Source organism: Falco biarmicus, chromosome 8 (genome assembly GCF_023638135.1).
Source record: "Falco biarmicus isolate bFalBia1 chromosome 8, bFalBia1.pri, whole genome shotgun sequence".
NCBI classification, from domain to species: Eukaryota; Metazoa; Chordata; class Aves; order Falconiformes; family Falconidae; genus Falco; species Falco biarmicus.
In genome coordinates this window covers 8,203,002-8,259,516 of record NC_079295.1, presented here as the reverse complement: position 1 = coordinate 8,259,516, position 56,515 = coordinate 8,203,002, and the positions used below count along the sequence as shown (strand labels likewise).

At 48.8% G+C, this 56,515-nt stretch overlaps 3 long non-coding RNA genes across 3 annotated transcripts; 1 reads left to right on the top strand and 2 right to left on the bottom strand.

Moving 5' to 3' along the window:
• Nucleotides 1–6,546: 6,546 nt before the first annotated feature.
• LOC130154327 (uncharacterized) lies at nt 6,547–13,646 on the bottom strand. The gene is made up of 2 exons (XR_008823700.1): nt 11,031–13,646; nt 6,547–10,986 (listed from the first exon to the last, which is right to left on the bottom strand). It is a non-coding gene; the product is annotated as an uncharacterized LOC130154327 (long non-coding RNA).
• A 27,735-nt stretch (nt 13,647–41,381) lies between these two features.
• On the bottom strand, nt 41,382–55,512 carry LOC130154341 (uncharacterized). The gene is made up of 3 exons (XR_008823707.1): nt 55,333–55,512; nt 50,178–50,493; nt 41,382–41,638 (listed from the first exon to the last, which is right to left on the bottom strand). It is a non-coding gene; the product is annotated as an uncharacterized LOC130154341 (long non-coding RNA).
• On the top strand, nt 42,686–53,052 carry LOC130154342 (uncharacterized). The gene is made up of 4 exons (XR_008823708.1): nt 42,686–43,194; nt 47,786–47,907; nt 51,431–51,541; nt 52,500–53,052. It is a non-coding gene; the product is annotated as an uncharacterized LOC130154342 (long non-coding RNA).
• Nucleotides 55,513–56,515: the final 1,003 nt, after the last annotated feature.

Here is a 56,515-nt window from a genome sequence, read left to right as displayed (position 1 = left end):
AGATGCCCCATCCGAGGCATGTTGGATGTGCCCCTCAGTTTCAGGACATCTATGACCTGCCCCCAGATATAAGATTAGACTGCTGGCTCTAAGCAAGGGTCAAAGAAAACCCTGTTCTGCTCTTTCTTTACATCTGAACTTGTGCATCTAAATAAAAATGGAGCTTGGGTGAGGGTGTTTATGATTCCTCTGCTAGAGGTGTGTGCTTCTTCCTTGATCTTTCTCTTTACAAAGCGCTATGGAAAATAACTTTAGGAAACGGGTCAGACCTTTCCCTGGGAAGACTGGAAATGGATACAGCTGTGTAGCTCCACGGTCATCATTTTGTGTCTGGCAGACTGGCATTAGAAGATAATCCAAGTTTCCTTAACAGCCAGCCTGGCAGAGCAGCACCCAGCTACAGGTATCTCTGTCTTCTACCTGAAGCCACCCTGTGTCTCGAGGATTTTCATTTTCCTATTCCCTGCCACCCCCTCTCTGCTGCAATCTGTTTTGTGTTGGGTTTTTGGTTGGTTGGTTTTTTTGAACTGCTTGCACATTTTGTTAGTAAGCAGGTATCTTGATACAGAGATCATGAGAAATACATACTTATCGCTGTCTCCTGGCTGCCCTGCTGTTGGTGCTCATGACGCAGGCCTTACTGTTGCGTTGATGGCTTCTTCAATCATAGTTATTATGTACTTGAAAGGCTCTCTGCACTGAATAAGTTGCTTTGAGCTTTTGAGTTTGCACACCACAAGTCAGCTGCTCGTGGCTCTGTGTTTCGACTTGAAATGGTGCATCATCATCTTGCTGCCCTACAGCCTTCTGCTTAGAGGGATGGGGTGCTGTTCCCCCGAGAGGAGGCACAACACACGGCTCTCCTGTTCGATTTGCCTAGGACGGTATCTAGCCTCGGTGTGATGGGGGGCTGCCTTTCACATCTTACATCTGGGAGAAGTCCGACCTGCAAGTAAAGATGTTTTTGCAGTAACAGGAGATGCGAGTGCAGAGTTTGAGAGCAGCAGGTGATTGCAAGCAAGTCTCCTGAAGCCAAAAGAGCATTGCCTGCCCTCACCCAGAGTCATCACTCCTCTCTGACACTCAGTGGCTAATGTGTGACCATCCTTCTTTGCATGCAAAGAAAAAGGTGTAATTTGAGGTGTTTAAGTGAATCACATTTCTTTTGCCTTGTAACAGATTAATGGTAATTATACATACAATTATCTGGGACAAATATTTTCAGTTACACTGTCCTCTGTTAATAGAGAAGCTCCGTCTTTGTACACGACAATATTTATTATAGCTCGTGTCCAGGAATAACCGCATCCCTGTTCTTCAAATGAATGAACGTGATTAAGAAGCTTAACACCACATGGCTTTGTAGAAAAAGCACTTGATAAGCTTTCTGTGAGTAGACATCTTTGGCAATGTTCCTGAAATAGAACTTTATATTTAAAAAAAAAAAAAAAAAAAAAAGCTAGAGTGGAAGAGATAAGAGCACTTTAAACAAGCTTATAGATGAAAGAAATGATCAAGCTCATGGAGAACTTGCATAATACAAATTGGGTAGTCAAGGGCATGTGCAATAAGTTTTTTTCTGCAAGTCATTAAAGTAATAGAGCTCCTTCATGTCATCGGCTCTTTGTGAAGAGACAGCAGGTAGTCTTTCTGGAGATGAACAATGAAGCACTGAACATGTAGCTGCATTAACAGGATAATGACGGAGAACTGAAGTCAAAAGAAAAGTATCTTTGCTGTATTCTCATCATTCTTTTTCTTGACTCTCAATTGAAGACTTTCATGCCAGGAGGATCTTTAAGTTGCAGTTCTGAAGATGGTGGTCTGATCCCCTGGGCCACAGAAGGTGCAGAGCTCCTGCCACCAAGCATGTGAGGACACGATTGCAGTGAGGGCTGCTCACGAGTGCAGAGGCTGAGGGAGGTTCGAAGTACACTCTAGCATGCGCTGTTTGTGGGAGATGGGCAAATAAATTTTCCTCTGCTTGTGATGAACTAGGATGATGTGGACAATATGGTTGTGCCTTCTGGAAGTGCTTAAATGTGAGACGGTATTTTGGGATGAATAATGTTCAGTGTCACTTTCTGATATGCAGAAGGCTTTGAGTTCATATCTTTGCAACAAGCCTATGATGTTTTTCATTTCAGCACTCTTTCCAAACAAGAGACTAGAGCGACCAGCTCAGTGCATGCCTTAATCCTAGCGGCATTTTAGTCTCCATGCACCTGCTGCATAGTTCACAAGGACATGGGCAAGCTTTGGAAACCGGTGTCTTCCAGAGGCATGGCAGAAATTACTTGTGGAGGTTATCCTGGTTATCAGCTGGATGCTTCATTCTAGTTGCTGATGCTTCACGTCAGCGCCAAGTCCAGCATGTGCAGCTGAATATGGTTTTAAGCATTCCTTTGTCATTCCTGGTGCTTTTCCAGAGCATGTCTTCAATTACTCCTTTACAGCTGTGGGACCTTTGTGGCCCAGCCACCAACACCTGAGTTCGGTTTGCAGGGGGATGCTCTTTTACAGCTGATTCTTTTGGGAACCTGTGGCAACCTGGTCTTCAAAAGTCATCTGCAAGACAGGGATTATGCATCCTGGGAGGTTCAGACTCAGACACCACTGTAAAACCTTGACCCACGCTTCTCTGCTGTAATATACAAGGTTGGTACATTTATTAGGCTTAGGTAATTTATTTATTTATTTAATTCCTCTGACATCCAGGGCTTTTGCTTTCTTCTTAAAATGCTGATTCTCTGAGCTGATGTAGTCATCTTTCATTCCTTCAGCTAGTTCTGCTTGTGTTCACTTCTGCATCTTTAAATCAGCTGGCAAGAGGCTATTTATAACATCAGGGTCCCTCTCCAGATCAGCATTATTTAGCGGTAAGATACTATCTGTTGATCGGTTGACTATTAGTATATCGAGGGGCTTTTTTTTTAGCTAAAGCCAGCATTTTTCTAAACATATTTCTACTCGAATGTAAGCATCAAAGGTTTTCAAATCACCGTAGGATTTAACTATGGCACAGTATTAACTTGCTTGGATTGGTCTTACACTTCTGAGGAAGCAAACTAGATTCACAGTGGACTCGGTCGGGTAAAAGGAAGGTATTGCACATGACAGGCTCACAAGCTGAGGTCCCATGAACACGCTGGGTTTCCCTGATCTGTTGCCCTGGCTCTAATGAAAGGCTGGAAAGCAAGAGAGGAGGCAGATGCACCAATGTGGGTGCCTTGCAGTTGTGCAGCTAAATTGGGCTTGTAGGAAATGCTTTACTGGGCAGAGCTTGTCCCTGTATAGATGCATTTCAAGCCGGATAGTTTACGCTCTAAGTAGTTTATGTGATGAATGTACAAGTCCTTCCTCCAGTGAACTGGATTTCTGGCGGGTTCCACCCTCCCCTGAAAGGCGGCTGAATTCTCTCTGCGAAGGCTAGCTGTGCGCAGGGCGGGCAGCTCTTGAAGCACGGAGGTTTACGTTCAAGTTCTTCTCGCTTTCTTCACGCCCTGTATTCTGGCGGTATCTGCAATTCCCGTTCCCCAGCACAGGCACCTCTCTTACACAGCCCGGGCACCTCATCTGGCTGTCGTCAGCCTTGGGTGTCCAGGTTATGCCAGAGCATGCTGTGGATGCCGAGCAGTGGTAAATAAAGCACAGCTTTCAGATGACTTGCTCTGCTGTGGGTTTCCTTAGCTCTACTGAGGTGTCATCGTCTTTCCTAGTCTTGCGTTTTCCTCCACTAAACTTCCAGCTGCTGGCTTTTGGGGCTTTGCATTGAGAAAAGCCTGCATGGCATTTCTGTCTCTTCTTCCTGGCGATGCGTGCTCTGATCAGCCATGCCCTTCAACGTTGGTGCTCTCCACCGCATTTTTCCAGGTCGCCCAAAAAGTTCATAGAGTTCTTCTCCAAACCTTGCCCGTCTTAGGCATAGTCTTGTAACTGGGACAGTTACGAATCAGGGTTGAAAAAAGAGGACTGTCTCCTCATTGTCCTGAGGTTATGCACGAAGTGACTGAAAACTTTTTTAGCTAGGGAATTTTACAGGGAACGTGGGTTTGGCTCCCAGTTTGCACCTGCTTGTTCTTTTTGATACGGTGGCTAGGACAGTCTCGTTTGGTGAGAATGGTCAGCTGTCCTAGTTCCTGGGTGTGACCTAGATATGGCTGTATCTGAACATGCCTCTGTCCAGCAGTCTGATCTCTTTGAAACTGTTTTTATTATTTAGCCCTTTCCAATGGTTTCTATTATCTGCAAACTTAACCATAACTCAGTTTTAGTTATCCTAAAACTGGTTAATCCCACATGATTCCCTGGATGTATCTGGAGGCCAGATGCTGATTGCCTATTGGTTAATGAAACTTTGAGACCTGTTGAGGAACCAGTTAAAGTTTTTTCTATGGCTTATGTTAATATTAGTATTGTAAGGTAATGGTAACTGAAATGGTGATACCTGACTCTACCAGCTATTTTTTCTCCGTGAAATAGATTGGGGAAAAATAAATCCAAAGAAATTCAGAGGTTCTTAAGTGGAAACTGCTCTGGCCAGAGAAGACACCTTTGTGGTGGAGATCTTTAGGAGTTTCTGATGGAGATAGCAAGGAGCTTCTGGGAGATGGGTTTTTGACACAAAGGATTAGTGAAGGCTTGAGAGATAGCTCAGACCTGTCGCTGTTTGGGGTGGGGTCCCCCATGGACTGTATGAAATGGCTGCAGGGGGTGCAAGAACTGGGAGTGTTTGCATGTGGTGTACCAGGTTTGGGACTGTGAGGCTGTGGTGCTGAGAGTGAGTTTTGTTCTTAAGAGGGTATTTCATGCTGTTTGAAGGGGGGGGGGGGGGGAAGCCCCAAAGTAATTGGAAAACCCATGACTGTTCTTTGGAGGGTGCAAAAGAAGCAGAGCACAGCGGCTTTTCCCAGGGATGTCAGCCACGAGGAGGTAAGGTGGAAGGCAGTGCCTGTGCCCGTTCCCAAATGCAGAACGAATCATTAATCTCTGCATTATTTTTGGCATACCAGAAATAGCATAGCTATTACAAAGATTCTTTAAACTCTTGTGAAGTTGTCTGGATGTTGAATTATTTGAGTCTCCCTTCCCAATGAATATAAGCTAGGAATGAAATAACTGATTTGCATCAAATCCCTCCTTACTTTTCCTTCTCTTCATGAAGATTACGTGTCTCATCACTTTATACTGGTCTTTCATCCCCAAACTTTTTATAAATAGCAGTTTTCCTTGAATCATGGTATTTGTGCTTGCCTAGCACCCCTTTTTTTTTTTTTTTTTTTAGGAAAAATATCCTCACTTTGACTTTTAACTTCTTGTGAATTTTTTCCCTTGACTATGTCCAGTCTGAATTTTTCCAGTTGGAACACATAAGCCGGTATTTCATTAGTTTGGCATTTGCTTTGTCTGAGCATTAGAAGATTAGTGCGACTGCTTGCACTGGAGCGACAGCTGCCTTTCAGTTCGGCTGCCTTCCTGCACTGCTCTGCCCAGAGGTCTGTGTCGGCACGGCTCTGTGTGTGTGTGGGAGCAGCTTTAGAGACGCTTTTGCTAAATTCTGAAAAATTTTTAGATGAGTCTTATAATCCTGGGGCAGGGCTTTGGAAATGTCAAGTTGAATCGCTCGGACCGCTCCTCTGGTAAGGGTTTGCTTTGCGTTTTGTGGAGAAGGAGCTCCACGACCGCGCTGTGAGCTGAGGCTCTCCCTGCGCATCGGCAGTGCCGTCTCTCCAGCCACCCACGGCCCGTACAGATAATGCCACCGCAGAGCACCCCTCCCCTTCCCAAACAGGTTATGAGCACTGACTTCTGTTATATATTCCAATCATGCAAATTCCTCCCAGAAGGTTTCAGCGATACCAACTAGGTCAAATTTATGCTCTGTAAATGAGCAATTCCCATTTCTCTTGTTTATTACCCAGGCTTCTCACATCGGTGTAGAGGCAATTACAGAATTTTGTCTCATCCCTTGGTGAGTTGATTAATGTTGTTCTTGACATCTTGGTTTCTTTGTGCTAAATGAATAGTCATTTGTTGTCTCTTCTCTTCCTCCTTCTTCCCCTCCCCACTTTCCCCTTTCGTTCCTTGCTTCTCACTGTTTAAAATCCTCCTTCCTCCCTCGTGCAGCTCGACGGTCTCCTAGAAGAGCCCACAAACCCAGCCCGCCTTCCACAACTCCCTGCCTGCACGCCTTCGTGCAGGAGCGGTTACCAGCAGGTTGCCTGAACCTTTCTCCTGTTTTATCCTGCACAAATTACTTTGTTAGGCACTGCCACATGGGATGTGGTACCCCATGCTGATATCAGCATTTTCAGCTGCTTTGAGAACTCAAACCAGAGTTCGCTATGCACTTATAAAATCATAGAATGATTTGGGTTGGAAGGGACCCTTAAAGGTCAGCTAGTCCAGCCCCCCTGCAATGAACGGGGACATCTTCAACTTGATCAATACTAGAAGCGTTTCTGTTGCTCTTGACAACTTTCTCTGAGGTTTTTTTATTTATTTATTTTGCTGTTTGCAATTTAGTGGTGGAGGTATCTTTTTGAAAAAAACAACAACAGCAAACCTGAAGTTAGCTTCACAGCCAAGTGAATTGCTGCTTTTAAAAGCTTCTTCTGCAGAAATCCTCTCTAAATGCATACAGGTAGTCAAAGCAGCCTTGATCTTAATGTACCACTGAATTATGACCAGAAACTAGGACATGCATAGAAATAGGAGCTCTTGCTTAAGCCAGGGAATGCAGAACCCAGCTGGAGGCTGCCTTGCTTTGAATGCTGGGCAGGTCTGAGTGCAGAGAGGAGTAACCTGCTGACTGATGCTTGAAGCACGTTTTTCGGCCCCCCACTGTGACTGCAGTTCAGTGATGGGCAGGGAGATGCAGATAGCTGGGTCTTGCAGCTGGTTTCTGTTTTGGGATGACATCCTGAAGTATGGCCCAGACTGTTCAGGGAAGGACAGATTTGTGAGAAGAGGAGGTGGAAGCATTTGTGAATCCAAGGTGAAAGAGCCCAAAACAGCTGCTTTTAATGGGTTGATTTCTCTGGATACTATCTGGAGGAGAAGAGAAACACTGGCAGATAAGGAGGTCCTGGGTCCAGAACCCTTAGGAGGGGGAGAACATCTCAGGATTTTTGTATGGGACATCTCGGTTTTGCTGTTTTTCTTGTGACAGGAATGCTTGTCAGGAGGGAAGGATTGTTTTTGCTGCTACCTGACCTTTTCTTCTGTTTGCTTTTCTCTCTGGGCTCACACATTGCCTAGAGCCATCTGTGCTGGAAGATTTCTAGGGTTCAGATATCTCTGGTAGAAAACTGGCTGAGGTGGGCCATAGGGATGTTTATGTAGGTCCTATGGACTGAAAACGTTTCAGGCATCCCTCTTGTGCCCTAAGGATGCAAGAACTTCATGCATCTTGAGTTTTTAATTCTAGTCCTCCACTTCATGGGGACAGCTGTTCTTCTATGCCATAGAAAAGCATTCCTTCCAAGAACCTGGAGTCAGGAGTCTGTCAGTGCTGCTCTGTGTCCAGGTGATCACTCCTCTGTTCCTTCCTTTTAAAGTAGCCATATGTAAGGGATGAAGCCTTTGAAGACCTCACAAAGAATGGATGGGCTTCTTTGATTCATGGATTTCAAGAAGGTGTATGATTTTCACTTCTCTAAACCAATTCAGCCAGACCAGTGGTGAGGCAGCCCAACCCAAAAGCGGAAAAGTGCTGTTTTCCTCTCTGACTTTGACAGATGGTGTATATTAGTCGTAAGCCAATGCAAGGCTTGTCAGCTGCCCTGGGGTCTCAACATCTGGGTGTAAATTTCAGACACATATTTTCACTGAATAAGCATAGACATCTCCTGAACTGATTTCTCCTGAGCTAGAAACACAGGTTTGTAAGATACCCCTCTCCAGATGGTCCACCATCACCGTTCTCACCAGTAGGAAAGAGTAAATACCTGCAATTCCTACCCCAGAACCCTTCTTTTATGGTTTTGTGTCCATCACATGGTTGGAGTCAACATCCTGCTGCATTGCCCCTTCTGTAGAGACCTCCCTGATCTTTTACAAATCTTACTGCCAGTGCTGTCACAACCTGAAAAGGATGGACTTGGAGAAGAACCAACTGGTGAAAGGCAACCCTTTCTGTATCTTTAAAGTCTGTTTTTTCCCCAGCTTGTGCTGTGGCAGGCGATCACTCATAGCCTTTCTGGTGCAGAGACCTGGGGACGTAAATTCTAGGCGGGCACGTTTACTTCCCTCGGACCATGATAATAGAGAAATGATTCACATTTATAGCTTCGGGAAGAGACGTGCTCAGCATTGATCCCACAGCACTCCTGCCTTTCTCCTGCACAGTCCTTGGGAAAACAAGGCTCCTTCCACGTGATGCTGGAGGACTGCAGCAGCTTGTGCTGCCTGGAAGTTCTGGGAGGATGTTCAGCCTGTAGAGGCCAACGAAGGTGAGTGCAGTATGTCTCCTCTCCCTGGTTGAATTCTGGTTTGCTGCTTAGAGACAGTCACTTTTTCATATTTGCTGAGCTATGTTTTAGATTTGAGGTAGCTGCTTTGCTCACTCCATGCTCATTATTGCTGTTGTGCACATGCATTTTGATGTATGTGCAGTTCATCACGCAGTGTGCGAGAAGCAGAGCAGACCACATGGCGCTCCAAATGTGTTCCAGGAATGTAGGGAGACTGGAAGAGCAGCGGTCCTTTGGGCCAGGCAGCTTTTGAATACCACCTTGTTGGTGCCCACCTTGGTGTTTAGCTGTGGGGAGGATGGAGAAGCCCCTATCCAGGGCAGAAGCTTCTATCCAGCACCAGGCTGCAGGACTGAAAAGGCTGTGGGTCTTATCCTGCTTGTGTTTATCCTGACTACTGAATACCAGTACCTTCCGCAGAACACTTCATAGCTAAAAGAGTCTGAGCAAACAGGCTCGGTATACACATGCTGCTTGTCTTGGCCACACTTGAATAGATCCTTCCTTGACTTCCTACTGACTCCACATTTTCTCCATGCCCTCAAGTCCACACAGGGAAGAGACCAGAAGCGCTCCATCCGCCGCATGAAGCTGTCAGCTGTAACCAGCCATGAAAAGCCATCTATCAGAGCCCAAGTTTCATCAGCTCTCGGCTCACAAAGCTTCCACCTGCCCTTACCTTGCCAGTGTTGCAGGTCTATTCCCAGGAGAGATGAAGGACACAGGGCCTTGAAATGGGCTGTTGTGCTTGCATCCTAAAAGAGAGTCTAAAAATAACTTGGTGGATTTGTAGAAAATCCTGTGTTGCTTAAGCATCTTTTTGTGGTTTTTCTCTCTCGCCTCTCTCTCTTTTTTTTTTTTTTCTCTTTTTTTTTTTTTTTCTTCCCCCCTTGTTGAGAATTGTTTCTGCTGAGAGATGTTATAGCAATGACCCTCAGGGGCAGGGAATCAAGCATTCCACTGGAAAAGCATTTCCAGGGCTAGTGCTTTGGGGTGTGTAGGTGAGTGCATCCCTCCGAGCTAGGGAGGCACAGGAGACCAAATACCCCTGATGTCTTGGGCTCTGGCTTTGCATGGTTAGGGAACCTAGACCTTGGACCTGAACTCTCTGGCCCTTTTCTCAGGTTACGGGGATACTGTGTAGTGTTTTGACAGCTGAAAGTCTGGAAATAATGAGCTCAGAGCAGTGTTTTCTCTCTTGTCCTCTTTCCATTTAGTGAAGAAGATGTATGATTTAGCAACCGAGGCCAGGTCTGTTTGCTCAAAGCTCTTGTTTAATCAAGGAGTGCGAGCAGGCAACTTCTCACGGGGTCTCTTTCCAGGTTTGTCATGCCATTGACAGATGAATAGTATTTTCCCACATGGCTTCAGATCAGCAGGGAGGACGAGCACCCAGCAAAAGTGGCTCAGATTTGACTGGTGTAATAATTTGGAACGCAATATTTTCTTTTTTTTCTTTTTTCTTTTTTTTAATGTTTCCAGGGTTGTGTTTTGAGAGTTATTATTTGTTCCTAGAGCTTTCTAGAGGCTGATAAAATGTTCAGGGTTTCCTGCTCCGCAATTGTAATTCTGCCATCTTTATTTTTGTTCTATGTCAGAGTTGTTCAGCAGTATTTTCCATTTGAATGGCTGCAATTTTAAAGGCATTCATTCTGTTTATGGAAGTCCAGAGGTAGTGTGGAAACCGCTGCAAGAGAGCAGTGGGGTTTGGTTCCTCAGGTTACATCCATTCACACATGGCTTTGCCTCAATAACAGGGGTTGACAAGAACTGGAATACAAAACCTTGTTGGCCATGGGTGTATAGCAAATGCCTGGGGAATTAGAACAGTAGTAGGACAAAATACAGCATCTGTGGTTGTTGTGGTTCTTCCTGAGACCTTAATCTATTGATGGCACATCTGCCTGTCTCTTCGGTGTAACCCCTGAGACACAAGATACAAGCCGAGGTTTATGTGTTATTGCTGAGGTGGAGGGAGATGCACAACCAGCTGTAGCAGGCAGTTTAGCTCCAGCCTGCATGGCCTCATGCCATCCAGAAGAGGAAATGGGATCAAAAACCAGGCCAACATCATCTGCAATGGATATGTGATACAATGGAGCTGCTGGGGCAGCATGCCTTGGGCCAGGGTGGTCTATGTGCTCCCAAGTCCACGGGCACTGCCTCAAGCCTCAGCAGTCGCTCATGCTTTTTGTCAGGGAAGTGTATGAGGCGTGGAGGATGGAGACACTCTCTGCCTTCCAAAGCATGGAGGTAAGGATGCTTATGGCCGAGGAAACCAAAGCTGCATTTAGCTGCCTTGGTCTTAGCTGTGCTCGGCACGACGTGCAGATCACAAAGGAACGGGCACAGCAGAGTGCACGCCACAAAAGCGTATTTCCAGGGGGGGAAAAAATGCATGAAGAGAAATGGGAGGCACAGGATGTCCCCCAAAGACAGATGGAAAGAAGATGGAAAGATGTGTAACCTCATGGTGTAAGGACTACATGGCCCAGAAGGCAAGGACAAGCCTCTGACTAGCCTCTCTGATATGACCACTGCAAAGTCAATTAAAACTTCCCAGTCCCAACAGTAATTCCCTCTCTTTGGCCTCACAGCTTTTAGTGTGGGGAGGAGATGGTTATCAGTGCTCTCCCAGGTGTCTGCCTCCTCATATTGCTCCCCATGGCAGTAGAAGCCCTGCTGGCTGAGCAGTCCACTGGAAAGCCGGGATGCTCGGCTTGTTCATAAGCAGTCCCTAAGGTGGCAATCCTGCAGGCTGTAGGTCTCTCTCGTCCTCTTCTGATCACAGCCTTAAGTGGGTGTCTGAAAGGAGAAGGGGCTGGAGTTAAGTGTGGTGGGTGCAGGGAATGGCAGACACAAAGGGCAGCAATCAACCAGGCATGTTCAGAAAGTCATTAAAAAAAACCAAAACCCTAACGCTGTGTAAATTGCAGTCCTGAAATACCCTAATTAGGAGTTCCGAATTATCTCAGTAGGACCACAATTAAAATATTCAAGATAACCAGGAAAGGAAGCATGTCTCCCTTTCCTCGTTCAGCATGTCGAACTTCTCTTTCTCTCATTGTAACATTTCAAAGATGTTTTGTTCTTGAAACGCGAGATACTTGTTCCCAAAGGGAATATACTTATATCCTGGTGTTGTCCCAGGCTGTTTTGATTGGTTAATTACAGAGAATAGGTTCCCCAGCATTTCTGTCTGGTTCAGAGGCCCATGTGTAATCATGTAGAGGGCTGTTTATCTTCACTGTGCACTTAATTCTGAGTGTCACTCCTAAAGAAAATAAAAATAAATGCAGCTATATTTGGTGGAAAGCAGCAGTAGCTTTGGCTGTAACAGGGAAGTGCTGGGTTGTGGTTTACCTCTGGCTGCTGTGCAGAACGGTGTTATCAATGATAACTCTGCTCTGCTGCCAGGCTGCTTCTGGCCGAGCACAGGGTTTTTGCATCACAGGGATCTCCTTTGCTCCTGCAACCATCCAGCAGCCAAGGCAGGCAGCGGAGCTTCCTTGCAAAAGCTCGGTATGAGCCTGTTCTCTGAGGGTAGCGTGGGTGTTACAGGGAGAGGGGCTCCAGGGAGGATGGAGGGAACAGCCTTGCATCTTCCAAAGCAGCAAGCTGTACCCTGCTACTCATCCTTTTCCGAATTAACGATGAGCTGATTTTCAAATTAATGAAACTGGCATCGTATGGAGCCTAGGGAACAAGTTGAGCCAGTCACAGGGACTTGAGATGTCTACGTGGGATGTGTTTTCATCTGCTAGGACTCCCCTGAGGCCCTGGTCCCATCTGCTTTCATCGCTGCTGTCGGATGCTCTGCACCACGAGGCTGGGCCAGCCCATGGGCTCCTGCAGAGACCTTACCTCTGGCTCTGGGACTGTAGCATCTGGACATCTGGGTTGGTTCTGCATGGATCCACAGTGTGTTAGCTTAAACTCTGCTGGAAAGCAGACCATCTGCTTTTGGAGTAAGCTTGCCTGTGAAATACTGGAGTTGTGCTCACACTGTGCGGTGCCAGGGCTACCCCGCTGGCGGTGCGAGTTATCCTCAGCCCAGATCCCCTGACCCTGGGTGGCAGCCACCTGGGTCTGTGCAAAGCCACCTCGTGGAGAAAATGCCAGCAGATGGTGCCCAAGAACATGCACTAACCAGGACGTGGAGGTTGTGGAGAAGCAGAAAAACTGCTTGTCCTGTCCCTCCAGCAGTGCCTGTTTTCCTGGAAAGCTTTTCCTTCCCATGAGTGTGTTTTATGGGACTGTGCAGAGCGCGATAGACTCCGTTGCAATTCTGTCCTTGCAAAATTGCCTGTAGGCTAGACAGCACTGGCCTCGCCACGATGGGATTGGAGTTGTGCTCCATCTGTTTAGGGGATGGTCCTCTGCGCATCCTTCCAGGTGCAGGAGCTCTCTTGCAGAGCCACAAGCATCATGCTGCCTGGCTCATGGCAACTTCTTCTGTGTCCTAAGAACTTTTGCCTCGTGGGAAAATCACTTGAAGCTTGCTCCTTTGGGGTTGTTTTGGGGTTTTTGGTTTGGGTTGGTTTTTTTTTTTAAAGTGAAAAATATGCTGTGCTTAGGGAAGTGTGAGTCAGACTGGCATTGCAAACAAAGCGGAGTTTGCAGGATTGCTCGCCTGTCAGCAACTGGAATCTTCCCCGGGTGCTGGGCTGTTTCCTGCTCTTACAAGTCTTTGAAGTCAGATCTTTGTCCTGCTGCAGACTTTTGCTCTGATAGTCACACAAAAGATGGAAACTTAATAGAGAAGTGAAGCAACTATGAAAACAGCAGAGCTTTTCTTCAAAGAGGGAAGTGTGTAGAGTAGCTCTGGTGTAACCATGTCTGTGCACATACTTGCTTGAGAATGTCAGGACATCTGTGTAATCAATAATTCCCCATGCAGTAATTATTGGCTTATGATCTCTCATTTCACACTACCATCCTCACAGAATATTATTTCAGAGCACGTATTTTTCTGGATTTCCTTGTGGGGAATATGAAGGCTTTTTCCCCTTCCAGAGCCTCTTTGTCCATGACAGACACTGAAAGAGTGGGATCTGCTGGTCGTTGCCCCATGCTGAGTCAGGACTCCAATCAAGGAGCAACAAGACCTTACTTGAGCTGTTAAAGGTTGGCAAGTCACAATGACTAGAGCTAGTCTGCAGTGTGCTCTGAAAACAACCAAAGCAGCTCCAGCAGCTCCCTAGCAGGGTTTCAAAATGATGCTGATGTAGGATGATCCATGTAACCACATTAGCCTCTGGGACAAATCTGCTATACCTTTCTCCTACAAGTCCTTGCGTTAGTGTTTTTATTCCTGTGGGAAAGGGGCCACCAACATCTGGGCTTAGTTCCCTTCTAAGTAACTGGCACAGAAGCAGGCACCCACGTTTGCGTGAACGAAGGGGTACGTGCTAGATCTTGCCTGTTGTGTCTGGATCCTGCAAACTGCTGATGGCTCTTCCAGGTTCCAAGGGCAGGCCAGCAGTGGATAACCAGGCAGCCTGCCCTGCTGCCTGCCCCCAGCCTGCTGCAACGGAGCTTTGTGCTGGAACACAGAGGAGGAAGTTTCCCTTTCAGTTGATCAGCTGTTAGTTGAGGGATGTCAAGGGCTACAGTTACTTTGCTGGGGCTGGTGACGGTTTTGCTGATGATTATCTGCTCAGTGTCATCTCTGACACTTTGCAGCGAAACCACGTTTCCAGATTAGACCTGCTGTCACATTGTTGTCACTTATCTGGGTTTAAGGAAAAGCTACCAAAGTGTTTTGAAATGCTCAGGTTCTTGCAAACAAGCACTCCACCCCCAAAGTAAGTAGGGGAGACCTCCTATCCTTACTCCAGGGCTTTCCTCCTGCCTTGGTGGGTAGTGTGACATTTGTCTAAGGCTGTGCAGCACCCCTTCTCTCCAGCCTTGCCCCTCTTCTGATGGGACAACTTTTCCAGCTGCACAAATGATAAGTTGCATCTGCTTCCAAAGCGACCCACAGCCCTTGGAGAGGCTGTAAAGTTTTCACTGGGGGAGTTATCGTTATTTCCCCTTTTGGGGTGTTGCAATTGTCTCTGTGGGACAGGGAGACACGCGGCGAGGCAAAGCCTGTGCATCAGCAATTTTGAAAGGCTAAAACTCATCGACTCCTTCACAGGACGCTGCTGGGTGGTGGCTTAATTTGCATTAACTACACACAGCTAAGGGAATTGATAATATACCATATTCTCCGATATCAGTACTATTTGTCAGCTTTTGGTGTGTCAGCTGTATTGTCTCCATTTCACAGTTGGCTTTGCCGGGCCAGGCTGACGTGTCTCAGGTTATATTTCCTTTCCTATCTATGGCTGATTTCTCCAGGTCAGTTTACCTGCCGCCTCATACAGGGCATGGGTAACTTGACCACCATAAGAGTGGACGGAACATGTCCTGTTCTTTCACTCTCTGGGGTGGATTTGCCCTAGAGAGGGTCCTCTTCATAAGCCGTGAAGTGTGGATGGGTAATGCCAAACCCTTTGGGAGCCCCTTGAAAATGGAACTATTCTTTCCTTGACACCAGTGGGATGGGAGGGAGCTGCATGACTCACTAGGTGAATTCCAGAGGCTGAAGGTAATTCCCAGTATGAAATCTTCCCTCTTGCTTGTAAACCTTTGGTTCTCATGGAGTGTTTTGCCTGTAAAGGGCTGAATGCATCATACCAGCTTGAATGTACTTGATTCCACAAATCAGCACCTGCTCAGCAAAGTCCCAGAATGAGCCTCTACATGTTTTTTTTTTTTATTTTTGAGTGCAAAATAAGGGAGCCATTCAATTCAAGCTGATTTGCAAGAATAAACTGAAGAGGGAGAATAACACTGACAAAGCTCAGCACTCCTCAGATGAATTCAGCATTAATCTCTATTAATGATTTAGCACAACCATTAAAAGCATCATAAAACAGATGCTGAAGAAAATTCAGATGTCCTGCATGACTTAATCTCCAGACATGAAGTGTCACTTACACTTTTGAAGAGTTTGTCTTTTTATTGGTGGCAGGACATAGTAAGCACAGTGCCTGGTGTCATGAATGCATGGAGATTGATAAGCTAGTGCATGTTTTTTCTTCTTAAGAACCACCCCATTTGAGATACAGCAGATCTAGTTCTGCTTTTTCCATCTGTGGTATGCCACTGCTAGGAATTGTATGCTCACAGAACACTTAAGATTGTAAGGGACCTCCAGAGCCCATCTGGTCCAACCCCCTACTCAAGCTGGGTCCCCTACAGCCAGTTGCCCAGGACTGTGTCCAAATGGCTTTTCAGTACCTCCAGGGAGGGGGACTCCACAGCCTCCCTGGGCATCCTGTTCCAGTGCTCAGTCACCCACAGTAAAAAAGTGTTTCCCAATGTTCGGAGGGAACCTCTTGCATTTCAGTTTGTACCCACTGTCCTGCTGGCAATTACGTTGTCTAATGCAGCCCAGGATACCATTGGCCATCTTTGCCACAACGGCACTTTGCTGGCTTGTGTTCAACTTGGTGTCCACCAAGACCCCCAGGTCTTTTTCTGCAGAGCTGCTTTCTGGATGGTCAGCCCCCAGCATGCCTTACAGGAGGCAACGCCAAAAGCCTCACTGAAGGCCAGGTAGATAATAACCACTGCTCTACCTTAGTCTACCAGGTCAGTCATTTCATTGTAGAAGTTTCTCACGTTGGTCGAGCATGACTTCCCTTTGGTGAAGCCGTGTTGCCTACTCCTGATCATTTTCTTGCCCTTATGTACTTGGAAATGGTTTTGAAGATTAGCTGCTCCATCACCTTTCCAGGGATCAAGGTGAGGCTGTCTGACCTGTAGTTCCCTAGGTCCTCCTTCGAGCCCTTCCTGAATACAGGAGTGACGCTGGCTTTTCTCCAGTCCTTGGGCACTTCTCCCAGTCACCATGATCTATGATGATTGAGTGGCCTTGCAATGACATCTGCCAGCTCCCTCAGCTCTTACAGGTGCATCCCACCGGGGTCATACAAATGTATGTCTAGTTTGCTTAAGTATTCCTTGATCTGATCCTCTTCCATCAAGGATATTGTCTTCCTTGCTCCAACTTTTCCCCTTGGTCTCTGGGACTCTTATCAGGCAAGCTGGAAGGACAAGTCCTGGCATGGCTCCAGCATGGCTGTCTTTGTTTCTGACAGGCGTGGATGTCTCCAGAAACCTGGGAACTTGTCTTACACCACTGGGAATTGGGGAAATTGCCCCATTCTATAGTCTGGTTTGTGTCCAATTTGCTTCTTCTCAAGTGCATTGCTGAGAAGAGTGCAGGTGGCCTCAGAGAGGAGGTCTGGGTGCTGGCCTTGGCCCAGAGAATGGCATCTGTTCCTGAAGAGAGGAAGGAGAGGAAGACTGCTTCTGCCCAGGCACCAGAGGGAATTCTCAGCTACAGGGGTTTTTCAGGAATGCAGGGTGGTCCAGGCAGGAGGATAACTGGCAGCGTGTTTGTGCAGTCTAGAGAAGAGCAGGGGGCTTGCATCCACCAAGGCATGGATCCACAGCCAAATCCTCAAGAGCCAGAAAGTTCCTTCCCCAGGAGAAGCTAGTCTGTGTTCCCCTTAGGGGAAGAGATTTACATATATCCATATTTCAGCTCCCCAGTGGGATGCTGCACACTGCAGTGTGCGTTCTGCTAGCCAGTCATGGGTAGGGTGATGGTTTATTTTCTGAATTTCAAAGGGGGCTTACACACTTGAGTATTCAAAATGAATAATTCTGGCTGCTTTAAAGCAATTATCTTCTTTCTGTGAGCAGTCTTCAAAGGAAATGTTATTGTAGACAAGCCATTGGGGAAACAGATGAAATGCTCTGGAGCTCAGATAGTTACGAAGAGACCAGTTCTTCAGTTGCTGGTCCTTGCTCTCCCCATGTAGCCCTTTCCACAGGGAAACCCAGCTTTCCTACGAAATTAGCTGTGAGGTGTAAACTGGTATCTGTGCCTTCCTAAGGATTTGAAGTGGCCGGGATATGTCAGAGGCACTCCTTGAAGCAGGGCTGCAGGGCTTGTTGATAGAAATGCACCCAGGTACCATTACATCCAACTGAACTGGGCAACTGGAGCTGCAGAGTAGTTTCCCTCTTGTGGATTTCTAATACAAGGGGTGCCCAGCCTAGTCAAAGCGATGGAGTCCTAAAGGCTAATGCCGAGCAGCGTTAGCATCTCTGAAAGCACTGGTCTGAGCTTACACACCTGCTGTTAGCTGTGAGGTATGCTCTGCTGAGATAGCTGGAACACCTGCTCCTTTGGGGAAGCAACATCACACGGAGAGTTGCCTCTGTGTTTGGCATGAGGAGTCACCATGCTTCAGTTTGCAGCCCCCACCCCAAATTTTGGCCTGACCTTGTAAAGGAATAGCATGTTGCCTCCTGGTTGTGCATACAAATCTAACGAGTGGTGAGGTTGTGGGATGGAGAGGCTTGTGCCTGTTGGCTCTGGGGAGGTGAATTTCACTGCCCGTGCCTCAGAAGGGCTGTTGTGCCATTAGGCAGCTGACTGGGTTTATTTCAAAATAATAATAATAAAAAAAGCTGGTTTAAAGCTTTGATGTGCATGCCTGTCCTTGCACCAAGCTTTGTACATCTGTTTTGCTGCAGGGCCAGGCTCTGATCCACTGTGGACGCTGAGGATCTGGTTTCTTTAGATTCTGGCTCTAGCTGTGCTGACAAATCTGACTGTATTTGGCCTGTCCGGGCTGACACGATCTATTAGAGTCAGGGTGACCGCTCCTGCGATGCCTCCAGCCTGTGTGCTGGGGCAGGGGCAGCCGTGCCTGCCCGCTGCTCTGGTGGCTCAGGTGGCAGGCACAGCTCTCCAGATACGGGGCCAGAGCCTGGAGCATCGGACACTGTGTATTACCACGAGTTATTCCCTGTGCACACGTGTTTTGTGTGGGCAACATCCTGTCTGGGCAGACCAAGCGTGCCTTTAACTCCGTGTGAGATGTACCTAACGGAGCTGGTTGCCCACATCACGCAGAACAGTGGTGCCGCCTCTACGAAAAGAGCACGCAAGGAGCTGGAAAACCTCAGGGTCTCACTCGGGGTTGCAACAGCTGTCGGTGGCACAGGGTATGGCACATTTGGTGAGAGTTTGTGTGCTGCTAGCAGTCACAAAGGAGGGTCCAGAGGGACACTGTCCGGTCTTTCCACTCCCAGATGCTTGTGTCCAATGCTGTCTGCTCTAGCTAATTTTACAGTTAGCCTTCTGTGGCCATGACGCCTTGTATGACATGAAGGTCACCCGTTTTGTCCCAGCCATGGCAAGGTGTTGTCAAGCCAGGAGTGACTGGAGTCTTACTTCAGAGTCCTTAAGCACAAGACTATTTTCTTTCCCTGAGAAACTCTTAAGCCAGCTCAAAAAGCAAAGATAAGCTCCCTAACATGGAGTGGCAAACAGAAGCCTGTCGGATCAATGTCTTCTTTTGATCAGCATTTCTTCTTTTTTTTATTTTTTTAATTCTTTTGAATTACTGGCTGGAGCAAAAGGCAACAGGAGAGCCCCACAGGTGTGTTTCCATGCATGGAAGAGCTTGTTTAGCACTTCTCCAGGTATTGCTTTTATGATTTTGGATCCTGGACTGACACGTTCCATAGACCTCATGGTCCGTGCATCGCCTGTTGAAATGGGCATGTCCTGGAGCAGACAGGGGAAACAACGAGCTGCTGCTGACCCTCGCTCTTCTCTCCTGGGATGCTGGTAGACTTCTGCTACTGTTACCTGCTTGTTAGTGGCTTTTTCAACATACCTGTGCTTACCTGAAACGATACCTGCCAAAATAGTGGCCATCTGTGAACAAGTGCAGCACAGGTGACACCAGTCCCCTATACCACTGGTCCGAAGCCCACTCTAATCCCTGCCCAATGCTGTGCTCAGCAATGCTGCATGCAAGAGAGGAGAGAGAATGCAACATGACCTGGGGTAAGGATCATGTCTGTTGTGACTTAGGAAGGACTATGGTAAAAATTTCTACGCTAGCTATGATCGCATAGATTCAGATTAAGTCATAGCTGGAACTTGGAGAGAAAATACAGCTCAAAACTTGTCATTAACTTTCAGGTTGACAGGCGAGGTGCTTGGTCACGCAGTAAAATGGAAGGTTGATCAGTAGCAGCGCCTGCACCAGCAGAGAGCAGCAGGGCCAAGATGCTGCGGTCGTAGTGGCTCACGGCAACCTGTCAAGGTAAGATGCTCCAGTCAGGCAGGGTGATGCGTTGTGCAAAGAGGTTGCATGGACACTGGAGCCCTGCTTTCTGAGAGGCGAGGTGCCCGCAGCCATAGCATCTGTGTGCTCTGGGCTCCATTGCAGTCAGGTGAGCTGGAGAGACTTTAGCTGTGGCTATATTCGCTGTGATGGGTCACTTGGACTTTACAAGATGTGATGGGAGTCAGCTCACCATCCGCTGAGCATTGTGATCTACCAACTCTGAACTGTCTGTTCTTCCCCCAGAAAGCCTCCAAATACTCTGGTTTTGTCTGCTGTCTTACACCCTTTAATGCATTAGGAAGTTTTCCTATATAGAAGCTTTTCTGTGTGCATACTGAGATGGGGTGGGGTGGAATCTCAATTGCAGCAGGTGCTTGAAAACACTGCTGCCAGAGCAGATGACAAAAGCAAAACTGTCCAGGAGGTGAGCTGAAAATGACATCAATCAGCAGAAAGAGACCTGCAGCCCTTTTTGCAGATATGTCCAAATGACAGGCTTGCATTGGCTATTCCGAGTCATGGAATGTTATGGTTATATTTCCTTACAGCCTTTCTTTTGGGCTCAGTCAAGCAAGGCTTCAGGGAGCAGAGATTTCTCCCAAAGAGCAGTTTAGCACTCTGCGGCAGCTCTCTTCAAGCACCCCTGTGCCAGCTCCTGCACAAAAAAAGGCAAATTCCACACCAAAGGCGGTGCATCCCCATGTTCTTGTATTTTTGCACTTTTTTTGAGAGAGAGAAAAACATCTCTGCTCTGAGAAAATGAGTCCTAGACTTCTCACAGCATTTCACCCTTTGTAAGAGGGATGGGCCTTTCTAAGCTCAGCCTGCGCGTTACCAGCTGGGCTGGGAGGAACCCACCTTGTGTCATTGCAAAACATGCCTTGGACATGCACACTCTGAGACCTAGCAAGTCTTGATGATTGCTCTCCTCTAATCCTGGCTAGCAAACTTTTTTCCCCACAACCTCTCTGTATGTCAGCATAAGCCAGGACTGTCTGTCAGGGGGGAAAAAACCTGCTCTGGGTCAGCAGAGCTTTTCTTCACATGAGGACATCTTGTATGCATTATACTTCTGAGTGGCTCAAGGTAGATGAAAACAGCCCAGCTTAGCGCGGGCATGACTATGTTTTTGGGGACACCTTGAGAGCACTCCAGTGCTTCTGACATTCAACCTCTTCTTGGCACTCAGTCTCTTTGTCACTGCAACGTGGCACCCAGAAAGCAACGTGTATGCTGTGTCATCCTTCATAAAAATCTCGTTTCATTTGAAGCTAGAAGCAGAGGAGAGTTATTTGGGACACAGACTCAAGGATGCAGTAGTCTGAGATGTCACCAATGTCCTGCTGGCATACAGAAGGTGTTGAGGCAGTAAGCTGTCTGTCAGGATCTTCAGGAGGGTAAACCAAGATGCTCCATAGCAGGCATGAAGATGTCCTCACCAAGGGCCACCCAGCTGTGTGCTTCCCTGACCTGGCTCATCAGGTACAACCTGGCTTGCAAAACCCTCCTGCCAACAGATCGGAGCATCTGTTACATGGGGTTTAATCTCTGTGCAGCTCAAACCCTCTCTGGGAGCAGGAGATGTTGGTTGCAGTTTGACAGCTAATGCCTGGCTTTGTTAATGTGACACAGCACCGAGGAAACACTGCCTCCAGGTTCTGGCTCAAGTGTGTAACACACATTTGGAAAATGGATTGTGATTTATGACGAAGCCTATACAATGCAGCGTGGCTGCACCGTTTGGCTGCCTGTGTATGTACTCATCTCCTAGGGTTTCTTTATACCTTCTCAATGTTTTATTCCACACTCCATGTTGCCCTGCTGTGCTTGTCAACCTGGAAATGAGACCTCAGGGGGGCTTAGCCAACCAGAGTCAATTGGTGCTGTTCCCAGCCCATTTCCAGCATTTTTGCTGGAAAAGTCACCACGCACTTTTGCTACAGCCCTATGAGATTGTAGCAGCCCGTGGGGAAGGGATGTCTCATCTGTTGTATGGAGGATCCCTTCCTTGGGCTTGGAGTTAAGGAAATTATTAACAGTTGTACTCGATGATCTTAAAAGTCTTTCCCAACCTAAATGATCCTATGATTCTATCTGACCTGGCTGTGACCAAGTTGAAAGCCAAGCTCCTGGGCTCCTTCGACTCATAGGCTTCTGCCTCACTCTGTGCCATGTCCTTGTTCCAGGAGACTTGCTGTCTTGTTATCCAGCCTGAAATACTCATGGGCCAACTCCTCCTAACAGAGACCAGAAATCTGGGTCACTGCTTGTGGGCTGAAGTGTGGAATTAAGTAGCACTTGTTTGATAAGCTTGCTCCCTGTAATGAGAAAACATCCTGGTGTGATGTGAAAGCTGCCTTTGAAGCCTCAAGAGATTCTGGAGAGAGGAAAAATAGAGGGAGGGGGGAACCTAACCCTAAACTTAATTGGCATTAAGAACTTGCCTTTTTTGTACTGAGATTCTGCACCAGTGTGGTAGCTGTGCTGTGATTGTTGCAGGAATGAGTGAGAACTCCTGTGTGTTCAATTTGCCATCAGCCATGGATGCATGTGTCAGTTCCCTCTAATTATACAGATCAGTAGTTTTCCTTAGGGATTGATCGTATTTCAATGCAAAGGCACTCCAAGGGCATTTATGACAATTTACCCATAAGCTGACATGGCCGCCTTTTACAGCAGAGGCACCCGTGGTTGAACCAAATTTCTGCATGTCTCAGTGCACCCTCGGAGGAGACAGCCACAGCCCTGAGAGAGCACGGAGGCAGCTTTCTTCTGAAGAAAACCTTTCCTAGGAAATCAGTTCTACTGCCGTAGCTTTTTGAGCCTCTCCGATACTCTTCTGCTGTCCTTGCCCAAGGGCCAGGTTTGGCCAGCAGTAGCCAAGACTGTTGGCTACTAGAGTCAATATCCTTCCGACGGAACACAAGAAGTTTTCCCTTCCTCTTGAAATCTGCCCCGTTCTGTTTCTTTGTAAGCGTTTAGTGTCTCGGATAAGTTAAATGTACCTTTTCAGAAGTTTCAGGCAGTACTTTGTAGAGAGGCATGAAGGAGTGTACAGCCTGAGTTCACCAGAGTTCATACAATGTTTGCAATTCCCCAGTCATCGCTGGAGTTAATGCTAACTCGGGAGCCTAAACCAGAGGCCAGGTTTTAAAAGCTTATGTCTGTGCAAAAAATAGTACTCGTCTTTGATCATCATATCCACCATCTGACAGCTGAATTGTTTATCCAGTGGAAAAAAAGCTGTCATTTTTATAGCCAGCTATAGCAAATGTGAACTCTGACTATAGACAGGGCAGCCTTAAGGTATCAGAAGTTTTATTTCTGTGTTGTAAGTCAAGAGGAATTACGGAGATGAGTGGGTTTTAAGACCGCACAGCGTAGAAGCAGAACGCATGGGGACAGAAGAATATCGACAAATTGCAGCGATCTGGTATTTCAAAAGAAAGCTAGTGCTTCCTTTACTCACGCACATGGATTTTATTGCAAGTTGCTCTGATTTTCCTGCAAGATCTCTACTGCAATGTTCTTCTTGACATTCTGTGACATTCCCAGCTCCTGAAAAGCTTCAGAAATTAATTCACTGTGATTTGACGTTTTTACCTTCGGAAGGGTGCAGTGAGTCAGGGTGTCTTATTTAATATGGTCGTATTAACACTTCCACTGTTAAGAGATTGTTAAAGTTTTTTCAGGGCTAATTGGTTTTCCAGGTAGAAAGGCATTTTTCAGATTTTACCATCCAGAAAAAAACCTGGCTCTTTCAGAAAAATCCTCTTGTTATGGAATTTAGGTAGGAAGTATGAGACCTACAGTCCTTGTTATTGCAGAACTCATTTCTTTTTTTCTAGAATTTTGTTTTAAATGGTGGTCTTTGTTATATTTCTGCATGTGTAGATGTCTGTGCAACTCCACTGTAAGACTGGGATTCTACACGTGCTTTAATACTTCACCGAGGACCAGGGATGTGTCGAGACGGACTGAGTAGGCTGGCACAGATTTGGATCTCGGCATCTGAAAGATAAGGTGGTACACCTGGGTGGCTCTTCCTTAGAAAAAAGGTAGATGAAATGCAAGTGGCAGAGCTGATATGGAAAACTGGGAGGAAAAAGGGAAGACCTGTGTGTGCAAGTCCTGACCCTGCTGGTAGAAGGGAGAGCTGGGCACCACCTCTGCTGCCCAGGGAGGACCTGCGCCAGCATCCCTCGCTGCCACTGTCACTTGGCCAAGGTAGCAATGGGGCTGCAGCTCCTGCCAAGGTTGCCCTGGGATTTTGTCTGTGTGCTAGGCTGGAGGGAGAAGTTATGGATGGTCAGTTTGCTGGTTCTTCCCTTGCCCTATTTCCTGAAGAAGGTCAATGGCCAGGGGCTTCCACTTCCTTGTGCTTGTGCAACCTGGTATGTCTTTCTGAGGATTAAAGCTGTATTTTGAGATCTGTGTAAGACTACTGGCCTCAAAACCCTCTCAGATCTGAAAACATGGATGGTGGTCCCTGAAAAGGCAGACAGAGATGATTTGGGCAAAAGGTTCTTACACTGTTCTGCTGCACGGCAGCACCCTTCTGCCTCCACAGGCCTGTACTGAGTAGGGATGTCTACAGACACTAATATATGAAGTTTTGCAGTGTAGGGCTTCACGGGTTTTTCCTCTGCCAGATACAATAATGATGTATCTGCATTAAAGTTATGAGAGGACCCCACATCACCTGCCTTCACGCTGTTTTAACCACGATGCTGTATTTTGTGCATGTGCCCATGCTGCAGAAGATGATACGCTTTGGAGCTGTGCCAATGTGTTTAACCAGCTATCTTTGCCTTGCCTCTACTATAGACTCTATAGCTTTGAAACTCATCCCCGGCTTACTTTCTGTGCAGAAGGAGTATAGCTTCGATGACTTAATTTAGGTGCAATTCTAGTGACTGATACTCCTTCTTGCATCGCTTTTACTGTATATTTTATCAGGAAACACTGCAGGCTATACCCATTAAGCTGCACTCTCTAAAATACAGTATTTGAAGGTAGAGAAAGATACGCACGTCTGAACTGAACATCTGTCCTAGAAGGAGCTGAAAAAGCAGTATGTGCCAGTAGCTCTCATGCTGTCAGCAGGCAGGGGGCTGGTCTCACGTGCTGGACCTTAGCTAATCATGCAGCCTCACTGCATCAGGTGCTGTGAAGGGCTCCTGCGCTACTGTCCCCCCAGTGTAATACCCTGTGTCACTTTGTACCAGCCTTGGGTCTGCTGGACCCAAATCTGGAGCATGCTACACCGTTGTGAGGTCCCTGAGATACCACTGCCCTGCTCTACAGCATCTCTTGTCCCCCACTGTCATGTACCCCACTCACTCATCCATCGATGCTGACTGACTCCCCACGGGACTAAACCAGGCTGATGCTGCCTCCTGGGTATCCCAAGCCTAAATCCCTCCTCACTCCTGCTGTGAAAGCAGGCATCAACAGCAAGGACCTCTGCAGGGTCTTGCCACTGCCTGTCCCAGTGCTGCTGCCCGGCATGAAACACCAAAGGATCTTATTGCATTTCTGCTCCAGAGGGTTCAAACAAAAAGAGCTTTGTGTTTGTGTCTCATGTCTTAATTTTAACGGAGGCATGTTTTTGCCCATGCTGCAGTCAGGAGACTGGCAAAGAGCAAGCACAATAAGAGCAAATGGGCCAGGTCCTCCCTCCTGGATTGCATTTAAGTGCAATAAATAAAGAGAGGCTGTGCAATGCTTAACGCGCCAGAAAGCATCTTGCCAGCTTAGCTCCAGAGGAGGCCATCCCTCCTGCAGGTCTGGGGAGTCAGCTGAGGGGACGGGAAAGTTTCACAGCAGTGCTCGCAAGCCCTGAATGTTAACAGCAGCATCTGCTGCTGTGCTTAAATGTGGCTCTTGCTAATGAGACGGAGCCATGGTTCCCCCAGACAGGTCTTTTTCTCCGTGCCACAAAGCCATGATGCTCTTTGAGATTAATGACAAGGTCTGACTGGGGGGACTGATGTCCTCACTGGGATGATGTATGGCCTATCAAGTCTGTTCCTGCTGAGAGTGACCCTGGTAAGCAAACTCCTACCTGAGCACTGGCAAGTGTTTCTAGGAAGTTGGAGCAAAACCTGAACTGACTTTGGCACTTTGTGACTTCCATGTCACTCCAGGCACACTGTGACAATAAAACTCTCTGATGAAGAGTAACAGGGTCATATTTTTCACTCAAATGCATGTTTACTTTTGTGAGACAGCTTGGCTGGCTCAAAATGAATTCAGCTAAGCTGATTTTTGAAACCAGGCAGAGTCAGAACACAGGCTGCTTTTGGGGAGGCTTTAAGGCAGACCAGCCTTTTGGCATGGACCTACTTCCAAAACATCTGAAACCAGCCTGGACCAGACTATCTTTTAGCTGCCTTTTACTTGTGGGTTTTGATCTCTTATTGGTGTTTCAGTAGGATCAGCTTGTTTACTATTAGGTATTTACAGGTATAAACTTCTCAAGTAAGACGAAATGTAAGAGATGGTCTGATTTTACAGCAGATCACTTTTTTTACATCAAGTATTGAGCCTTGAAGAATTGCTTCTCATTGTTACATACCCTATTTGTGAGCTCTGGCATGAATGAGGGATGATGGAATTGGGCTGACAGGGGGAAAAGGTCAGGAATAGAGGAGGGAAGAATGCACATTGAGTAGAAAGTGGTTGTCAGCTTTATCTAACAGAAAGAGAGGGAGATGTCCACAGAAAGGACTTCAGCAGGATCAGCAACAGGCAAGTAATGTTGAAAAAAGTTCTGCAGGTGAAATGTTTTCTGGCTGGAGGCGCAGCCTGGCTGGAAGCTTTCTGTCAGCACTTGCAGGAATTGGGTGTGTTGACAAAACCAAGGTACTTCTGAGAAGAGCTGAGGAAGGTGCTCTGAAAGACTTGCTTCTGCCCAGAAAGAGGACGAAACTCATCCAGCACGGTGGCGGCACCATAGAGGGGCTGACGGATACAGAGAGCAACCTTCAGGTCTGCTTCCAGCCAAAAGAGGTTGTTTGAAAAAGCATCGTTGTTTACGTATGTCTCTTTAAGGTTTGTTTTCTGACCAGCCTGAGTGGCCGCTACATCTTCAAGTGGGAGAAACTAAAAGGTAGCAAACTGCTTAGCTAGCCCTGCCACCCTGCTGGAGGGTGAGGGGGGCTTTGTAATGAAAGTTAAAGCCCCCTGGTCCTGTATTTTGACTTGGCATCTGTCAGTGTTTTCTTTATGCTGCCAATGGCTTAATAATCCCTCTTATTTCTCCTGTGCCATACAATGCTGTCTGCTCAGTAATTACGTAGCTGCTCTTCTTCTTTCAGATGGATGGATACCTGCCAGGAACAGTATATAATCCTTCCCCAACACTGAGCACATTGTCCCAGGCCATCTCCCTCAGCGCTAGAGAGCTGCCGTGTGAAGAGGAGACGTGAAACTCCTGTTTGAGAAAAGCAGAAGATGCATTTGCATCCTGGAGGTACTCCTGGAACCTGAAAGGGCTGGCTGACCTGCTGCAGGTTTGTTTGTCTTGGGGGGACAGCCTGAAATCCGGGCTCATTCTGAGAAACCACATGGGGGCTCCTCAGCCTCCACATCTTTCTGCTTGGTAACCCAAGAGGGGAGAAAAGAGCACTTTGTGGCTGGGGAAATCCCTAGTCTGGTGCTTCCTAGCTCTCCCTGAGGAACCAGTCTCATGTTATGGATAGGGTATGCTGCTGGGAACTGGAGGAGTGGGACAAAGCTTGAGAAACTCCACTTGGCCCTTTGAATCCTCTGTAAAATAGGGATGCCCCAAGAGTTGCTTCTGCATTGAGCTACAATATAGGAGGTTCATGTTCAGCAGCATCTGGGAACCTATAGGTAACTGGGCTCTGGAGCTGTAGAGCTTTCTGGGCAGCTCTCTTGTCCCAGGGCATGTACAGATGTGGCACAGATGCTCCTGCGTGTGTACGGTCAGTTACAGCAGGTGTGAATTTTGGGTGGTCCAGGGAGGGCTCAGACCTAAGCATTTCTACTTGTCCTTGAGATAACAAGTGAGCCACTATCCTCACAGGCTGGAACAGTAGCTTGGTGGCAGCTTCTCAGGGACACATCAAAGCCAAAAAATCTTGTACTGGAGAAAAGAGTGAACTATGTTTGGTGTGGGCCTTTTAAGTAAAACCATGTCAAATGTATCTATGGTTTTTGGTGCTAAAAAAAGACAGAATAGCATCTCCTTGCCAGTTTGAAATTAGGGACTTTGCACTGGGGACCAGACTGCCAGACCACCATTTTCTATTTATCGCCCATAGCAATTTCCTTAGCCTTTAGGAAGCAAGATGGGTAAGCTGAACATTATAATTACTCTGGAGGTTACCAAGGAGCTTTTTCCACCCCACTGAAATCTGTTCTGAAGCTTGTGCTGTGACTAAAGTTTCTTGCAAAAGCCCGGCCAAATAATACTTTGAGGTGTCCTCCATGCTTATGTGTGAAGGTCAGCCATGAATTTTGTGCTTCAAAGAGAGCCAGGCTGCAGGTAAAGTCATATGCAGCTCCATATCTTTTTTCCTGCCTTCCTCCCAGGCCTTTATTCCCAGAGTTGTTAGGCAGCTACTATTGCCTTATGACGGAAGTAACCATGTAAAAACATTTCTGTGCAATTAGAGCTGCAATCTCTTCCTCACCAAAGCATGCCATCTTGCATTTACCATTCACACCAGGCCAGATCAGGGAGCATCCCACCTTCCACGTGTCGTGGAAGAAATAACCTCCTTTCTCATGCAGCTCTGCAAGGGCTCTTCCTTGCTTTCATTGCTGCCCGAGTGTTGAAGACTACAGACCTGTTCAGGAAAAAAGGGGGGTGGGGGGTGGGAAATGGACCACAGAGAAGCTCTACCGAAACCCACTTTCTCTACCAGCCCCTGAGTGTGGTTTTTTGCACAACATGTCGGCCTCGCCCGAGTCTTTGACCCAAGCAACTCGGCTGTGTGGAGACAAACCTCGCTTCTACCCAAGCATGATTATCCTCGTCACTAGCCATGGCCACCATCACCTGTGTGCTGAGCCCCTCATGCTGGCGAAAGCACAGGCACTGACCATCCATCCTCTGGATGCAGAATCCCAGGGTGTGCGTGGCCTCTGGCTGCATGACCTCATCTACTTTTTTTAGTTGGAACTACTCAAATAGGAGGCAGCAGGAACTTCCCCGTGTCATTCCGCAGTCATCTTCGGTTCTCTTGCTGTTTGGCTTCTCCACTGTCCCCCAGACTGCTGCATGTGTAAAATCAGGAGATGTTGGTTGTGCCTGTGGGCTGCTGGGCTCGATGCCTTCTGCACTATAAAACGGTGGGTATTGCCCCCACTCTTCAGAGCTGAAAAGGTCTCACTGTTCTGCCTTCAGAGCTATAAATCTTTGGTGCTGTATGTCAAAAATGGCAGCTATAAATAAATATATTTTCTTTATTATTTATTATTTTATTTATAGATTTATTAACCTATAAATAACAAGCCAGTGAGGCCTGGGGTTACACCCGAGAAGGTGACCTGGCTGGAGCTGTGAGCGTGGTCAGTGGCCCATACCACATGTATGCCCAGGTTACTAAGGTTAGGCCATGAGTTGAGACATCCTACAGAGCGCGCGCCTGACGTCTGCTAATAAATAGGAGAATTCCTCATCAAGGTGGGAGCATTGCACTGGTTCTGCAATGCACCCACAAATGCATCTCGGTATTTGCAATCTGAGCTGCAACCAAATGTGCTGAACATGCTCCCTCGATAACAAGGAGTTCCTCTGGTGCTATGCAGTGGGGGTTAAAGGGTTAAACCAGCCCCGAGGTAGGTACCTGGAGCTGCTCTTCCATAGATGCTCTGCTTCATTCCTTCTCCTCCCACCCCCTTATCCTGTTCATCTTCCCAGCACTTCAGTCCCCTTATGCATTTATTATCCCAGTCCCCTTGAAGGCAGAGGGTGTGTTTCCTTGTACATATCTTGGGGATATCTTGAATGCACGGTGCATACCATGGTTCTGCAAGAGAACTGCAGGCTCTGACCTGCCCCCCTCTCCCCCACCGCATTCCCAACTCTGCTGGAGTTGTGGGGGAACGTGTTAATGTGAACCTCGCACAGGCTTTGGAAATCTAGTGCTGTTCTTGTTTATTTTTGTAGTATGGTGTTCCTGCTGAGTTGTGACATCCCTTCAGGGCTTGTTGTTGGCAGCAAGACTTTGCAGCCTGTCCCAGGGGCAGTCAGTGGGCGCTGATGGAGCACAGCACTTCTACAGGACCACGGGGCTTCTTGGGATACGGAGAGGTAGAGCTGAATTTAGAGGCATCTCGGGTCTAGCTGGGGCTTGACAGATCCCTGTGGGGCCAAAATACAGAGAGGACAGAGGTGGCCTGCTGCCACCTCCACTTCAGTCCTCTTTTGGTGTTAAAAGTGTGCATTAGACACTGGGCACCTTCATTCTCTGATGGGAAAGCCATGGATGCACGTGTGGTGGCCCATGGCCTGCAAGTAGACTGCACAGAGAGGACTCAGCCCCTGCTGTCTCTGCTCCTCTGCTGGGGTACAAACACGTGCTTTTCTCTCCAGAGAGCCACTGCAGATGAGGTCAGATGGGCTCCAGGTCTTGAGCTTGCAGTCATTCTGGTGGCTGAGCCACGAGAGCTTCTCACCACTCTGATGGCAGCTCCTGCCCCCTGCACATCTCCTCTTGCCTCTGCTTGGTGCTGCAAGAAGCTCTGCACTTTCGTTTTAATGACAGAGCTCTGTGAGGCCAGGAGGGCTGCCACAGCTTTGCAGTTGGAGCAACATCTGGGTGCTGAGGTGGGGTTGTCCTGACCGGAGGGTCCCACAGCTGGATCTGGTGTTGGAGGTCCCAGGTAGGCTGGCTTGGAGAACTGGCGGTCTAACTGTTAGAGGGGCAAGGTGGACTGCAACCTACTGATGGGGAAACTGGGGTGGACCACTTAGAGATGCTCCTGCAGACCCAGCTCCTGCTTCTCTTGAATCAGTCCCCTGGGCAAGGGCTCTCACGGTGAGCTGGTAGACAGGAGACAGGGAACGGGCTACCCTCAGGTGATGTGATGGGAAAATGGAACCCTGTGCCGTTCTCTGTCAGGCTTTTTTCTTAACTTCTGCTCATGCACCTGTGGCTGAATCTGTCCGCTTCTGTTCATCCATGTCTACAGTCTTGTGTGTATGAAATCAAGGGAGGTTAACATTAGCAGGGAAACTGTGTGTGCTTGAGACCTTGTGCCAGAGTTAACTCAAGCTGCAGAAAATGCTTTTTTGAGCAAAACAGAGAGTTTGGGAAATGAAGTTTTAATTGATTTCTGCCCCTCACCAGATACTGAAATGATGTGTTAGTTGTGGGAAGAGAGGCGTATCCCTTCTTGCAAAATTTAATATAGTTCTCTCCCCTCTGATAGTTGATGGGGAGAAGCAGAGTTTGTCTTAGCTGAGAGCCATGCAGTGAAAGCATTTCTTCATCCTACAACAGGGTGTAGAGGAGCTGCAGGTATGATGCTGCGTGGATGGCCAGAACGTGCATGCAGAACGTACTGCTGCACACACAGATGCCTGTAGCAGGCAAGGGGCTTGTGAATGCACTGAAGGTCCTCCTGAGAAGGGACTGAGCATCCCAGGTGGAGATTTGGGAGTGCAGCTGTGTATGGAGGCACTGTACCTAGAACTCACATTTACACCCCCTGACCGCTGAGGAGTCAATATGGGAGTCTTCTTTCGGTGCCTGGGGAGAAGGAGCAGCTGTCGCTGGTGAAGTACAGGTCACAATCTACCGTGTCTAGAGAGGAGAGGACTGAAAGACCAGGGCAGTTGCAGGGAAAGTGAGCTGGGTCCGGCTGTTGTTGTCCAAAGCAAAAAGGTGCCTTCATCCTCAGCCAAAGGCAGCTCGCTTCCCTGCCCACGGGCCTCATGGTGTTGATAACTTCCCGATGCTGGTTGCAGAACATGCAGGGCACATCTGCTCCCCTTCCCTGGGTGGGTGCATCAAAGCACGGGCTGCACGGGCTCTGCACTTGTGTGCATGTGGGAGAAATTAGCGGTGAGCGTGTGCATGCAATTAGCTGCCCAGCAGTTCCTACAGTGAAGGGTTCGGCTTTCCCCCTGCTGCGCGAGGACGGCTCTCTGCTCTGGCCGTGCTCTGCGTGCGGCTGCCACGGATGTGGAGGGGAAAGCGTGTTTTCCTAGGATGCCTTTCCTTTGCTGCCACAAAGCAGCAGCTTCTGAGCCGTGTTTTGTGTGGGGATTCAATCTGTCAGGCAAAGAACAAAGTTAACCTAAAGGGGAGCTTGGCAGGGAGAGAGACCGCATCTCATTAAATGTCAGCTGGAAAAAACTGCCCAGAATTAGACACATATTTTGCAGATCAGCTTATTGTGTCATTAAGCCTGCTTGAAGCCAACGTGCAGGCGAATGTCTCTCTCAGCCATGGAGGGGAGGGATGATGCTATAAAATACCCGGAGCTGGGGTCTGCGCTGCTGTTAATACCTCCAGCAACAGGCAGAGCTGTTTAGGGGCTGTTACCAACTCTGCTTCTGCTGGTGCTTGACTTCCACTAGAAAACTGTCGGTGATGGTGGAGAAGGCAGGAGCCAGCATGAAGCCGGATTTAACAGCTTCCCTAAAAAAGCTTCCAGGAAAGGAGTGACACCTGTGGTCCTTGGTACAAGGGAGGCAGGGAGGACAGAGTACATCCCTGTCTCACCGTGCCACGTTCCTGGTGAGCCATGGTGGGAGCCAGCAGGACAAACTTCAGACAGCAGCTTGAATGCAAAGGCAGCAGATCAGGCAGGGCAGGCTTCAAACAGAGAAGGGAACTTCTATTTTTTTCATTGTTTCAAAACCCTCTCTCCCACCTCGCCTTCTCCCCGGGGATGTATGCGTGCAGCAGTGTGGGAGACCTAAGAGAGCTCTTCAGTGACACTTGCCGGCAGGAAATCTCACAGACCAGTTCCCTCTGCCTTTCTCGAGTCCTCTTTACAGGTCCCCACCTTTTGTCACAGTCCACAGCTGTGCCCCAGCTCCAGCAGCCGGACTTGAGAGCAGAGGAGGCACCCTGCAAACAGCTTGTGCCATGCTTCCCTTTCGCAAGGGTGACTGGCCGCCTGGTTGCAGGGATGCCACTGACACATAACCGAGCCCTGCACCTACCACTGGCTTGGAAAGATTCTCTCTCACAAAAAAAGCGTGATTTCCCCTGCAAGAATATAATGTTCAGCTCCTTTTTTAAGAGTACATCAGGCCAGGAAGGAGGGAAAAAAACCCTAACCCTAGGACTTCACAGCTCTCTACTGAGGGTAACTTACTCGTGGTCTCACTGGAGGCTGGTGTGGGATATAGTTCTTTGGTGCTTACTATGCTTCTGGTGTCTGTGCTGGCTGGTGACCTCCAAGTGTGGCATCTCCACACTCACCCAAGCCCTTAAGCTTGTTTGGAAAGAGCCCTATGGTTGGAAAGAGCCTCCTAGGTTACTGGGGTAGAAACAAGCATGTCTGAGGTCTAGATGGGACATCTTTTAGCTAGACCTTGCGTTACGAGGCCAACATCAGCAAGATGAAGTTGACAAGAATTGCTGGGGTCTTAAAGCATTATCTCTGACAAATTGCAGGGGCATTTTCTTCCTGCCGTCCTTTGTATGAGCCCACCTGCTAAAAGGCTTTAGATGGAAGCTGGTCCAGTCTCAGCAAGGAAGTCTGAGGAGGAGTTGCCAGTCCTGGAGAGAGGAGTGCAGTTGGGTTTTGGATCCTCACATAAGACTTCGGACCTGCATCTGTCATGGGTCTCCTAACTGACTTTGATCTTGTTCTGCTCAGCTCACTTTCCTGGCTGATTTCTTTTCTAGGCTTTAGGCTCACGTTGAGATCTTTGGGTTAAAAAGTGTATTTCTATTATTTATTTCTTGAGAACGTGAAGTCATGGGCCAGGGACTAACTTGTGCTTATATACAGACAGCACTTTCATGGAGAGCTGGAGCCATCTGCTCTGCAGACCAGATTCAAAGGGTCCTCCCCTTCTCCAGTGAGCCAGCCACAGTCGCAGAGAAGACCCCCCTCAGTGCCCCTCTGCTGCCAGCCCCAGACACAGGAGGAAAATGCCATAATAACCACCCGACTGGGGAACCAACAACCCTTTCCCTGTATTAAAAACCTGTCTTTTCACAGTACCTGCCACTTCATCTTCCAGCTGCGGAGAGAAAAGGAAACTACATTAAAAGGTAAAGTCACTAAAGAATGACATTTATACTGAGAGAGAGAGAAAATGACTCATTCACTAAAGCCTAAGGGCAAATTCAGTAGCTTCTGCATCTCAAATGGCTCTGTTCGTTGACTTTAAAAGATTCCTCTTCAACTCCCATGCCTTTTTCAATACAGTGTTTCTCCTGTGCTGATTGACTAGTTTCCTGGAAATCTGTGAGCAAATGCAGCCTTCCCGAGTGGTCTATCCAGGACATCTGCGTGGTGAAGTGGGTTTTTCCTGCACCTGGTGGGCTGGTTCTTCAGCAGCAGCCTTGAATGAGGCTGGAATAACTGGTGAAAGTGCTGATGCTCAGACCTGTCTGTGTCACTCCAAGGAGCAATAGGTGTTGTTTGTGGCTTTCACCTCAGGTTTTGGGGTGGGGCTTTTTTGCTTTGTTGTTAAAGCCCTCCTACAAATTTTGAGGTTTGCTCAGGAGGGCGGGATTCCCCTGTGCCTTCTGCCTTCTCGAGCTGTACAGTGAACTATGTGGCTGCTTCATGCACAGACGGCTTTGGGTGAAAAGCTGGAATGACTTGCACAGGTTTGAGATGCTGCCAGTATCTCAGTGGCTAGTGCGTTGGAACCTTCCAGGTAGTGTTCTTTGTAATGGAGCTGGATGACGTAGTTTTGTCCTGAATGCAAGGAAACACATTTCACTCAATGTAAGGAAAGGGCTGGGGGCAAGCTCATCCTCCCTCAGTATGACTTGATCTTCTATAGCCATGGAGCTCCCTGCCTCATTTTTCTATTAGATCTCATTTGCTGATGGCCAGGCCTGCAGGGGATGTGGCAGCAACTAGTTCCCATCAGTGTGTTGCAGAATTAAGTTTATTACATTGGAAGGTTTCAGCTGCATCTGAGTTTGGTGGTAGATTCATGTTTTGGGGGGAAGGAAAAGCAGCTTGGGACCCCTTCCATCATTCAGAGGAGGTGAAGGCTGCATGATGCCATGGAGAGAGGATGTTACAGGAGCTCAAGAAGGAACAGTCTGAAAAAAGCAAACTTTTTTTTTTTTTAACATTGAAAATGGACTCTTTGGAGGAGTAATTCTATATAATGGTGTCTGTGGGATTATGTAGAGAAACAGAGACAGGGCTGAACTGGGAGTTTGGGCTGACATATCACATCTGCATGGTGTCCTATTGACGGTTACTTCTTGCAGAACACAGCCGTTCCCCTTCTTGTACTGTCCCGGTTATAGATTTTGCCGGAGGCAAGAGAGAGCTGTATCACAGGGTCTGAAAGCTCACAGCAAAAGGCAATTTGTTTCTGAGGCAGAGAATAATACAGGATGTTTGGATTTGGGATACAGCTGATCCCTTGTGGTGCAAGATTGCATTTTTAACTGTCACAGTAGCCCCGTGGTGATGAAATATCTCCAGTTTGGAGATGCCTGCTCTCAGCTGGTATAAATCAGTGCGGAGCCTTCCAAGGCTGTGATGACTGATAACAGTTGAGGTCCTGGCTTATGGTTTGCGTGCTGCTTGCGTGTGTACAGGAAAAAATGAGTAACACTTTTTTTTTTTTTTTGATAACTTGTTCTGCAGCCATGCAGAAACCCCTCCGCCAGGGGTTCTTGAGCTGCTGAACAAAAGCAGCTGAGCTGTCTGGGCAAGGTGTGTTCCCCACCCAGCATGTAGGATGCTGGTGGCTGTGTGTGTGTCCCAGTCCAGCTCAGTGTCTGCTACCATTGCGTCTCAGCCCCTCACCCTCCTCTGAAGGCTGGAGAAGTTTAGCCAAGTGGGTTGCTCTTGGGGCGGTGCTAAGCAAATGTGAATTGAAGATCAGTAGGAAGCGGTGTCTCTTCGTATTGAAAAACCTTCATTTCATTGTCTGCTTGCAGAAAACCCAAACCTCCCACCTGGCCTGTGCTCTGCTCCAAGGCCCCTCTGGCTCCTCCCCACCCCTGCTCTCCTCTCCCTCGCTCTGCTGAGGTGAAGTGACTACACAGTAAATCTATTAAAATATTAATGCAGAAGACTGAAGCCCTCCACTAAAAAGCGTGGCCCAGAGAGAGGTCATTTGTCTGCAGATAGTTAAATCAATACGTTGCTGAATCACTCTGCAAATTGAATCGGTTGCTGGGGCGAGGGAGCCCTGCGCAGTGGTAGCTGTTGGGCTCTCTCAAGCCTTGCTGATGCTGACGGCTTGGAGCGGGCAGTGCCGACCCACAGCTGGCTGGTGGCACCGGGGGACACCAGGCGAGGAGGAGAAGCCAGGAGAGCCCCACATTCATGGTCTGCCCCGGAGCTGCATGGCAGCTGATGCCCCACTCCTTGCTTTCCCGCAGGAAAGGCAACTCTTCCCTCCTGGATGGCTTCACACAGCCCCCTCTGGGGCCATACAAGGGGTCCTCCCCATCTTGGCCATATTGCTTTGTCCCTTGGGTCAAGCTCTGTCAGCTGAGTGCTGCTGCATGCGTGTTGGGTCCTCAAGGGGGCTGAGCCTGGTGCAGGCTCCCCCCGACACACGGCATGTTTCATCACCTCCAGGCTTTCAGGTTAACCTCTGGGCAGCCCCACAATGATGGGTCATCAGATTTTTTAGCCCACAGGTATTTCCAGACTGTTATCTCCTTTAATCATAACTTGGCTGAACAAGCCTTATTGAACTCCGTGAATCCCGCCACATAAATCAATCCACCAAGACCCCGGTTGTGTGCTGTTAATCAGCTTTGAGCTTGCTGGTTTGTCAGCCTTTCAGGGAATGGCCTGCCACAAGCTCAATGAAATCCAGATGCAATTACCAGGGTCCTATAGAAAGGAAGGATTACTTCCCCGCTGTCTCTGCACAGCTGCATTGGCCTTTTGTTTTTCTGCTGTATTGCCTTGCTATGTGACAGATCCGGGCTAATCCATCAACGAGTCACACTTGGTGTGGAGCAGGACTAATGGTCAGAGCTGGTTCAAAGGGAAGGGGCGCCCTGCCTTGCACAGCTGAGCAGCAGAAGGCAGGCAGCAAGGGTGGCCCTGGTCAACATCGTTGCTTGAAGGTCCCAGTGTGTAAGATTTGGGGCTGTGTTTCTGCACCTGGTTCATATGGATGTTGGGTACGGACCACACAAAGGCTAAATTTGCTTTTGGGTAAGTGCATTGCAGGTGTATGCTTTTGGGTGAGGTGTCAGCAACGGGAACTTGGAATAATGACTCACGTGATACACATGATCTAGCAAGCCAAGGGCTGATATTGTCAAAGATTGGACCAAGACCTAAGCTTGTCTGTAGTGAGCTGCCATGAACACAATGCAAACGCAAGCCTCCGAGCAAGGATGGGTGTAGGAGTATGGCTGTACGCTGCACACGTTTCTTTTTTTAACGCTATTTGCAGAGCCAACAGGAGCCCAAACAGGGCTCATCGCTGCTCCTGGGGGTGTTGGCGTGCCACCCACCTGTGAACCCCTAGCACCACCACACGCGTGCGGGAGATGCTGTCAGCTCTGCCCCTTCTCTTGTGGCCTCCATCTACGTATGACTTGTGGAGACAGTGGAAGAGAAGGAGCAGCCCTCCCTGCAAGGTGGGAGAATGAAGGGAGAGCCTGGGTAAATAATAAATCCAGGGAGACCACAAAGGGGAGGTCAGAGTGGCTGGTGCTGGACAAGTGAGGGACCTGGATGAGATAAAGACCAGGCATGCCAGCTAGCAGTTGAGAAGGGCTGGAGGAGGAAAGAAGAAATCTTGACAGTAACAAAGGTATGGTTTTTAAGTAGTTTCTGAGGTATAAAAGGGCAAGTAGCTGAGTTGCTTCCAGCATCTCGATCCAATGCTGCCTGCACATGAGCAGTGTGATCTGCTCTTGAGAGCCAGCCAGCACCCTGATACAGCTGGGTCCACGGTAAGTCTGTTGTCTCGCTAAAACAACAGCTCCAATGTGTCCTGTGTGTAGTCAAACCAAACAGCTCTCTGCCGTGCATTCAGGTGAGAGTACCCAGGAAAAGGGTGCATGTGCCGGAGACACACCAGCCTTTCCAAAACCTTTGTGTCAGTAAAGATGTCTGAGACAAAATAAAAAAAAAAAAAAAAAGCAGCTAATGCAGCTATTGAGGTGATGAAGGAATACAGATATTGAAGAAATACAACAGTCCAAGTCAAAAGTCCTCAGAAATGGACTCTGCTGTTGGTTAGCCCTGGAGACTATGCTGGCTGAGCTTTCATACAGCACTGTGCATTTGAACTAGGGGCAAAAGCATTGGCACTTGGAAAATAGCTGTGTCCTGATGGATTTGACAGATCTTCTGGGTGGGAGGGAGCACGCTTTGGAGCGAAGCAGAGCTTCAGGTTACGGCAGTGTGGTTGACCAGGCATAACTTGTGCCTTGAACTGAGATAAACTGGGCTGGTGGCAATGAAGGACACAGGAGTCCCAAACTAGGCAGATGCTTTTCCTCTCTCTTGCAGAAAGGCAACATAACTAAAGCTTCCTAGCATCTAATTAATTTTCATTTACTCCCCACGAACAATTGTCAGTGGCACAGAGGGCTGTTAACCTAATCTCTGATCCAAGGCTTGTGGAAGTGAATATGAGCCTCTTCGTTCCCATCAGCAGGCTGTGGGTCTGGCCGTCGAGGTCAGAGCATGAGTTTAAGCATCTGGAGCCATGGATCCTCTCGCCACGCAACTAGATTTTGTAAATATAACCATTCATCTTACTCTGTCATGTTTCACCCAACTACTCATATTCTGGCTGTCTAAGCTCCTCCATTCCTGTTTCCTGACCTAATCTCTCCCTTTTTAAAGCATCTCCACTGTTACGTTGCATCAGGAGTTTTATTTCTCTAACTACTGAGTTTGCTTTCATCTACCCTTTGTAACAAGACTCAGTGCGTATCTGAAATCCCTCTCTCATGTCCCCACACTAAAACCTTCCCTGCAGCCCGCCTGCGTTTCTTTCACAGCTTAGTTCAGGCAGCAAGCCAAAAACCTCAATGAATTGTTTTTCAGAAAAAGTTCAGCAGTCTTTTTGTCCAGCTCCTGACAATTCAAGTAAATCCTGTTCCTAAGGAAGCTGGGCTTGCGCAGGGTAGCAGAGAAGCATCTTGCATCCTCCTGCTCGTCTGCACACACCGCAGGTAAGCAAAGGATGGGGATCTGGGGGCAGTTTGCAGTGCAGAGCTGGTCCAGAGCGAGGAGCCTGCGAGGTCCTTCCCAAGCCACGGCTTCTTCACTGTTGACTCTGTGTCAGGATTTTTCCCTCTCACTCCACAAAACTGGACTGGATCTCTCAGAAAAGGCTTTTGCTGGGCTATTAATCTTTCCTAACAGGTGAAAGATTTTGAACTGCTTTCTGCAGCCTGGCTCCATGTCTGTCCGGAGCCTGGAAGAGCAAAGCCAGACCTGGAGCTCTGTGAATCCCTAAACTGAGCCCCAGTGCTGGGGCAGGGAGGCACAGGGGGTCTGCGGCCCTGCTGATGACCATGATTTGTGAACTTCATACAGAATCCTTTGAAAATAGACCCAAAAACATGTGTGCATGCATAATGGGGCAGGGTTGGGGGGGATATTGGTTTTAAGGAGTCACTTGCGTCACTATGTGTTTCTAAATACAAGGTTCTCCTTTCCCAGCCATGCTGGCCTTAGGAAGTCCCTAGGCTCCTTTCTGATTTTGAATGAACCTGGGGCCTTTCTGGGCTGAGCTAAGCTCAACGAGGAAATCACTTGCCTGCTGCAGGAGGTCACTCCTGGGAAGATGGGGTGGCACAGGCATATGCCAGCTGCCTCCTCACCTGCCTGGGCATCACCTGCCTTCCCAGAGCTCGGAGGTGCCCAGCTGCTGCATCGCCTGCTGCAGCAGTGCGTCCTTTGCAGGCACGGCCACGCTCCCAGGAGGATGCCTGTCAGTGTGAGTCTCTTTGCTGTCTCCTCTGACTAGGCAGCTAAGGACAGGAGCTGGACCAAGACAGCCTGCTCATAGGAGCAGCGGGCAAAGTGGCATGCAGAGGAGAGGCAAGCTGAGCTTGCTCGTGCCTCCTTTCAGGGTTGCAGCTCCCTGTGGTGGTCTTGAGCTCTGCATATTTTGCAGCCTTGTCCCATATGGGTCTCATCATCCTATACTGCAAACAAGCAAACCTATGCCCACCGTAGGGTCCCAAGGCAGTACAGGGGGCTATAGGTCTCTAGCATGGGCTTGCTGCCTGGCAGGCTGGACCCATGCGGCTTAGGGGAAGAGGTGGCTGATATCAGCGGGGGAAAGTCCCTTTGTCAGAACCTCACACCTCCCTCATCGCCCTAACAAAGCCCATACTCAGGGGAGCACAAACCCACCCTTTCCTGGGGTTGCCTGGAGTTGCTTTCCTCAGTTTGTTCTTTGTTTTTTGTTCCTGAGCTGCAACACAGGCAAGAAAGGAGCCCACACTAGGATCCCTGGGGGCAAGCAAGCTATTGTCCTTAAAACAAAAGAACTTTTCCTCAAATGTACCAGCAACAATGTGAAGTGCCTGAGAGCCTTTACTTCATCCTGGACCAGGCTTCCTGATGTTTTCCTGGATGCTTGTCTGGTCTGACAGCTCTGAAATTCAGGCTTCCGACTCTGGTTGATTCCCCCTCGCAAGGCTCTGAGAAAGCCCTCAGGACCAGAAAATGTTTAGCTAGAGACAACGAGCTATGTGTCTCCTGTCCCTGCTCCTCAAAAAAGGGGGTGCTGCTGCATTTGTCAGGGCTCAGGACCAGGATGGAGCAAGAGACAAGCGCTGGTGCAGCGCGGCTCCTCCGCTCAACAGGCAAGGAACAGTCACACCAAGAGCGCAGAGCAAACAGCGCGTACCGGGCTGGAAGGGGGGTCTCCGCTCAGGCACTGCATGCTTTAGAAACAGAAACACCAGACGGATTATGGAGAAATATTGCAGGACTTCCCCCTACTTTATCAGCATCTTTAGAATTTTCTATATTTCATTTTGAGGGGAAAAGAATGGCTTAAGTCAGCAAACAGGTTAAAACCCCAGCAGAATGGTTTTCCCATCCACTGTCACCTACTTAGCTTCTATCTCTGCTGTGACTATCAGCCCCTCCCCCTCCCTCAGACCAGCCCATGGGGAAAATCGAGATGCTCAGGTGCAGCCTGCACTTGTCTCATCCACGTTGCACTCCCATGGAGACCACCTTCACTCAGCAGCAGAAAGACCTCAGCCTCAGAGCTGCTCCAAGCTTCCTGGGATGGTCCAGAATCGGGACTGGAAATGAATGCAGATGCTGCCACTGCCTGCTCACGTTATCCCAACAATCCCAAATTGAAGAGACCTTTTTTTCCCTAGGAGGTACTGGCATTCCTCCAAGCACAGGGGGACCAGATGGAGCAGTAACACAGCTAAAATTGGGAGGGGGGAGGAGGGGAGGGGAGTATCTGTTAAGGAGCTGGCTTGAAAATAAGATCATGTAAAACAGCTGTTGCTTCAAGAAATGGTTTTGTTGCTGAATCTAGAAAAGGACAGTATGGAGGCTGATGTAAAAAAATCAGCTCTGAAGATCAGATGTTTAGACTGTATTTTGAAAGGTTAGCAGGTCAAATCTGGAAACGCTGGAAAGTGTAGGGGGGGTGTCTGTCTGCTGAACTGCACAACAGCTCACTGCTTGGCTTTCTCATGGATGCTCCTTTGGGACAGTTGGGGGGTGCTCCGGGAGGCAGTCGTTCACCTCTGAAGTCTTCAGCATTCAGAACTGTGAATTTCTCCCGACACAGCTTCCATCCTGTATTACCAGAGCTGACTTCGGCGCATCAGTTCCCTGTGATGTAGATAGAGGAAAGCATCATTAGGTAACCATTTATGTAAGTGATGGGACACGGGTTTGCCTTGCGTTGAGATTTCAGAGCTGAGAAAGCTCCGATGGCATCTTTGCTGCATGGAGATTGACCCAGTTCCCTACTGCATTGCCCCAGCCTAGCTGAACAGCCTGCAGTGGACGTTGCCTTGCCTCGTCCATATCCCTGTCCCGCTGAGATGAGCAGGAGCTGTGCCTCACATTTTCCAGTCAGGTATTTGCTTCTGTGGATCGCTATGGAGATGGAGGCCAGCGCTGAGAGGCATCGCACAAACAACATGAGGCGGTCTGTGTCCTGGGGGACTCGGTACAAACTCGGTGAAGGCATGCTCTGAAAGGCGTCCGGGGCACAGAATTCCCATTAACTCCATCAAATGGTGCTGCTGTTCAGTGCTTTGAAAACTGATCTCACTCTTAGGAGTGGTTTTGAGGTGAGGGAGGGGAAAAAAACAGAGGGAGAGAGGGATTAGTGCGAAGAGAGCCATGGCTGCTCGCTGAGGACAGGAACCCAAGTGGCCTGGTTGCTTGTTGCACCAGTGTTTTCTGAATTTGTGCCTAAGCAGCTGTTGCAGAAGCACACCAGAATTTATTTTCCTTTCCACAATGCACTGGTGTGTTTTATGTAGGACTTTCTACATGGGTATGAGGAACATGCGGCAAGAAACTTCAGATTCAAGGCGACTCCTAGCCACGATGCTAGGAGGTACTTGGGCTTAAAGCAGACCTGTTTTCCCCTTTGGGTGGACATAACCACACGGCAGGTCGTGCATACAGCGAGCAAAGCTATAGCTCCCAAGCACAACACGTACCTTATGTAATTATGCTGTGATGGCCATTGGCACCGAAGCATGTATTTATGTTCCGGTGAATGTCTAAAACAGCGAGTGTAGGAATTTGGTCTCCTTGGTGACAAAACCAACCAATGGAAAACATATATATATATATATATATATATATAAAATAAAAAAATAAATAATTAAAAAAAAAGCTAAAACCATCCACAGAGTTTGCTTTTATTTTCAGAGTGGAGGACAGTGAATCAGCCTGCGTCTTATCTGCTTTTGTATCCATGCCTGGATAGCAGAGGATGCCTGGCTTAATTCTTTCGTTGTTCATAATGGGCAAGTATCCTTAAAAAAAGAGGTCTCCAGTTTACCATAGACAAAGCTGATCTTTAGGCTAGGGGGACAAGCACCAAGATAACCCTTCAGCTCTCAGTCACCTGGTTTGTATCTGACAAATGCAGTCAACATTGGTGGGAAGCTACTCAATGCCCTAAGTGGAATGAGTTTCCTTTTGCTTTGCAAACAGATAACTGGTTTCACCGGAGATTGCGCTGTGAGTTGACATTAATGGGTAAACCCTCAGGGGTTTTCAGAGCGGACGGCAGACTGAGTGGAATGACAGACACCGCCCCCACACCTGGGGCTGGGAAAGGTGGCACCCTCTGGAACGGCTCCTGGCAGCTCCCCAGGGGCTCAGCACCATCACAGAGGACATCCTCTAGCTACGGGCAGGAGGTAAGCATGCCTGGTACAGCGGCTGCCTTCTCTTGCCTTTTTGTTTTGTGTAGAAGCAAGCCAAGTCATCCCAAACCAGGATCACCTATCCCAAGACATCCCTGAAGAGGAGAATTAAAAGAGGATTAAACCACCAGCTAGCTGTAATGATAGACCTTCCTTCCCAAGGGGCGGAAATGTGCCAGCACAATGTTCTGTGAAATGTTCTGCACGCTCAGCTCCTGTCGGCAGCTCTCTGAGCAACCTTGGGTACCATCCTTACCATATAGTCCCCATTTCTAACCTCACAGTAATGATACTGAGTTTTGGTAAAGTATGTTTTGCCCTTCCTGCAGAGCCCTAGTTAAGACTAGCATTAACAAAAACGTAGGCTGCCCATGCTGACAGACCAGGCAGGGGAAAACAGCCACCACTTGTGTAGGAGCATCTTGCTCCAGAGACATGTGAGCTGTTATAGCCCATGTTGATCCACAGAGAAGGACTTGCTCTCCTGTAAAGACACCTGAGTCTCTTAAAGAAGAGACAGTTCTTAAGATAGCAGAGGTCATCACCACCCCAGCACGGTGCAGCCACCCAGGGTCAAGCCAGACCTGGCTTTGGGCAGCATGGGGTGGATGGCAAAACCGTGATTTTACTGAGTGGTGGCGGTCCCTCACCAGCCCAGACTTTCATGAACAGCAGCAAGGGCTGTTCGACATTCGCACACTAGTTGGGAGCATCTTATGGTGGGTGTTGGGCTCTCATGGTGCTGCTGGTTGGAGGTAAAGGGTTTGAGAAGAAGGGGCAGTTTTTATTACCTGCTGGGAGCAAAGCACTCCAAGAGCAGTGTGTTTCTGACATCCCAGGCATGGATTTGCCTGCTGGATCTGGTGCTCTTAGTTTGGAGTCTGTGAGAGCCAAGACTGCTTTACTCAGTGCTGTCTGGAGGTGGCCACATCTTCAGATCACTGCTGGGCTGAAAGCCACCTGCGTGCCCAGAGTGCAGCACCACGTCCTCAGCAAGCTCTCCCACGAAACAAATGCCTTGACAACGCCAAATCAAAACATTTTTTGCTTCAGCTCAACAGGCTGGAAAGAGAGATTAGGTTTCCCAGGTGGAAAATTTCCCACAGAAAATATTAAAGCCCTGTTTTTTTTCTGATTAATGACTGTTGTGACCCTCACTCCCTAAGTTATTCTAGTGATGCCCCAGGATTCTAATTAAGACTGAGCCCAGCGGCTCTTGGCATTGTGCAAACACATGGGAAGACTCCAGCCCTTCTCTAGAAAGCTTCTCATCTAGTTTGGTTTAGGCAAATGCATCCATTGAAACTTTTTTTTACTTTTTCAACAGTGCTACAATGGAGGCTTTCATCTCTGCCTCTTGTGTGTATTCCAATGTCATGCCCTCTGCTTTCAAAGGCTTAGGTTTGCCTTTAATTGTGTTGAGAGCCTTTGCCTCTAAGCCTTTAATAATGGATTTTTTCTCCTCTGCCAAAAGAAGAATTTTGTTTCATTGCTGGCTTTTCTTCTAAAGCTAAAGTGACAGTTCCCTCTTCTCCATGAGATTTACAAAGCTTATCTTTTAATTTTCAAGAGCCAAACAGCAAGGGGGGGGTGGTGGTGAATGAAACGTCATCATGCCTTTTAAACCCTGTCGCTAGGAGAAGGCTTAATGATCTACAAATACATAAACTGCACACTCTCAGGGTTGGTTCGATCTAGTTACGCTAAACTGCTGCTCTGGACAGAGACCTGCCAAAGGATGGAGCTGGGGGGGGGGGGCGGGGGGGAGCAAAGTCAGCACACTCTTACAAGCCTTGCCCTACTGAAGCCCCAGCTTGACCATTGGGAGAGCAGGGAGGTGCCTGAGCAGCGCATCCAGCCACCACCATGCTGTACCCCGGCTTCTGCGCGGGGCTGAGACCGTCTCTCCTGTCTGAGGCTCTGGATGCGGCCGGAGGCAGACCACAAAGTCACGCACTGGCACTTTTGGAGGGGGAATTTGAAAGTGCTCAGTCAGACCTGTTAGAGATGGTGCTGCTCCCAGCAGAATCTCCTAGCTCAGGTGTCTGGGCTGGGGTCCAGTCTGCTTGTAGCTGCATAAAACCCTTCCAGGGGTCAGGGCTGTGCTGCACCTGTGGAGCTGCTCTTCAGCAGGGCACCGAGAGCCTCTCCGTGCATTTCCTACCGGGGGTATCAGTGGCAGTGGCAGGAGGCTGAGGCAAGAGGCTGTCAGGCACTCTGCTTCCACGCAAGAAAATAACCTGTGATCAGCTTGAGAGATGACTGGACCCCATCTTAAGGATCTGAAACAAGAAAGCAAAGACAAATCCCTTGTTCCTTCTGCTCTAAGCTCAATGTCGTCATGTCACATCGCATGGCTGGGAGGATTCGTCTCGGCGCTGGGGAGGACAGCCCTGGGAGTGCAATCAAGGCTCTGTGGGACGAGATGGAACGAGCTGCTCTTCCAAGCTATAAGCTCCTCTGCCCGTGCCAGCACGTGGCTGTTGCGCAGGAAACACGGGGCTGGAGAGGGGCTGTCTTTCCACTGAACAATGCAGTAAGTGGATTCAACGGTTTCATGTCGATTGAACTCTGCTGACTTACCCTGGCTGAGGAGCTGGTGCTAGAGGAGGTCTGTCATCCTTTTGTGCTGGCCGATAGCAGAATTTTCTCATTGAGTTTTGTTTGGAGTATGTCAGCTCGGAGCAGGAGCCACCGCTCTGCAGCTAGTCTGTGGCCACTGCAATGGGAGAGCTAGCCTTGGAATGTGTTACAGCAGAGAAAAACAGTGTTTCCCAGATGGTAGGAAGCAATGCTGTTCTGAAACTCAGGTTTGGGGCTGTCTCTGACATAAGCAAAGTTTCTGTAGGAAGCTCCTCAGCTGCTGGGCACCCTGCAGGATGTCCTTCCCTGCCTTGGCAGAAGTCCATCAAGCCTGAACCATCACGCACAAAATGTTTCAGCCTTAACCGTGCGGCATTTTGTAATGAAACTGTTTAATCTGAAACTGTGACTGTCTCCAGAGCACACTGTGGGGCTGTTAAGTGCATCTTCATGCAGGGCACAGCAAGTGCCATGTTTAACAGCAGCCCAGCTGGCACTGCCAGCACTACATGCCCAGAAATCATATGGGAGGCTGAATCTTCAGAACCACCGTGTTCTCAGTCCCTCTTCCTGCTTCTAATTTGAAAGAGGCACATGAGCACTTTTTCCTTAAGCTTCCTTCTGCAGCGAAAATGAAAGCATGAAGACATTTCACAGCAGGAGCCATAGGCTGTGCTGCCAGGGGGTGTGTGCTTCATTCCTCCACACTGCTGGTCCTCAGCCCTGGCGATGAAGGACCAGTGGAGCAGAGAGCCCTGACTCCCTCTCGAGGGTATGAACCCAGGAAGGGAGTCCCAGGCGGAACGCAGGATCGCAGGGGCTCCATGCCACGTGCTGCTGGGCACAGCAGAAGGGAAATGGCTGCCTTCCTACGCTTAGCTTGTTTTAAATCAGGCATAGATGGTGAAAGTATGTCTTGTTTCCTTCAGCAAGACCTTCCACCCACTCCTGACTCCATCTAGACTCTGATGCTGCGGTGAGCAGCATGGAGTAAATCTTCAGGCAAACTGCTGAATATTGTAGCCTCATTTGGTAAATGAGAAAAACGGGCTTCCCAGAAGATGCCTTTCACTTTAATTATTAAATAAATGGGAAAACAGCCTTCTGTCTAGCTGAGCTGGCAGCTTACAAAGAGATCCAAGTGAAGCCAACGCAATCAGCTAGCTGTCAGGTTTCCAGCCTGTTTGCTCCCCTCGGGAGCACCCTGGTGTGTGTCTGGAAGCTCTGCTCTGTGCAGGGAGCAGCAGGAACCAGAGGGACAGGCGCTGCTGCTGAATGCCCTGCTTGTCCTTGGATGGGCACAATATGGTCCAGACCCCCCCGAGTGGGATCTGCTGCCATCAGTAGCTGAGGGCTGCCCAGGAGACCGCTGCAGGCACAAGTCACTTCAGCTCATGGAAGATAAAAGACTCACCTCCACATCCTCTACATCCTCCACCCAGAGGCTCTTCACGTCAGGAGCAAACAGGAGGAGAGCTGTCTGTAGGCAGAGGATGCCAGACCTGGGACGTTCAAGGCACAAGCTGTTGCCTTGGCAGGAGCCAGCATGTCCCTGGGAACTGGCTTTGGGCTGGAAGGGGAGCCAGTGGTGACATCCCAGATGGGGGTGCTAGCAAGCCACAGGATGCCCGATACTCCTGCCAAATCCTTAATAGCTTTATTTGGGTGAGTTCAGCTCTTCATTCCACTTCTTCCCTTTCCAAGTTAGAAGCATGGAGGAGCTACACGTCAAACCCGGTGTTTTCTCCCTGGCTCGGTGGCACAGTAGCCACAGGGGTGTTTCTTGCTGAGCCTGATGTGTTCACACTTACTGGGGTAGCAAACTCCATCCATGCCTCCAGGGGAGCGGAGGTGAGAGCAGCCTTTTCAGGACAGAAGGGAATGTCGTGCAGTACGACATTCCCTTCTGTCCTGAAAAGGCTTCAGATTTTAATCCCAAGATAGACATTTCAACAAAATTCTGTGTTTTTTTAATATCTCAAAGATGATGCTTTCACTTCAGGCAGAGGGAACTCATTTTGAAACCTCAAGAGCTGCCGTGAAATGGGATTGTCATCTGCCAGGGAGCTCCAGTGCCTACGTGCCTTACAGCGACGGTGACAAATTCTCATCCCAGCCTGGCACGTGAGTTATGCAGTGCCACTCGTGAATATTGGGAAGTTTGCTGAAATCCTCATTTAGCAGCACAGGCTGTGTTTGCAGCTGTGTGATGACTCCATGGTGGTTTTAGTGCTCAGGCTTGTGACTCTGAAATGTCTAGCAAATAACGCACACTCCCACTAAGACTTCATTTATTTTTTCTCATTTTGCTGTGTACAAGTATCTTTAATTGCTTTTTTTAAAAAAAAAATTCCTTCTCCTCCCACCCTGTTTCATTTTGCATTTTGCTTCATTCCTATGCCTACAAAGGCCAGTAAAAGACCAGCCAAACCTCCAGTCTTCTCCAGTAGTCATTCCAGACCCAGACATTAAGGCTACCTGAGCAAATTGGTAAGGATTGTTCCTCTCCACAAGCATCTTTTCATACTTCTGGTGAGCTCTGGTAAGCTTGAAGCACCCCATTTCCACTTGTCTGCCCTCCAGACACCCCTTCTAGGTCAAACAAGGAGGAGAAGCAAGCGCTCACCAACAGCTGGGGCAGGCATTTGCTGCAGGGCTGGGGCAGGCAGTGTGGTGCATCCCAAAAACAGCACCCTACCTCCTTCTGCCAAGCAGCTGACCAGACAAAATGTTGTGTCCGAGCCAAACAGCTTGTACTCACGCAGGCTTCCAGCTTTTGAAACTATAAACATCTCACAGAGAATGAAAGGATCAGAAACCTACAGCTGCTGTAATTCAGACGCTCTTTGATACGCTCAGCTTCCCGGCGTATTTGCTTTCTGGGCTCCCAGCAGAGACTGCAGAGACCAAAGCAGCCTGACAGGCCAGTTCCCAGGTAGGGAACGAGGTAATTTCAGGGTAACTGAAGGCTTTCTTTTCCCCCTTGCCCTTCCCTGGTTGGTGGCGGTAGGCAGCAGAGGAGAGCCTGAAGGAAGACCAGTCAGCCTTCAGGCACGTAGCACGTGTGTATTTTGCAGGAGGACACAGGCTCAAATGAATGCATAAGGAGCTAGGTGTCACTTTGGGGAGTAGGCATCCTGAAATGCTTTGCAGGAGGTGCATTTACCTACTGCTGAGCTATTCAGCATCTCCGGGAGCAGCACAGCCTGTTCAAAGAGGGAGGTGTGTGACCGCTAGAAAATGCTTGTCATGCTTGGAATTGACATAGTGCCACAGATTTAATGAAGCAGCATCAGTTGGTGAAAGGAAAAAAGAAATGGAAGGGAACTGGAGGGGGGTGTGCTGCTTTCCTTTGAAATTTGTTTTTTAAGAGAAGAATCATTTCGGTGTTTTAATAATGATTGACAGTCAGGTTGGTAGAAAAGCAACATCTTAGCAATAGGCTGTAAGTTATTCTACCAAGTAGGACTCTTTTTCCTGCTGTCATCCCTTCTTCTACCTTTGCCGAGCAGCATCCTAGCCCTGGTGTTTTGTCACTGTGGGTGCAGCCAGTGTGGGCAACAGCACCGCAGTTTCGCCAGCACACTGAAGCATGCACAGAGCAGCAACTGGCCGTTACTCAGGAACAGAGTGTGATGCTCCCTGTCCTGGGCACCGAGGCAGGCCCTTGTGTGCCAGTGCTGCTGTAGGCTTTTCACCCCAAAAGGCAAGGTGCATAATCACCTTTTCGATAGGACTCAGAGATCTGAAGCTGGGATCCACAGTCTTGTTTGAATGTCAGCCTGTATCACATCAAGACAGATCAGAAAGCATCAGGCTGGCTTACGAGGGCAGCACCCCCCCTTGGCATAATCCATCTCCCTAGCTGCGCATATGAATGTGAAGAGGAAATGTTATTTCTATGGTGACACATCCTTGAGAGCACCTAATCTGGATTTATTGAGGTCGTAAAACTGACTTAGCACTGCGGTACCTAGACTGTAGGATAAATAGAAGTCTTCTATTTATAATACTGCCAATCTGGCACCGCTCACAAGCACTAAAAATAAAACTTTTTGCAAAGCAAGTCGAATTAATGGGTGCTCTTTTTGCATTCCCTATGAACCAGCCCCTGATCCTATAGCATGCTGCACGTTGTCAGCGTTCAGCAGCAATTCTGCCCAACGTTGCTGATACTTTGGAGAGCTGGGTGCTAGTATCCCTGTAGAAGCGGCTTCTCTTTTCCTTTTGGGTAGTCCAACTGTGTGCCCACTTTTGGCCCCTCTGCAAGTCTAGGGCAGGAATTATTAGCCCTGATAATCAAAGCATTCAAGCAAAGCCCAGAAAAAAGGGGGTTTGCTGTGCTGGGGCTGCCCAGGGCTGGTCCCCCCGTGTGGAGCTAGTGCAAGACTCACCCTCCTCTCCAGCGAAGCTTGCGTGAGCTTGCAGCCGGAGTATTTTGCCAGGTGGATGCAGCTGGAGGCAAACTGTTAACAGCTGAACCGCTGTCGGACTTGCTGTTCTTTCCCGTCTCTGCTGGGTCCAGCCTCGTCTGCCTGTGTTATCAACATGGGCACCAGGGCACTGGCTCTGCTGCTGGCACCCAAGCGGAGAGGGTGTGTCAGGCACAGGGGCAGAGCCTGGGCTCTCACAGTGGCACATCGGAGCCAAACGCCACCAGTTGCATCGCTCCGGCACAGTTCACCACCTAGCAGTCACGGACTGGGTATCCTAGGACAGCGGACCTGGATTAACGTGTAAAGTGATCCATTTAAGCTGCAGATAAACCCACCACGGATCTTCTTTCCCAGGACTGAAGTGAGCTTCACCTTCCAACTACATTGAATTTAATACCAAACATATTATTTTATATGAAACCTTATTGCTGTTTAACTTGCCCATGTAAAATCTGTATTTCCAGTGGATACCACTTTGCTTTCCCCTGCTAGCCCACCCAGCACTGCAGAAGGCTCCCAGAGGCTGTTCCCCGCTTAGCTTGTAACACTGAATAGCCTCCCAGCTTTCTTCTCTTTGATAGGAAAGCAGGATTTTATTGTTAACACTGTTGTGGACAAGATCATAAGGCAGATACCTGCTGTTGAGATTTAACACCTGCCTGGCTTCCTTTACAATGTTTTCTGGGATTGCATTTATTCTCAAAGCAGATCAGGCTCTTTCCCTGCAGTTCCCAGCTACTGAGGCGTATGAATAACACCACGTTGGATCTAGCTCCTTTTCACATGGCTCTGCTGGAGAGGCAGGATGGGGTACAGGTGCCAAAGCTGGTCCTCCACCAGCTCTCCTCTCAACACGCCTGGCTTCAAGAAGTGACCTAAACATGAAGAGCAGCTTCTCGCTGACCAGCTGCTAATCAGGGCTGCCAGGAACCCTGTGGTCACTTTGATGTCCTCCTGGTGCAGATGAGTGCGTAGGCGTTCAGCCCACAGCAAAGCTCTGTGTTGCTAATCGGGCTGGCAGGGCTGTGTGGGAACGTCATTGTCACACTGGGAGGGGATGGGGAGCACTTGGTGCAAGGCTCTGCTGGTGTCCTGGCACACAGGACAAGCCCTGAGCACCAAAACCTTGTCTCTAGCACCAAATGGTGTTCAAAGGAGCGATTCTTGCTCCGAGAGGGGATATTTTCTCGTGTCATTATTTCTTTCCGCAGGAAGCCTTGATGGCAGAGCTGGCGTGGTTTGGGTTAGGGTGCGGGCATCAGGCGTGATGCAACGTGGTGTGGAAGCAACAGATGCCAACGTTCTCCTAAACTCGTGGTCAGGTTAGTTGGCTTTTTGTTTTGGCTTTTCCTACCTGTGACTTCACCCAGTTTGGAAAGACTAGAGGCCAGACAGACATAGGGGAAAAATCATTCCCAAGCCTCCTGTCCCAAACAGCACACAGCAAGAGTACCATTAAGCACAGCGGGGTCTAAGAAGGACAAGAAACAGCTGGGCCAAAATGCTGCTTTACAGAACAGCTCGTGGGGGAGGCTGGGGGCTTGGAGGGTCCCAGCAGCAACACGCCTCCCTGCGTGATGGCCCTGTGGAAGCTCACACAAAGCTAGGCCACCCTTAACCCAAGATGTAGCAAGTTGAAAAGATGCTGCAGCCCTGCAAAACATTCCTAAGCTTTCCAGTGATTGTCACTGCCTGCCTGTGACACTGTGTGGCTTCTGCCTGAGGAGCTACCCTTGCCTCACGCCCTCAGCAGTGAGGTACCGAGCCCTGGTTCACCCTGAGCAGTGCTTCAGCACACAGATGCAGGGTGTTCTGCTGACAGAGCTGCCCAAATTGCCTTGCCCAGCACCTGTGTCTTCACATCTTAAAGCCATCTGAAAACACGCATCCCAAAACTTGCAAACCATGCAGCAGCAACTGCAAGCAAAGGGGATTTCAAGAGTTTTTTCAGGGTCCTGTGACCAAATTTGTTTGGATCTGGGTCTAGGATCCTCAGGGACACCAGGTGAGCCTAAATGTTGATGGGATTAATGCAGACAGTGGTAAGATCTGTACAGCCTGAGGTGAGATGAAGGCAGCATGCTCGGGCTGCAGCCACCCAGGAACAGAGCTGCCTGCAGAAGTTTCAAGCCCAGGGAGTGGGACAGCACTTGCCAGGCAGGCAGGTGGCAGCCTGGTGGCAATTGCACAGTTGGGCAGTCTTGGAGAAGAAAGCCAGAAGGCCAAGCAATTCCAGCACAGTAAGTGCAGTTAAGCACTGCCATATGGCTTCTTTTGCAGAAGAAAACACAGCGAGTGAGCCATCCCACTGTTTTTCCTTCAAAATGAACTTTCCAGTTCATCTCCTGCAAGTACTGGAAAAACTTGATGGCCTGTGGGGATCACACGAGTTGACAAGGTAATTCAGAGACCCCTGGGAAAATGAGCCACATGGAATGCGGGAATTCCCCATGGAAATTATCTGGTCTTTTGCTCTGATGTCTGGGAGAAGGCTGGTGGCAAGAGGGTAAGGCATTTCTACTGGTGGAAAACCTGAGGTGGATCAGAGAAGAGGGAGAAAAAAAACTTCATCGGGTAAAACCCTGCCATGCCCGATGCAGAGGGAGGAAGAAGTGGCTGCTGCTGGCCGCAGAGTGGTTTGACCTGATGGAAACTATTGCAACCAGAAAAAATAGATTTGAACAGTTTTATCTCCTGCAAGGTTTTTGATAGAAGTCAGGAGGTGAGTAGGCAAATATTTTCCAGCAAGGGCAGCAAAGAAAACAGTAGGATTTTCTGCTTCATTTAGTAAATCCATTGCTTTTGTCCACAGTATTGCCATTAGTTAGCCTGTCTTAACCCTTGCACCTCCACTAACCTCTCTGGCACAGGGTTACCAACACAGGCAGAAATCTGACTTGCTGACAAAAGTTTGCTTGCGTACACCTCTCCCTGCAGATGGAGAATGAAAGACAGCCTGCTCAGGGACTGGGCGTCAGTGAGAGGATAACTACAGGTCAGGGAAACAGCAGCGCTCATAAGTAATCGATCCTCAGACACCATTTCTTAGCAGAGAGGAGGAGAGTGTCTGGGGGAAGCTCTTTTGGAGGAAGAGCATCCTTTGCTGAAGCAGGCTTAGAAGAAAGGATGGGAGATGTACCAGAGAGACAGCCGGTGGGTGGGAGGAGGGAAGATGCGGAGCTTCGCAGCAGGGCAGCAAGTAATGTGTATGTTTGCAGGCTGGGAATTTTTGGGGCTGAATGATAGAATTTTCTTATTCGTAGCAACCGAGTTTTCACTGGCAGAGGAATATTTCTTCTCTCCCATACAAGGCCCCTTCGAGAACCAAACCCCAGCATTGCTAACAGTCCATAGCAATAAATAGTTCATTGTCTGTTTGTTTCTTTCTTAAAACCTCAGCTCTGAAATCATATAATTGCATGAGATTATCTGCTTTAGTTTTTTCAAAAGGGTCTTTTTCAAAAAGATTTCTGACCACTCTGCTAGTCAAGAAGGAAGCTTTAAAACCATGAAAACCCAGAAGACAGAAGGAAACAAATGATTGTGAACTATTAAAAACCTCTCCAACAAGCCACTCATCTTTTGGGGACATTCAGGATGCTCGAATGCATGTGGCTGGCAGGATCACAACTCCAAACCACAGCTGCTAGAGCCATTGAAAGAAACATTGCCATCTCAATCACTGCACATCAGCTGCGATAGTTAAAAGCTTGCCACCGGTCCCCTTCCCCCTTCTCCCTCCAAAATTTGCCATTCGGGGTGCCTATGAAAATTGCCTTGTTTTATGTGAGCAGTGAAAGCTGCCAGCAGGCATAGCCTGGCTTTGACAGCCCGTTTGCCGGGGGACAGCCCTGCCACTGATGGGGTGTGAAGAACACCAGCACCTCCTCGAGAGCTCCCACCACAGCCACTTCCCCTCTGCTAGCATTATTAGGGGGGTTGGGCATCTCATAGATCCCTCACCTCAGCAAGGAATGTATTAATTACCCACCTTATAAAAGCCTTGCTAATATTTCTCCCTCTGGCCTTTGCTTTCCTCATGGCACACTATTGCACCCGTGGCAGCGCATCACTGCTTGGTTCCTCATGCCTGTCCTGCTGCATGGCTTGGGCTCTGCCTGCGCACAGGAGCCACAGAAATGCCCATCTCTACAGCTTCCATTCCCAAGACTCACTCAGCAACGCACCTTGCTGCTTGTGGTCCTTTCAAGCAGACCACGGTGCCTGGGCTATGCTTTTCCTGCTGTAGGTTCAGCTGTCCTGCACTCTCCTAGCCTGGCCGGGGTCTCACTGCTGGCATCACCACCTCCCGACATCTCTGGTGTCGGCACTGTCTCCTGCTGCGGCTCTCAAGGTAGGATTGGCACCCATACAGATTTTCCCATGCAACCATCTCCACATCAAATTCTCCTGCAGCATCACTTTGCGTTATGCTTGCATGCGCTTTCCAAAACATGTAGCTCCTCTGCCACCAAGTCTGTCTTTTCCCTCTGATATAAACATTTCTGAACACCTCTGAGGTGGAGCATCCCCTCTTGCGGCACAGGCCGGCAAGCAGGAGCGTGCCTTGGGTCGGAGCTGCAGGAGGGGAGCAGGGAAGCATGGCAGCATGGCCTCTCACTGCTGGCTGCCAGCGGCAAAGCAGAGCCTGCGGCCGGCCAGATAACAGGGGCCCCGGCTGGGAGTGACAAGAACAATGATTAATGCATGGGCAAAGGCTGTGTCACATCCCAGCTTCAAGCCCAGAAGAAAAACTTTAAGAAATTACTTACTGGATACTGTGGTGGATGGGGAGGGGGGCGTGCAGAAGCAACCTAGCAGGCTTCAAACCAATATTTGTGCTGCTAATTGTTCGTAAATTCCCACAGCATAACGAACGTGTACGTCTCACTCAGCTGAGAACCACTTACTCGGACACAAACATGCGTGGGCTGAACACAAACAGCGTAGCCTGCCCTGTGCCCATCCATGCAAACTGCGGCGTGGCACCGACGCTGCCGGGCACGGGGGCCCTGCCTGCCCGCAGCCCACCGCCAGCCCTGCCTGCGTCTCGCCAACGCTCAGCCGTGCTCCCGACACAGGCACCTGTGTCGTTGTCTGCCAGCACACTTACCCCGGCTGGGAGCCCACCAGCTTTTTTTTGCAGGTTATTTCCTCTGGCAACAGGCGCTCTGCTCCTCAAGCCAGTGCCTGGGCTCTGCAGCCGGCTGCTGCAGTTTGGGAGTGCCTTGGGCTGGCCGGCAACGTTTCCGACACACAGTCGACCTTGGCAGCCCAGTCTCCCCATGGACAGGGGTTTTTTGGCATCTTTTCCTGGGTTTGCTGACTCGTGAATCAAGCTGAGCTGGTGCAGAGACTCTCTGTGAAACTGTACCCTGTGTACATGGACCGCTTTGGTCCTGCCAAAGGACTTGGTGGCTTTCTGTACCGCTGACCGAGTCATTAGTGGCTGTATAATTATAGGGGAGCACTTGAACTTCAGGGGAGGCCTAACCGGATCTAAACGTGTGGGACTGGGCAGGTTTCTTCCTCTTTTTGAATTGTTGTTAATGGTGTTTGGTTAAATGAGTGGGAGAGCTGCAACAAGTGGTTTGGTAGCTAGAGCAGGACGTACCATGATGTCTGCTTGTGTCCTTCTCTGCTATGGACTGACCACCTCTGGTAGGACTCTCAGGTGACCCCAGGGAGTGTACATGGTGCTTTGGTAAATTGTCCGTCTGCTGGTATATGGTGGAAAAAAGAGCAGATGATGGAAGATACCTGTGAATTTCCTGGAAGTGTGTGTCACCTGCATATGTTGGCTTGGTCACTTCGGGCTGGGGTGAAGCGCAGAGCTGTTGAGCCAAGCCAGGTGGGAGCAGGGTGGCTGTGGGGACTGGACTGCTCTACTGAAGGCAGTTTCCACTGCTCACATTTTTTTTTGTTTTAGCACAGTGATTTGATGGGTGCCAGGGGCTGTTTCTTTCTCCTCACACCCTGGCTCCAGGCGGTTTTAACACAGACGGCCACTACATCACCCAGTAAGCAAACAGAAGGGAGGAGGAAAGGTGTCAAACCAGTCCTGCACGCTGCAGTGGCTCAGCTGTTCCAGTGGCAGGCAGCGAAGGTGGAGGCTTCTCCCCAGAGCCAAGTCTCTGTTATGGGGGCAGCAAGGAGGCTCTTGGCTTGGTTGTGTCTCCCATCAGATCCCTGTGAGCTCTGCAGGTGAAAGCAGTGTCAGGTTCTGGGATGTCCCAGAGGGAATGCAGTGACCATCCAAGCAACACCTAAGGGAGTCCCTCCTTGCAAGGGAAGAG